Source organism: Dreissena polymorpha, chromosome 5, assembly GCF_020536995.1.
Source record: "Dreissena polymorpha isolate Duluth1 chromosome 5, UMN_Dpol_1.0, whole genome shotgun sequence".
Taxonomy (NCBI): domain Eukaryota; kingdom Metazoa; phylum Mollusca; class Bivalvia; order Myida; family Dreissenidae; genus Dreissena; species Dreissena polymorpha.
In genome coordinates, this window is record NC_068359.1 from 5,710,007 (window position 1) to 5,780,962 (window position 70,956).

General features: G+C 34.7%; 3 protein-coding genes across 8 annotated transcripts in view; 1 reads left to right on the top strand and 2 right to left on the bottom strand.

The window, feature by feature from the left end:
• Positions 1-4,418, top strand: part of LOC127882342 (uncharacterized) — a 25,997-nt gene extending 21,579 nt beyond the window's left edge. Inside the window, exons 6-8 of the mRNA XM_052430918.1 lie at positions 838-912; positions 2,538-2,600; positions 3,372-4,418. Of these exons, the coding sequence (XP_052286878.1) occupies positions 838-912; positions 2,538-2,600; positions 3,372-3,532 (299 nt within the window). The 3' untranslated portion in view covers positions 3,533-4,418. The remainder of the gene's footprint in view (positions 1-837; positions 913-2,537; positions 2,601-3,371) is intronic.
• Positions 4,419-9,511: 5,093 nt separating this feature from the next.
• LOC127882343 (uncharacterized) lies at positions 9,512-41,460 on the bottom strand. 6 transcript variants are annotated; one of them, XM_052430922.1, is made up of 8 exons: positions 41,307-41,425; positions 33,589-33,765; positions 33,329-33,405; positions 32,127-32,344; positions 31,553-31,757; positions 24,000-24,167; positions 22,439-22,513; positions 9,512-21,846 (listed from the first exon to the last, which is right to left on the bottom strand). In XM_052430922.1, exons 3-8 carry the CDS (start codon positions 33,381-33,383, stop codon positions 21,740-21,742), a joined length of 828 nt encoding a protein of 275 aa, XP_052286882.1. In that variant the 5' UTR covers positions 33,384-33,405; positions 33,589-33,765; positions 41,307-41,425; the 3' UTR covers positions 9,512-21,739. The 6 variants fall into 6 exon arrangements, with proteins under 6 accessions (XP_052286882.1, XP_052286883.1, XP_052286881.1 ...); XM_052430923.1 differs by lacking the exon at positions 41,307-41,425 and adding an exon at positions 34,146-34,259; XM_052430921.1 differs by lacking the exon at positions 33,589-33,765 and having other exon boundaries at positions 41,307-41,460.
• Positions 41,461-47,252: 5,792 nt separating this feature from the next.
• LOC127882315 (uncharacterized) lies at positions 47,253-57,938 on the bottom strand. The gene is made up of 5 exons (XM_052430882.1): positions 57,852-57,938; positions 56,991-57,208; positions 56,360-56,564; positions 55,228-55,398; positions 47,253-49,082 (listed from the first exon to the last, which is right to left on the bottom strand). Exons 1-5 carry the CDS (start codon positions 57,904-57,906, stop codon positions 48,997-48,999), a joined length of 735 nt encoding a protein of 244 aa, XP_052286842.1. The 5' UTR covers positions 57,907-57,938; the 3' UTR covers positions 47,253-48,996.
• Positions 57,939-70,956: the final 13,018 nt, after the last annotated feature.

Genomic DNA, 70,956 nt, shown 5'->3' on the forward strand with positions numbered 1-70,956 from the left:
ATTAGCCTTTTAAAACAAAGTGCCTACTTGTAATTTTAGTGATATTTCACGGAGTTATGATAGGATAGGAATCTTTCAGGTGTATGCAAGCGATAATTCATTTTAATATCATAAATGTGATAAGGATATATCAGTTTTAAATTCACGAACTAAATTTATATGGCACTGGTTACGAAATAAAATTCCAAACTCTTTACTTGTTGCAGTGCATTCAGACTTATGTTACAAAATAATGTACCATTTTAATTGACGTAAAAGTATATGATAAAAGATGAAACAATCTCACATTGAATGTTATTGGATGTCAATTATATGTGTTCAAGTAACAGTTACTGTATCACAACGATTTACGGCAGGACCTTTAGTGTCAACAATACCTTATGAAGGCTTTTTTCAGAAAAGCAAACTCCTTTAAGGCATAAGTCAAATTATTTGACGGGCTTTTATTGTTACAGATTTTAAATATTGATATTGGTGAAGCGTTATATTTTCTATAATGATCAGGGTTTGTTTAGTTCGCACGATTTGTTTTCCGTTTCTGTTGCAATTAGTCTAATTCAAGATATATTGCTTTACATGATAATAAGGGTAGACAACTAATTTATATAGTTGCAGTATTCAACGACCGGTTTTACTTCATTTAAGTGCCTAATACATTGAGTTCTAGTGCTGCAAACGAGGGCTTTTGCAGTGTTTATCATTGGCACGTTTCGCGGCTATTTATAACTCAATTATGTCGGTTCTTGTCTCCGCCAAGTGGCAATATTACCACTGAGTATATATAGTTTCTACTTGGCACTACGTGCCAGTATCATGACCCTGTATATGTCTTTCAAGTTGACGGTAAGCAGAAGTTTACGCCTGGCCAACAACCCAAACAAGTCGAGATGGGTGTCAGTTACAAGGTCACGGGTAGGTCACATGTTTTTTGGATTACCAGTAGTCAACAAGTTAACCCTTTGCATGCTGGGAAATTTGTCTTCTGCTAAAATGTCTTCTGCTGAATTTCTAAAATTAGCATTTTCTTCGATTTTTTTCAAAGAACACTATCAGAATAGCAAACAGTTTGGATCCTGATGAGACGCCACGTTCTGTGGCGTCTCTGGATCCAAAATGTTTGCAAAGGCCTTTAAAATTCGGTTCCTGCACTGAAAGGGTTAACATACAAAGTGTTTCGTTGGTGTTACTGTTAATATTTAAATCAATGAAATATGCTTAAATTGACTTATTTTAGAATACCACTCACCTCATCAAGTAATTATTTATATCAAGATCCTATTGATTGTCCATATACATTAAGTACATGTAGTTTTGTGACCTATGATAAAAACAGAAAAAAATAATACGAGAACAGAATAGGCAGTTATTTTGAATTCCAGATTATCTGGTTTGCAAAACTAGGCTTAATTGTGGTATAATAATTTATTGAGGTTTGTATAGTTAATTTTGATATGAACATAGATTTAAGGCAGTGGTGGGAGTTTTTTTATTGTTAGTTTGTTAAACATACTTTTAAATAGTTTTGACTCAATTTTATGTATATGTGCTGTCTATATTTAAACCCATGAATAAATAATTACATATTTAAATGTATTAAGTTGTTTGTGCATTGCAATTTGTTTAGTTAAAAATACTTACCAAAGTTTCAATGCATCAAAAGCCTTAGCGTATTTACACTTTAATGTCCTGCGTAGAACCAGAACTGGGTAGAACCAGAAATTGATGTCTTGTGGATGAATCTGAAGCATGCTTCCATTGGGTAGACCTCCCGTTCGCTAGGCGTATCCGCATATTTGCATATTGAAACATGCATGGTTCGCCATGCCACTGCAATTTTAAACATAAACATCACTGCAGCAATATTTTATATCATATTATTATATCCCCGCAAGCGTAGTCTGAGAGGAGGTTTATCGGAGCAATTATGTTGGTCGATTTTTTGGTCAATCCATCAACATGCTTACACTCTTGTAAGTTTGTGGAGCGTACTTCTTAAACACTGCTTACACAATTGACCTGAAGTATTTCATCACAATGAAATGAAATACACTTTTTCATTGTTACACACAATCATGAACATTATTTGACCTTCGCACGAGCTGTCAATGCGGTGCGGGTCATAAGTCATATTTGTAACAAACATTCTACTTTAAATATGATGGACACTTATGGCCTATTATTGCATGCATTGGGAAATGTCTCTCATTGTATACTATGATACCGGTTACTAGTATCATAAATACCAATATCATCATTATATATTTCAAATGGTTTCAACTACATGTTAAATACAGTTTATCACAAACCTGTTATTTCAAAAGAGTGCAAGTAAAATTTAAATTTTATTATAATATATCCCAATAAGTGACAGGTCTTGAATGTGCTACTTCAATGCATATAAATTGTATTTGCTTATGGTCAGCACTCAGATATAAGCCTCATAAGAATTGGTGCTGACCCTGCTGATTATGTTAGTGCCCACACATGGATATGAGCTTCATTATACGAATGTATCTCGGTTTCTTTGTTGTATTTAGATCCAGACCGAGTGGCAGCTAAACCACTCATGTCGGACAAGAGCGGAGTTCCAGCCAAGAAAGGTACTTGCGCAATTTTTCATCCTTTGCAGTTATTGTGATCCGTTGTCCTTTCAACACTTGAGTTTATACCTTAATTACTGAAATTGTGAACATATTTAAGTATAACTTTGCTACGTTAACGACAACCACATGTAAAGCTATTGTTATGATTAATCACTATAAAAGCCTTGCAAGTATTGTGAACCGAAAACCCGTTAAAACTGAAGTTTATTTATAATATATATTACCGTAAATACTTAGAGTATTGAAACATTTTAGCATGAATTCTAAAAATAGAATTAAGCATACATATATGTTTGCCATAAACTTTATCAACTGTGAGCATTTTAAAATAGTTTGTACCATACACGTTTTGAAATTTGAACTTATTTTTGTCCAGAACTATTACGGTCAGCTCGATGTTGATGTCGCGATTCAGGATGCACGCTTAAGTCCTTCATATCAAGTTTTTACGGACTGTACATTTCATGATTGTTCATGCTATTTTAAGGTAACGTGCCGACAATAATAATCTTCCGGAGACAGTAAAAATCCGCGTACCTTGCTTTAATGTTAAAATCATATTTAGAGGTAAAAGCTCAATTTTGAGATTTGCCCGGAATGTAATTTCAATATTTGTAAGGCAATTTTATAAAATAAAGTTTCTGTTGTGTGTTTAGTAGATGTACATGTATACAAGCCACAGTATATAACGTTGAGCAAATTCACATAAATATGATACTACAAATGTATTCACCACCAAGAATTATGAAAATTATTAAATTTTCTCAGAGGAGAGGACAGACGAAAGTGTGGAAGACGAAAATGTCGACGATATCACATCAGCTGATGAAGCAAAAAAAGAGAACATCGAACAGGTTGAAGCAAAGACCGACACTGATGTAGGAAATGAAGACAAAACTGATGCAGTGCCTACACGGAGTGAGGATTGAATTTTCTATTGTTAATTGTTATCAATATCGTTACCATTGGTTTTAACATATAACAGGTTTTAGTTGTACATACATTTAATACGAGACTTATTATATATTATTGATTTGTAAATAATCTGTCAATGTACGCTTGATCACTGGAATACATTATTTGGCGACAAGTAGTTTTGGAGTTTACTCATTCCTGGGTATTTTAAAGATAGAGTTCAAACATTCATTTTACAATGATTTGGCGTAAGGTTCCGATATTGAGTCTTTTGCACGCTAAATCAACATCTGCAAATATAATTAGGCTAATAAAATAGTATTTAAAAAACCAACTACATAGCGATAGTTTCATTTAAAGATTTGTACTGATAATATGTTGTTGACGCTTGCAGTGTTTTGGTACCTCCCCTCCTTTTTGGCATAGATTAGTTATATGGTACTAGAAATCTAGTTAATTCAAACTATTTTTGCTGATCTCAACTCTGTGTGCGGGTTGCAGGTTTTAATTTTAGTTATGCAAGTTTTGTCTATATTTTTATTAACAGGATTCTGATTTTGACTTCTTATTATTTTATTTTATGCTTTTAAGACACCCCTTCTGTAACATATGTTGGGGAGTTTTCTTTCAATTATTGTGTTCAATCCAGACAATAGAAACACATGCTGTTCACTCTTTGATGACATGCAGCAAAAAGAAACATGTAAATAAATTACACTATTTTATGTGAGTGTGCTTATTTTGACATTTTCAATAGCATCATATATATATTTCAAATCAAATTTCTTAATATTACCATGATGCCATTATAAACCAATAAACTGCTGTGCTTATTATTGTAAATTGTTTTATAAGCAATAAAATCTGTTTTATAAGCAATAAAATCGTGTTGCTGTATAAGATTCCTTTTATTCATATTTACTATCATTGTTAACCACAAAATTAATATTTTGAAGAGCAAAAAAAAGTGTAGTGGAAGAACTTAACAAACTTTAATTATAAATGTTGTGATTATGGGTATTTTTACTGTATATATTAAGTAAACGGTGAAACAAAAAATCAATGTATGACTGTGTATGCACTTCAAGAATCTCAAGATACAAAGAGGTGTTTGTATATTTCAAATATATAGCGTTTGAGTCGTTCTATAGTTCATATATCCGCAAACAAAGTTTTTTATTTGATTATACCCAGTTTTTTATTTGATTATACCCGTTTACACCAAAACTTTGATATATCGGTGATTGATGTGGGTAGCTGCCGAAATTACAAGTGTGTTATCGTGTGATATATTAATATAATTGATTGCAATCCTGCTGACATGCTGACATCCAAACCAAGTCTGTTCGATGATTAAAACATGGTTGTTCTAGCATGAAGCATGTCCATAAACGTGTTAAATCTTAACGAGGTGTTTATGAACTCATTGTGACTGTATTAAAAACGGTTCACGATTGCGCAAAAAATGGAATCGATTTATGCACTTATATGGCAAGCGGTTCGACGCATGATCCCAAGAAACTAGGTTTCTCATGAGAACCTAGGTTTTCAAATGAGAACCTAGGTTCTTGTAAAAACCTAGGATACCAAATAAAAACTTAAGTTCTCAAAATGAGAACCTAGGTTCTCATGAGAACCTAGGTTCTCATGAGAACCTAAGTTCTATGTGTCTATGAGAACCCTAGTTCTCATGAAAAACATAGTTTCTCATGAGAACCTAGGTTCTCAAGCGTAAAGTAAGGTTTTCAAATGAGAACCTAGGTTCTCATGAAAACCTAGGTTCTCATGAGAAACCTAGTTTCTTGGGATTATGCGTCGAACCGCTTGCCATAATTAACCTCCAGTTGTCTCCCATTGCTTGGTAAACGCTGCCAGCGGCATATGTGTAAAGTGATAAGAAATAGGCGTGAAACCGTGAATGTTACTCCCCAAGAATGAAATGAGTAAAGTAATCGGTCGACATTGGTCTGAACACGTTCATAAAAAATTAAACTGTTTATGAAATACATCTATTTGTGAATCTTATTTTGAGACTAAAAAATGAAACAACTTCAGATCAATCGTTACATAATACATTGTTAAGGCATTAAATGAGTTTCATATATTCAGTTCCCTTGTTCGGGCGTCAAACGACTGTAAGGTACAGTTTTCTATTTTAAGTATGTCTGTGATATAGTAAGCAATCATTATGGTATAAATAAAAGTTTTATCTTAATTGATAATGTGTAAAAATGTTTTATTCAATCGTAAGATATCGGCAACACTGCAAGAAAATCTTATGCACTAAAGACTTTGCAAACATATTTCAATAACTTGAGATATCTGCAAAAATAAAGTTCTTAACGGCGTGTTTTTATTCTGTCCAGCCCGTGTGTAATCATATGTGAACCCCATTGATCCTGCGCCCTGAATTATATGTGTCCCGTATTTCAAACGAGCAAGTTTACGCCGTCCGACGCGTAATTCTGAAAACCTAGGTTCTCTGAAAACCTGGGTTCTCTGAGAACCTAGGTTCTCAGAGAACCTATTGCTCCCAAATGAAAACCTTGGATATGGCCAGCAGTTCGACGCATAACCCCAAGAAACTTGGTTTTTCATGAGAACCTAGGTTTTCAAATGAGAACCTAGGTTCTCATTAAAACCTAGGTTCTCATTTGAAAACTTGGGTTCTTGAAGCCATGTGCAATCTTCAAGCGAGAACCTAGGTTCTCATGAAAAACCCAGTTTCTTGGGATTATGCGTCGAACCGCTTGCCATACACTTATTATGTTTCAAACCGCAACTCAACATACAACAAACTTTAATGTGGCATGTCAGAAGAACAGGTGTTACTTTGACAAATCGTTTCATAATAAGAACAAACTCAATGCAGGTCTTTTGCTGAATTTCGTTAAATTTGAATTATTTTACCTTTTAACTGGCTCTCTAAATGATCAAAATAATATATGTTTTAAATGTTACATGTGTATTTAGAAGATACAATTTAATTACTTATGTCATATTGCGTCTTTGTGAATATATTGTTATGCCCCCCTCCCCTTCGAAGAAGAGGGGGTTTATTGTTTTGCACATGTCGGTCAGTCCGTCGGTAGGTCGGTCGGTCCGTCCACCAGATGGTTTCCGGATGATAACTCCAGCATGCCTAGGCCTAGGATCATGAAACTTCATAGGTACATTGATCATGACTGGCAGATGACCCCTATTGATATTCAGGTCACTAGGTCAAAGGTCAAGGTCACAGTGACTCGAAACAGTAAAATGGTTTCCGGATGATAACTCAAGAACGCTTAGGCCTAGTATCATGAAACTGCATAGGTACATTGATCATGACTGGCAGATGACCCCTATTGATTTTCAGGTCACGAGGTCAAAGGTCAAGGTCACAGTGAATCGAAACAGTAAAATGGTTTCTGGATGATAACTCAAGAACGCTTAGGCCTAGGATCATGAAACTAAACAGGTACATTGATCATGACTGGCAGATGACCCCTATTGATTTTCAGGTCACTAGGTCAAAGGTAAAGGTCTCAGTGACTCGAAACAGTAAAATGGTTTCCGGATGATAACTCAAGAATGCTTAGGCCTAGTATCATGAAACACCATAGGAACAGTCATCATGACTGGCAGATGACCCCTATTGATTGTCAGGTCACTAGGTCAAAGGTCAAGGTCACAGTAACTCGAAACAGTAAAATGGTTTCTGGGTAATAACTCAAATACTTAGGCCTAGGATTATGAAACTTCATAGGTACATTCATCATGACTGGCAGATGACCCTATCGATTTTCAGGTCACTAGGTCAAAGGTCAAGGTCACAGTGACAAAAAACGTATTCACACAGTGGCTGCCACTACAACTAACAGAAAACTGGTTTTCGGATGATAACTCAAGAATGCTTACACCTAGGATCATGAAACTTCATAGTTATATTGATCATGACTGGCTGATGACCCCTATTAATGTTCAGGTCACTAGGTCAAAGGTCAAGGTCACAGTGACGCGAAACAGTAAAATGGTTTCCTGATGATAACTCAAGAGTAATTAGGCCTAGGATCATGAAACTTCATAGGTACATTGATCATGACTGGCAGATGTTCCCTATTGATTTTTAGGTCACTTAGTCAAAGGTCAAGGTCACAGTGACAAAAAACGTATTCACACAGTGGCTGCCACTACAACTAACAGCCCATATTGGGGGCATGCATGTTTTACAAACAGCCCTTGTTATAATTTAATTTGTTAAAGGTTCAATGGATTGCTTTTTCTGTTTTTGCCGATAGCAAAACAAAACGATTATCAAATTTTGGCAATAGGTTATAGACCATATGTGCGTCAACTGCTCATCAAGTTTGATGACGATTCTATTTAAGATGATGTTTTACAAAATTTGGAAAAAACACAAACGTTTATTTTTTTGCCGTTTTAAACAATTTTATGCGGCCAGGCCAGGAATCGAAGACGCGATCCTCGGATTTGTGGAGCTGCGATCTTCTAACTTTGCTTGGCGGCACAGATCTGTATTTAATGGCATTAACTACACAATGTATAGGGCGATTCGATTCTAAATCTAACCGTTTTAATACATAATCCTAATATAATGAAGATTAGTCAGTAAAATTGTCAATCCAAGCTTTGAATCTAATTGGAGTGCGATCTGTTGAGTTCTGAATCACTGCCTTTTATTTTAAGCTCAATACCTTATTAAAAGTGCATGAGCCTATACTCGGTAAAGTAGACGAATTCTGAATATATAAATGTGCCAGTATAACAACAGAGCCATGCGATTTTAGGAGAGTTTTCACTTCTGATCATAACAGATGCTAAATATGAGTATGTATTTCAAAGTTAACTTTATGAGGTCCTTTTTCGTCTGAACAATTGCGGATGAATAACTTCATATCATACGGAACAATTCCTCTAACTATTATTGGCGGAAGTCAAAATAGAGTTAAACATTATTTGTACAAGTATATAATAATCATCTTATGTTAATGTTTGTTGAAAGCTCAGGTTAAGATTTTGTATCATAGAATAATCACAAGATTGGTAATGTTTCGGCTAATGCAAGCTTAAAACGGTCCGGGTTACAGCTGATCGTATGTGGATAATTCAAGAACCGTATTTTAGAAGTGCTTCATGCGATTTGCTGGTTATCGTTATTTGCCTAGATTATATTACCACAAAAATTGTGATTAAGTTTCATCATTATGCGATTATTTAATTCTCAGCGCGAAAAGGTTAATTTTGTAATTTCTAAAATGCCAACATTCAGAAATGTTTCAAGTGATAAGGCTGGTTTTCAACTTTGAGTTTATATGCCTTCAAACAGTTTCACAAAGTTGTATGATGATACGATTAAAACTATATTAATACAATATCGGATAAGGAACATATGTCAATTAACAGATAATTAAATGGCCTTAACTTAAAGATTATTCAGGCAATCTAGCTTGTTTTCGAATTGTAAGTAGTTTTTTTGCTCACAAACATTGTTACTAAGTAAAATGCCGATACTTTTAAGCTATTTGTAGAGCAGTTAGAAAGCGGACAAGCTTTATGTGGCCAATAGTTTATATGTCAAAGGCAATAATTCATGAGTGTTTCAGGCGATATGGCAGGATATATAGCCTGGTCGAGATAGTATGTCGACAAAAAACATCACCCAGTTTTATGGTTATCCGCATTTAACGTCTGGAAAAGATAACAGACATCGTCCTGTACGTCCAGTTTTGTTTTAAATTGAACATGTAAATGACCATATCGCCCCATTGGTGCAAATAGGTGCCATGTGCCTTTTAATTTCAATGTCACCTGGTACCTTGTCGCTCCAAGGCGGAGATATCAAGATGAGAAAGTTTTCAAGTTGCAATGTTTTTTATTAAATCGTGTAGACGTAACTCGGTCGATAGGTGTGTTATTTACATTTCATAACAATAAACGTGAATAAAGGAAAAAAACTTTGCAATTAAATCTTGTTAGGTATTACAAACACATTTCACGAGCACACTTTTATCATAAAGAACATTAAATGCAAGTTTAAATAATGTATGTTGTAAAACGTACGACTTAATCGTCGAAGTTTGTGTCTACACAGTTTGTGTTTAGACAGACAATCAGACAAGTAGACACAGGGGCAGGCGTCCAAGATGATATAAGTAGCTGATATAGCCATACATAGATAACATAAGAAATACTATATGAAACAAAATTTTATTATTCAATAGCCTCAATGTTTGTTTTTTCATACCTTATGCATCTAATGTAGAAACAAATATAAATGATCAATGCACCTAGCACAAATAACAGTTATATCTTATCTCCAATATAATTTCAGATGTTTCTTTTGCGTTAAAACGTGGGTTATTGATAGATCTTTATTCGCTATCATTTAAAAAATGTTTGGCATTGTCCTCTTAAATTCTTTTAAATAAAAATGTATAAAACATTTTTAGAGATCAATCATACATCAAAATATTATGAAAGATGACATCAGAACAAAATAGGTACCGTATTACATGTATGTAAAAAATATTAATACAAATATATAATTGTATATCAATAGTTTATCTTTTGTATATTTTTATATATATTGCTAAAGTAGACAGTAAAATCCGAAGTCTTTGAAGGACCTGCATAACATAAGTTTTTCCTGTCCTACATCTTTGTCAGCCATTTATTAAAACTGTTCGATGTTCTCTTTATTTGCTTTTTCTTCTGGTTGTTATGTCGTCGACAAAAGCTGCTTTCATAATTTCGTCTGTCATATTTACTGAAAAATTTACATTATTTTATTACTGTTAACATGTTTATGACTGACAAAAAAAAATGGAAACCATTTTAACAAAATGTTTAAATGCTCATTTTCTTGTTAAGTAGTTACACAAAAGTATATGATAATGTAACTGTAAATTTGAGCTATTCAATGTCAATTGTTTGAAATTAAAACAACAACAACACATTAATATAAATTACAAAAACAACACAAAAGTAAACCATGTTTTATGTTAACATTTCAATTAACAACAAATATGGGCATGCATTAGAAAACTGTATATCAATCACTATTGAAACCCACTGGATATATGCATAAGTCACTATAACATAAACTGCATGGGAACTGGCTGGCAAAACTTAATAAATATTGACAACTAACGGCCTGAAAAGATATATTGCTGTTTTAAATACCGCTCGAATAAAGTTTATCAAGCTAGGCTCATTACAGCGGATAAAGGAACATTATGCCAAATTCGTACAGAAAATGATAAATATTTCAAACACCGCCTGCGTGGAATTGTTTTAATAACGCGACTCTTGTTTAGGTTGAATGGCCGTGCAGAATTGTAAAACTTGTTAGATCTATCATCAGGTAATCATAAATACGAACTTTTTCTAACAAAATCTCCTACCGTCGATCACGAAGAAAATCGTTAATTTATAAGTATCCGTGGATTCCAACCATGATTTACATGCTAATTTTTATGGGAACGCGGTAGAGCGATCACAAACCAGAAGGTTGTAGGGTTCGATCCCGATTGTGGTCGATTGAGTTGTGGAACTAAAACATTAACCTGCTAAGAGTTATAGTCTCGATCGGTGACTGATTATAGAGGTAATGAGTACACGTGTAAACTTTTATATCTACATCTTTATTAGATGTGGGGATAAGTAGTTACTTCACGCTTACGTTTTTGTGGAAGTACTAAAAGGGGCCGTATTCTAGTAAAATGCAGTTCGAGTTTTGGGACGATCACGCCGAACACATGCGCTCATGTTCATCTAAGTATCTTGTGTAAAAAATATACATATGTAGTGGTAGGTATGTAAATCGAAATAATAAAATATCGCACACGCCGCAAAACGGGACACATGTAATAGCTCTGTAAGGTAGAGAGGTAAATATTTTATTTAGGATGATGAATTATTATTGCTATCATCAAACTGACGAACCGCAATAATCATCCTTTTTTAAATAAACGGCATTGAAAGAAGAGCAATGATAACAAGAGAAATCTTTTAAAAAGCGTAATGCACACAAGACATGTAAATTAAGTTCGAATGAAAACAATATATTTATAATATCATCGATTATATTGCGCACAATTCGTAAACAGTAAATACAAGCTCAAACTCATGATATTCTATTATATATAGATTCTGGTATTTATTGGATTCTTTGCTGGTTATTTATTTTTCAACTTCAATAGCGTATACACTATACTAAGCTGATTTATTAAGAATTATACAGAACAGAACAGATCGTTTATTTACGACTTTTAAAAGTATATACAACTCATTGTCAAAATACAATAAATAAAGCAATAATAAAAACACATGCGCCAAAATAACAAAAAAAATGTTTATGCATTCTATTAATATAGGGTTTTTGTGAGAATGTTATATGTAAGAGAAGGCTCGATCTTTACTATTCTTTTAAATCAAGATACGTGGATGTTCAAAATCCACGTATATTGAACCTAAAACAATGTATTCAGCATAATTGCAATTTTTTAAGATAATTAGATAAATGCGTTCTCATAAAAAAACTACGCAAAAATTGTATTTACTAAAACATAAATGTTCAAAGACAGTGCGATTTCAAATATTTTACATATAAATGGTTAGATGATTTGCCCTTGACTTTAGATAGACCTGGCAAGAGAGAACATTCCTTATATATACTCTCTAAGGAATTGTGTCATGCGATATTAATAAAGGCAAAAGTGTACACAAACTTTCAAATGTATCATATATGCTCATTTGCTTGTATTTAAATAATAGGTAATAATATACAATCCAGCATGCGAATATTGTATACAATGTTATAAGCATCCTTCTCCGGCGATATTTATAAGAACATCACTACCTATGATAGGTATATTCCGAGCATAACCATGGCATATTTATTTTTCAGTCAATGCTTGTTTCATTCCTCTAACAGATAGGCTATCTGTTAGAGGAATGAAACAAGCATTGACTGAAAAATTAATATACCATGGTTATGCTCGGAATATGAAATAGCCAAACATCGTAAACCCTGTCCTAAGAGAGGTTTGATTAATAACTTGTTTTTAATTAATCTCCAAAAAGATATGTAGCCAATGTTTTGGAGCAATTTTCTCAAATCAATTATTCATTTGGGTCCACGGGAGGAAAATGTCTCCAATATTCCTTCAGCTGGCTGTTTATGGGTAAATCACACAATTCACCAACTACAGTATTTAGGTTTATATGCGTAATTTCACCTACTGCATTTCTGATTAGAGTTAACAATATTTGCATAAATATTATATTGACCATATTCTTCATTTTCAAAATGACCCGTACAGTTGAAATACATATTAGTATATGTGTATATTGGTAGATCGTTATGGCATAGGTTGTTTCATGTTGACTTTAACTTTAATGCATTTGGAAGGGTGACTTTTGCTATTAAATTGATGTAATGACATATCAGCGTCACACCACTGATATGAATATAAAGTGTTTCATGTTAAATTCACATGAAGAACATAATTCTAAGTGAAATATTTACGTTTTCCTTTCATTACAAAACACCATCTTTATAACTGGTCGTGTTGAACAAATATCATTGAAACCGAACAGCCCACTCTATGGATACATACCAAGAATAAAAAATAATTATTTCCATTATACATGCGTAAGCAACTATATATGACTTGCAGTTATATTTGCAAACCACTTACCTTGCTTATTCTGAAAATAAGAAGAACAGTGCACAACAGTTATTCATGTTTAATGCATATTAAACCATAATTAAAATGCAGTAACATAGATTATTGGAAAGCAAGTAATAAGAAAGACCTACGTTACCATAAATGCTCTTAAATTTGCATAACTTAAATGAATTGTGTGTGGGCGACAAGAACACAACACGTTTAGCACAGATACAGCGCGTTACATTCTAGTTTGTGTTGTTCCTGTATGTATTGAATTGGCCCACATTCGTGTTATAAAGCTTACCATAATATTTTGAAAGAAAAAGAAACACATATATTCAATCTAAAGCAGTACGGCTAAATAAAATAAATCGATGATGTTGTCCATACATGGGCTATCTTATAATATTTTACAATCAATATACAGTTCTATGCTTTAAAATGAGACATTTAAAATCACATTTCGTCTGAAAGTATTACCTATTATTTTTATGTGTTATGTATTAATAAAACACATGCAAACTCAATTTAAATAATACTCGATTATACAATGTTATACATCAGGGCATGGATAATATTAGCTTGACATAATTGGGACGAAAACTTCCCCGAGACCGCATGTCGTAATGCGTAATAAGTTATAACAAAAATATTTATCTTTGGGCGTGAACATTTCTGAAGAAAAGCTCTGGTCATTGTTTTATTAAAGTTGTTCAAAGTTCTTTACCTCTAATACCCGAGAGTGTCCAATTTTGACCGCATTTTATTTATTTGCTTAACGTAAGCTGAGGACCAGACTTAGATTTTAGATATACAAAATAAAACATCTGCGCCTTGTAGATTCATAGAAAATGTTGTGCTGTGTTTTGCTAATAAACTAACAATATGATCATAAAATCGTGCCTGGTTTCGACCCCAATGTAATGATTATAAAAATATACATCACTATATAATCAATAGTACACCTCTTTGACGTGTATGCGTGTATATAAATCACGTGACCCTCGGTGTATTGCCAATTTTGATACCGATGGCATGATAATAACAGTAATAGGACCTCGAAACGATATTATAAATATATAAAAATAAACCACTGGGCCTTCTGATCTCAGTCGAAAGGTTTTTTGCTTTGCTTCATAAGTCTATACAATCCATTTCGCCCAGTTGTGGCCAGATTGACCGCAGGGGCATGGTTTAGACAAACTTAGCAGATGACTACTACACGATGATACGTTATAAATAGCACACTTCTGGATCAAAATGCTTGTGATATAAGAAACCTTGAAAAATATTGTGTTCATTAAATTATATAAACAATGAATAGCCGAGATCAGTTCAGTTTTGAAATTGTATAATAAGCATTTTCTCACATTCGGGTGCGGCGAAGGTTTCACTGTAAGTGTAAGTAACCGTATGTGCTACAACTTGGTAGATGGCAAATGTACGATTGTATATACAAAATACATCGCATCCGGTCATTGTGGTTTAGAAAGTAATTTGTTAAAGTTCTTTTGCTACTGCAGTCTTTATAAGTTATAGTCATTGTTTTGAATTCTAGCTTGCTAAAAATGTTACTTTTTTGATCGAACAACTACATACCATAACAATGAATGCAATTATGAATGTTGACCATTGACAAGAGTAGGAATTGTGTATATTTATAGAAAGACGGACACCGTAGTGATTCCAGTATACCACTCACCTTTCTACAGGGGGCAAATATTTTATTATTATTAGTAGTAGTAGTAATATAAGTATTATTATTATTATTATTATTAGTTAACTTTCTTTTAAAATGTTGTATACATAAAAAACCGTTCAACAACTGGAGCCATGTATTAAAACTGTATGACATATTACTTAATAAGAACAACAATGATTGTAAATACAAGTTGTAATAACAACACAAATTAAAGTTCAAGACATTGAGAAGATTTAATTTTTCAACACGTTCACTACACACAATTTGTTGTACGCTCAGTTTTAAGGAGTTTAAGATACAAACAATTTACAAATGAAAACACGTGCTTTAATTTTGAGGAATACACGTTACAAAATATTACATTTTTAGTCTCAGATTTAACCTGTGACCGTTAAATTTATGTGATTAAACCCGTTGAGCTAGCGACACAGGTTTAAAGCGCGATGCGCAATATCCAAATGGTGACCATTTATTGCAAGTCATTTTATAACTAGAAATAGCCTGATCAATTGAAAATATATACTCAGACATTTTGCAACAAAGTTTATCTTTACAGAATATGATAGTATATTGTCTAGATATCTTCTAAAATACCGACTTAAAAAGTTATCACCAAATGATGCCATTGTTAGTTAAAAATTATGTACAGTTCACCATAGTTAACGCTCTTCAGTAGATGGTCCTGTGACGTCATAATTCGTCACAATTTTAATGGCGGAACGCTTTCAAAACTTCATCATCGACATGTAAACAGTGAATTTTTCGCCACATTTAGCATGGTAGGTAACACTTATGCTTGTTTTATGATGTTAATTTAATGTCAGTAAGTTACTGTGATAGTATCTTTGTAAGAACTTTATATGTATGCATTGTTTTCTAAGAAAATGAAAGTCCGTGGAGGTCACATGGAAGGTCCTTCAAAAACATAAAAATACTTTATATAAATACTAGATTTGTAGTTAACCATTATGAGTTCTTTTAGTTTCAACAATTGAGGTTTATAGAATGCTGATACAATTATTTTAAATATTGAAACAATTATTTTCAATATTAAAACGCAGTTAGTAGGACGCTCCTATTCGATCATTTTTAAAAACTACGGAAGACCATTTGTGTCACAAATATAATATTATTTACTAAGATATAGAGATGGTTCATTCTTTAAGTTTTGTTTTTCATTCAAAATATTTAACATTAAATATAAAAGCATTTAAAGCATTATGTATATTTATTAATAATTTTATTACAGTTATTCTTATGACATATTATTGCGTTCATCAGTAAATTTATCATACCCAGATCGAATATATACACAAAATTAAACATGAAAATAAAGTTTTTTACTAAGTCGGTGCTTAAAATATTTATAAATAATATACTCTGACCCTTATACTCAATACAAGACGTATAACCCATTTTATCATACGTGAAGTAATATGCATTAACATTGTGCACCTCTTATGGAATAGAATGACTCTTATTAATTTGCAATTTATTTATTTCAGATGGACGACTGTGTACTCTGCAACAAACCTCTCACACACCTTCCTACTGTAAAGCTGCGTGAGAAAGGAAGCGAGTCAATAAACAAAGCCAGTGCTGAGCGACAGTTAAATATTCATGTAATAACAGGACAAGAAGTTCATATTGAATGCAGAAGAGACTTCATACCCAAAAGAAACACTACAAATATTTCTGACCGGAACAATAACGGAAGTTCGTCAAAGTGCGTAGGTCTTTGGGCGTATTTGACTTCAAACAAAAGTGCATATTTTGTTCTCAAGATGCAATGTTTAACCACAGAAAACGTGGATATGATGTTTTTTCGATCAGAATTCTTGAATTCCAGTAGTCAATTTAGCGTGTTTGTTTGCAACGAAATGACCAGTGGGCGCAAGATGTATCCGGCAGAATTGCAAGCATAATCGATCTTCCAGCGGCTGATGCCTTATATCACCAATCATGCAGTGTAAACTTCAGGACAAATCGTCAGATTCCGAAGGAGTTTGACCTCAATATCATTCCTTGTAAAAACGCCGAGGAAAAGTCCCGGTAGACCTGAATCAGCAGACACAACAGAAGCATTCAAAAATGTTGTTGCTTACATAGAGGAAAATGAGGGATGTGTATTGACAATGACTGAACTTATCCATGTAATGGAGGAAACATGTGGGGACCGTGCTTTCTCACACAAACATATGAAGAAAAAGATAATCGACCATTTTGGAGATTCTGTAGCAATAACTACTTTCGGGAATACTGAAACCAAAGTTCTTAATGAAACGAAAAGCATCGGAAATTATTCATGACTTTTCAAAAAACACACAAGGGCTTTCGGAAGAGGAACAAATGTACATAATAATTAGTGCAGCGGCGAAGGTAATCAAGGCTGACATCAATTCAATGCCATCGGAAACCAACAAGAAATTTTACCCACCGTACTGCAAAGTATCGTCTAAAGCCGAAAACAAAGCGTTCTTACCCAACAGTTTACATATTTTGCTTTCAATATTACTTTGTGGGAATGACGTAGATGTAAAGTTAGCGTCGATTGAACAAGCCGTTATACAGGCATGTAGACCAAGGGGTATATTGGCGCCATTACAGATAGGCCTTGCAGTTCAGCTACATCATCACTTTGGTAATAGGTATTTAGTGGATTTACTTAACCATATGGGGTTTTGTGCGTCATATTTTGAAGTTCAACGATTTGAAACGAATGCAGCAGCAACAATGAACACAACTATTCCATCATATTTCCCGGGGACATTCCTTCAGTTCGTTGCAGACAATGTTGACCATAATGTCCTTGATGGTCATGGAACCTTTCACGCAATGGGAATAATCGCGTGTACAACACCCGGGTCGAACTACCAGTGAGCAACATCGGGATGCCTCGAATTCTCGTACAAGTCGTGATAGCCATGATACGATGCAAGTATTGCGCTTTTTGCGACAAAGATCTCCATTTGACGAAAGTGATAAATCTCTCCGAAACATTGACACTGGTGTCACATCTGATAAATGTGTTAATGTTGACTCGGCTCTTGAAATAGGAGATAAAGTCATTCAGAATATGGTTAGAAAGTCCATAGATGAATACGTTTTTAGAAAAAAAGGACAAATAAGTCACATTAAGTGACAATAATTGCATGAAGATTGATGACGGAACTGTCAGCATCGACCCTCAACTACTTTTCCAAAGGCTTATGCCAGTTGCAGATAGAGTTAACGAAGACATCGCCACTATCTTTAAGTATGAATTGAGCTCTAACCCATCTTCTTTATTTGACAACACGGGATTACTTAGAGTGGCACAAAAAAGTCAACTCGCTGAGGCAATGTGAAAACTTGGAGACTGTGTCGCTGTCCAAAAATTTCAAGAAGATTCGTCTTCCAATGTCATCGATGGCGGATCGTTGATACATAAAATACCATGGAAGAACGATGGAACCTTTGAAACCATATTTGAACAAAATTACCAATATTTGGCTCAAAAGTATTCAAACACAACAGTTGTATTTGATGGCTATACCAGTGGACCATCCACCAAGGATATAACACATGTTCGCCGTAATCTTGGAATAGTAGGTACACCGGTGAGATTCACGAGCAATACACCGTTTCGATAAAAAAAGAATCGTTTCTGAAAAATATTGAAAACAAACAAAACTTCATAAACTTATTGCGAACTTACCTTGGTGAAAGAGGAATACATGTGAAGCATGCAGAAAGTGACGCTGATGTACTTATAGTTCAAACAGCCATACACATTGCTAAAACCTCTCCAACCTTTGTAATAGGAGAAGACACTGATCTTTTAGTGCTTCTGTGTTACCATACAATAGAAGAATCTCATAAAATTGTCTTGATGTCAGATACAACACAGTCCAAATCAAACACAAGCAAACTTTGGGATAAACATAAATTGCAGAAATTATTGTCTAGGCCATTATGCAATCTGCTGCCATTTCTTCATGCTCTGACCGGATGTGACATTACTTCCCGCGTATATGGAGTCGGCAAATCCTCGGCTCTTAAAATGCTCCGCAAAAATCTAAAACTACAAGAGGTGGGTCAATTCTTCATGGCCAGCATATAAAAAGCAGAAGTTGAACAGAACGGTGAAAAAGCTCTGATAATTCTTTTTGATGGAAACACGGATCAACATCTCGATTTACTAAGGTATCAGAAGTTCACAACAAAAGTTTTGTCGAGTACATCTTGCGTTCAAGTTCACACACTTCCGCCGACATCGGCAGCAGCAGCATATCATAGCCATCGTGTGTATATTCAGTCGCAAATATGGATTGGTAATAAAAACATCAGCCCAGAAGATTGTGGTTGGGACTTAAGAGCCAGAGGTATACGCCAGTGAAAACTAACCGACCTGCTGCACCTGAAAGTCTATTGAACATCATTAGATGCAACTGCAAAACTAACTGTGATAATAAACGTTGTTCGTGTCGAAAACACGGTCTGGATTGTTCCCCGGGGTGTGGATCCTGCCGAGGCACTAGTTGCACGAACTCCAGCAATATTGAGTCTGCTGACGAAATTGAAGAAGATGGACATTTAAATTAAAATACTTGTACATATTAGTTATTTAGGTACATATGAACATTAATAATATTAAGTTTAATGTTTATATGCAACACGTGTTAAAATGCACTAAGCATATGGATAAATACTTATGTTGTTTTTAATGTGTTTTTGTACGCAAGTTAAAGTGGGTGTGGTAATTTACCTTATCAACATGTACGATCTTAACCACTGTAATGCATTGAAAGTTCAAAATTTGTTTTAAATCAAATGTTTATTCTTATTTTTGCTCGAAAACTATTAAAATCTATTGCAAATTAATTCATTATAATTCATGATGTAAGACAAACTCAAAATACGCACGGATATTTCATTATTTCTTAAGTGTCAATAAATTGAACGAATTATCTCAAAATTGCCTTATTTGTTGGAGTGCAACTTTTTTTCAGAGTTACGTCATATATAATAGTTTATGAAAAGACCAAGAACAACTTTGTTGCAATTAGTCCGAAACAAGGTGGGACATACAAATAAGTTTATTGGACTAAAATGGCGCGGCAGAGGCCGACGCGTATCCACACGCCGCATGTTTGACCCAGGGGCGCCCCAGGTTTGGTAATGGGGCCTGACCGTATTATCATAAGAGATGTTCAGTATAAATTTGAAGTAAATGGGTGTAGAAATGAAGAAGTTAATGTAAAATTACCTAAAAAAATTAAGTGAAAATCTCTGACCCGGTCCCACCCCAAATCCAAAACTTTTGACCCAAGGGTCAGATCAAAATTCAAAATAGTGCAATGTGGCACATACGGTATGCTCATAGCTACCATGTGTGTAAGTTTCAAGGTTCTTGTGCTATTAGTGTAGGAGGAGATAGTGGCCAGGACGGACGGACAGACGGCGGAGATAACCACATAATAGATTTCAAAATCTAAACGCGGACCCTAAGTTCAAGGTCAAGGTCACAGTGGTGAAATATTTCATGCGCATGGAAAAGTCTTGTCAAGAAACACATGCATACCAAATATGAAGCAATATCTGAAGGGACACAGCAGGTATGAGCCTTTTTCGAATCGCAGTCGCAGATTTCGAAACCTGAACGCTGACCTCAAGTTCAAGGTCAAAGTCACAGGGGTAAAAAATTGTATACGCATGGAAAGGTGTTGTCCAGATACACATGCATACCAAATATGAAAGCAATATCTGAAGGGACACAGTAAATATGAGCCTTTTTCGAATCTCGGTCGCAGATTTCGAAACCTGAAAACTGACCCCAAGTTAAAGTTCAAGGTCACAGGGGATTTTTTCTGTATGCGCATGGAAAGGTGTTGTCCAGATACAAATTCATACCAAATATGAAAGCAATATCTGAAGGGACACAGTAGTTATGAGCCTTTTTCGAATCGCGGTCGCAGATTTCAAAACCTGAAAACTGACCCGAGTTCAAGGTCAAGGTCACACGGGTAATTTTTTTATGCGAATTGAAAGGTCTTGTCCAGATACGTCCAGATACACATGCATACCAAATATGTAAGCAATATATGAAGGGGCACATTAGTTATGAGCCTTTTTCGAATCGCGGTCGCAGATTTCGAAACCTTAAAACTGACCCGAAGTTCAAAGTCAAGGTCACAGGGGTAAAAACATTTGTATGCGCATGGAAAGGTGTTGTCTAGATACACATGAATACCAAATATGAAATCAATATCTGAAGGGACACAGTAGTCATGAGCCTTTTTCGAATCGCGATCGCAGGAAAATCTCTGACCCGGCCCCACACCAACCCCCATAGCTTTTGACCCAGGGGTCAGATCGAAATTTCAAATAGTGCAGGGTCGCACATATGCTCATAGATACCATGTGTGTAAGTTTCAAGGTAGGTTCTAGTGATTATAGTGTAGGAGGAGATAGTGGCCAGGACGGACGGAGAGACAGACGGACAGACGCCGGAGATAACCACAATATCCCCACGCTTTTTAAAAAGCGTGGGGATAAAAAGGCATGAAGATATTGGGCGGCAGAGATCGGACGGACTGAGGCACTCTCAAACATATAACAATAAAAGGACCTTATAACGATATTTAAAAAAAAAAAACCATTGGGCCTTCTGTGACATCTATATCGAGCTGACCGCAACATTGCTCGACAAAAATGTATTCATATTTTAAAAGTGTACGATACAAACTATTTTTAAATGCTCACGTTTTGCAAAGGTAACGGTACCAAATATTTATTACATGTGTTAACACTTTCAGTATTAAAGGAACAATATATTACAACAGGCTCCAGTTTTGAAGGGTCTACGGTACAATATAATTGCTAGAAATGTTAGTCGTGTAAGCACCTTTATTGGCGGCCTCTCCGACCTTGTCCGACAACAGAGGTTTAGCTGCAACTTTGTCTGGATCTAAATACAACCAGCAAAACATAACACAGTTATACATACATGCAGACGGAAATTTCCTTTGTTATGAACCCCAAGCCACAGCGAGTGTTATAAACCTCATTATTAGTACCAGTAGCTTTATATGTGGTTACAGTTTTGATATATGCATGCCAATAAAATAACAGCTCATGTTATTATTCACTTAGTAAATGTATATGTATGTAAATACTAAAAAGACCACGCATTAAAATAATCAATAGGGTTCAGAAAAAAGTTTGTAAGAAACTTTTATTGAATGATTAATTGCTTACCATTTGCGAATGCAATGCATTTATGCAATCCATTTTAATCATGTAAGATATAATATAATAAATCGTAGTTGAAGCCATGGCTTCGTAGATAACCTGCCGAAAAGTGATCTGCGATTCTGATTAGAAATATTGCTATCCTTTATTTATATAACTTTCTTCAATAAAACAAACTGAAACACACAAACAGAATGTAGTATTTATATGCGTATCACATTAAATGTCATATTTATCATAACTTGATGAGGCGGGTGGTACATTGCCTGGTCTGGGCTGCGGGTAAACCCTGCATACATATGACCTACCTGTGGCCTTGTAAGCGACGCCCATCTCGACTTCTACGGGTTGTTGCCCTGGCGTAAATTTCTGCTTACCGTCAGCTTAAAAGAAATGTAACCGGTGATAAAATCGCCACATGGCGCCAACTAGGAAAGACTTTAACTTATTAATACGCGTGAAACGAGCTGATTAAAAATACAAGATTTTGTTATAAACAGACATGAACGTCGCACTAAAAAAGAACAGGATATTAAAAGCATATACATTGTCACTTGGTGTCACCAACTGCCAACAAGAAATTACACGATTGAGCTTTAACTAGATATAAAATTGCCGTTTTCCGTAAAAAATACCGCAGTTTTAGGAAAACATGATATTGCTGCTATGCGCCAAAAATGAGTAAAATTACAAAACGGAGTTATACATAGCAGTTTAATTCAAGTGTAATATGCGACCGAAAGAAGACGCATGGCAAACGATTTAATAAAACTCAATGACATAGCTTTAAGGAGCCACTAGAAATTACACGAAATGAAATTATGGAATTAACATTGTAATTTGGTTGGACGGTTACTTTGAACAGTATTTTGGAAATCTTGGTCATACGGTGCAAAATGGTAGAAACATTTGAAACCAAATAGTGTGGGTATGAATTTCCATGCAAATAAAATCAAACAAAAAGCTTTTGGTAGTAAAAATGGGTAAAGAAATGAGTGGCAGTCTTTTTAAAGTGGAGTAATCAAACGAATATTGTCGTACACCTATCAATATTATAATACAAAATTATACTTGTGGCATTGACCTTTAAGGTACAGATAATGGTGTTGAACTCAATTCCAGTTAACATATAATACATGTTCGGTAAAAATAAATGGTAATAAGCTACTTTTGACACTACACATCCTAACAAGCTCTGTAGGAAATCTACTCGTATCTATAGGGATGATGATGCCTGATGTTTTGGTATGATATTGTAACTGCTTATTGTACACATAAATTTTAGTTCTAAGAATAGTTAAGGTCAAACTTATACAGGATGAGATATTTCAGTTGGAGTATATACATGTAGTTCTTAATTAGTTTAAATAATATTTATGGTTATTAGTATAGACAGCAAAATACATAAACAGAAAACAGTAGCAAAACGTGGAAGAAAATAAACGGAACGATTTAAGAAACGATAGTTATATGAGACAAATTATTAAGATGAACTATGACAAAATAAACAGAAAACAATGTGCATCTATGTAACTAGTAAAAGTTAAGTAAGAATTAGAACATTTATTTCGCAGCCAGTGTGATACAGATAATTTTCTTTTAATCAACAAGTTATTCAATTGTATCATGTCTTATGTGTTAAGACAAAATATGTTTTCTTTGCTTATTTGTGAAACAAATATCAGAAAGTCATGAAATAAGCTTAACAAATCAGTAATCGGCGATTTTTAGTTAAATTAAGTTACTACAAATTATGAAAAAAAAGTTTTTAAATAAAATATTCTTTATACGAAATTTCAATAATTTATGACTTTTAAGAAAAGTCGATATTACATTTAATACAAAAGAAGCAGTCTTTGGATATCTTACGTTTAGGAATCGCTTTACTGTTGGAGCGGCGGTTCGAATTTTCGCGCATGAAGCAGTAAGTGACAGCCACCATGATCAGGAAGCACGAGGCCAGGCCAACCCCCACTAGAACTCCCGCAATAAACACATTTCTTTGTCGCGACTCTTTTTCTTCTCCATGGTGGTAACCTACCAAAGGAAAGTGAGTATATACTTTAATAAGTTATATAAATGTGTCTGGTTTGTACACGGGCTTCCGACCTAGGCAGTTCGAAATCAATTCCTACCCCCGGCGTTCTTGAGGTTTGTTATGGTTATCACAGAGGATCTTTAATACTTCAATATTAAAATTATAATTTACTGAAAATTTACTGAGTACTTAGTATTAATAGAGTGAAAAAAATACTTTAATAAACCAATATTTTATTAACGTTCATAAACAACAATTTTTGCTGACTACAACAACACATTGTGTTTGCGTATAATACAATATGTTTCCAAAATTGAAGATATATTACCACCTGAATATCCTGTGAACAGTCCGAGGTAACAACATAATACTTCAAAAGAATTTATTTTTTAGAGGACTTGTAGGCCGCATCAGTAATAACTCGTTCCTTCGTATTTTTAGGATTGTTGTCCTTTGCTAAGTTTCTTTTTCCGTGGAACATCTCAACCATTTGAATAATAACAACTTCAAACGTCATAAGTACATCTTTTTGAGAGTAAATTCATGGCAAAAGGGCCATAAATATTGCCCCTATATTTTCAGAGTTTTTGCTCTATGGTTATACTTTAACATAATTGTTGTAAGTCATATTTTGACCACTATTACAGGTATAAACTAAAAACTTCATACGCAGATATATCTCATGGACATGCAGTGCATTGCACAAAAACCATAACTCATACTTTAAAATTTTGGAAGGCTTTGGCCTTTGTTGTTATTTTTTCTGGGGAAAAGAGGCCTCAATTTAAACTTCATGAGTTGGTAAAGTTCATTGAGGAAATTAAAGAGCACAAGAGCCACGACTAATGCTTCCATATCGTCGGAGAAAATGACCTTTGTTTATTAGTATGCTTACTCCTAATCCGAGTATATTTTGGAAACATATATAACATCACATATAAATAACTGAGGAAATGATGAGTGTGTAAGAACGATACCTCTTGTTTGTATAATTACAAACTTAATGGTCCTTTGTTATTATTCCTGCTAAAATATTGGTTTCCTATATCCTAAAACTCATTGGAATTTTTAACTTGAAACTCATTTGTCTGGAAGCTCTAATTGTGGTACAGAGTTATGCCTAAGAATAACAACTCTTGCCTTAATATGTTTAGAGTAATTTCTCTGTATGAATGGTGTATGCCTCCTTTTTCTGACTATAACTCGGACACTATAAGAGGTACCACATAAAACTTTATAGGCAAGAAGCTCGCATGTAAAATGGAACATGAAATGCACAGGGACAATAACAATTGCTTAAATAACACGGCGTATAACAATATCGGTCCCCCTCTCGGATGAAAACGCTATATCGGTACCCCTCTCGGATGCGGTACCGGTCATTCTCGGATAAAAACATGATTCTGTGATGGAGAGTGGTCACCAAAACAGTGTGTTTGACCTTGGAGAAAACGCTTTACGTTAAAAGTAAGTATTGCGCGGAACATTACAATAATTGACTTATGTTTGTATGTACTTCGTTTTAATTTTACGTTTACTGAAGTTTAGATATAAGCCACATAGTTTCACGTTGCACTGTTGACTATCGCATCGTTGTGTTGTTAATATGACTTTCCATTCGCTACAATACACATAGGCCTTAAATGTATATCAGAGGCAAATCCGTTATTACTAAGGAATATTTAAAACTCATATTTATAACTGGAACGTATGTTAAATGTTCAGAAAATCGTCATTTTTGGTTTACCTGAAGCACAGGTATCCCTCTCTTTTATGGGATTTCAGCGCACAGGCAACCTCTCGGATTCGATTCACTAACTGCAGCTTGTTTATTCACGTAAACTGTCATAATTCTCAGCTGAATTAAAAATTATTGTTTAATTTATAAATATTCAAGTACGCGATTTAAGTTACTATTGCAAAGTTACTTATATATAACTGTATAAATATAAATAAATAAATTTTTTTTTTCTTCAGATCACGATCACGTAAAAGACGGTCTAAGTATTTATGTATGGCTTCATCAACTAAAGCGACGTGAGCCATCTCAGACATCTACTGCAACGGATTCGCACTGGGTAGAGAAAATTCATTTGATTTGTCAGAAAGACGACGCGAAAAAGCAGAGGAAATCGAAAAGATCAGATGTACCAAAGCTCTCTGGCGTGTCGAGAGGGTGTCACCCCGTGCGCTTACACTTCAAGTGCGACGAAACTAAAGTTTTGCCTTCCAGAAGACTTGGTATTGAACTACAGGATCTTGACGATACAATGAACTGTACTTGAGCAATTTGTGGAACTTAACATTGAATATTTTGGGAAAAAAAATGTTTTTCTTATCTATATATGTCTATGTATGTACCAAATTTTAAAGGGCGTACCGACGGCAATACAATATTTAATTTCATGAATTATTCAATGCATTTTAAGTATTTACTAAATGATCGCTTAAAACGCAAACCTCTTATTAAAGATTCTTTGAAAACAAGTATTTAAGCATTGAGGCAAACGTGATATTTACTTTTTTCTTTAAGATTACATCCAAAATAGTATTATTTCTAGTAATATAAATTCGCAAAAATAGAATATTTTGTTATGTAATGCATGCCTTCGTAGAGTATATATTTCGTCGATATGTCCTTTTTAACTGTTAACTGTGTACACTTCTTTGTTCATAAATCAATCCATTAGTATGTTGTACTGTATCAAGCAATAACGATAACTGTTATATTAATAATTATATACTAGTTATAAAATCTGGTTGATGATGTAATGAAGTTATGCAAGTTATTTGTTAAGCATATGGCAACACATCTTACGCCCCATAGCAGTATCTTATGCAGCAATTCATTTTCTGAAAAGTATGATCATCAAACAAATGCTAGAAAGAAACATCCTCCGCCGAATATTATTGATTGTGCAAAAATTGTTATTTACCTACAAGTTTAAAGCAGACGAAAACGCGCGTTTACACCATAGGCCTATGGTAATAATATGGCAAAAAAACTGAAAAAAAATCACTAAAGTTCAATCAATTAAAGGCCTATAGCTCTTACATGTCCAAGTCCTCCTAGCAAAACTTGTATAAAACCCACCGAAAAACGATAATGCAAATTCATTTAAGCGTGCACCGCCGAAGTATGATGCTACACATTTATTGTATATTTCTTAAAATGTCATTGCAACAGTTATTCACAAACATCTCCGGACGAATGGACGGACAACACCAACAACAATATCCCTCCGGTATTGGCCGGGAATAAAAAAAAGCAGATAATACAAAAGTAAATTACATTTCAATAAATACGTTTTAACAAAACAAATAACGTTTAATTTTTATTCAACACAATCGAACATCAGACCATTACGGGAGTAGATAAACACCTTTAAACAGAACAAAAAATTAACAAGGCACATTACCTTATTAAGCCTACTCCAACGACAGTTAATAGCATTTATGTAATCATACCATCTCAACATCAAATTATATCAATAAACAAGATCTACATATTTTAATTAGATACAGGGGGTGCATAAAACGTTCCGTTTGAAAAGAAATCATGTTAAGTATACATTGCACGAATTTGGCATTAACAACATAAAAAATAAAACATAAATATGTTTAAGTGCTTATACAACGCAAGTTGTTTCAATTACTAGAGATATATACTACTATCGTTTAGCTGCAAATTGGTGGTCCCAAAATGTGTTTCCCAAAATATCATAATTATAAATATACATAATTAGATCGCAATAAACAATATCAACATCTTAAACTATAATGTAGTGTCACTGAACACTTAAATTCAGTGGTTAAAGAGGCGCAATACCTTTGTTGTACCTTTCACTTTATTTAATAGAGGCCTTTTTTCTGTGGCGATACAGTGAACTGTGGTTATTGAAGGTGTTTTTCACAAACTATACATTGCTAAACCTTGTCACATTCTTTGTGTTTAAGGAAACTCTGCTAAGTTTCGCTTTGCTTTAAAAAGTTTTACCACATGTTTCACAATTGAAACTTGCCTCTTCGCCACATACGCCGGTATGGCTGCATCGACTTTTGAATGAATCTGAGCAAATTGTACGGTGATTGTTTTACATTATGTCATATGAGTTTTATTATCGTCATTTTAATCAGTTTTATAATTAAATCCTTTTGCACACACTCCACTATAGTAAGTAAACGCTCCTAAATGTGTTTTCACGTGACGATTGCATCCTACTTTAGTGATTAACACTTTGCCTCATTGTTCGCAGTTATAACATGCACCCAAGTGGGAACGTTCGTCTTCTTGTAATTGTGTTTTCAAGAATGTAGTTTTCCACACACCTTACACTCAAATTTGCGATCAAAATAAAGGTAACATCGGATCTTCGTCCACATGCAGAAATGACTCCGTCCTTTCTCCGCTTGCAGCCGCGAACAATGTATCTGATTCCATAATTGCCTCGCATGCAGATCCAGGTACACTGCCAAGTAATGGTGACTCCGACTTTTATCCTCGCTCGAGTCGAAATTAGACTGAACCCAAAGATGCGGAGTCAAACCTCCTAAAAATAAAATATAATAATTTCAGTTTGCATGCTAATGTCTGCAATTATAAGTGCGAAATAAAAACATTAAATGGTCGGTTTAGTTTTGTTTGCGCAGAGTTATTGCGCCGGTAATCATTGTGTGTACACTACACAAAATTGTTTTGGTTCAGATTGCCCGACCGACCCTCATTGGCAATCATTGTCTCAGATTTATAACATTATCGCATTTCTCTACAAAAACATATAATCATTTTTTCTGCGCATACTTTTTAAACAAAACATCGGGAAGTGAGATTTTACACATATCGAATATGTTATAAGCATGGATATGGTTACATATATTTGGTTCAATCAAATGTTAAGTATCATGCATAATAAGATTGCCAACAGTGTGTTTGCAAGGGTAGTTTTTCCAGTGTACATGTATGCATTTGCTTTATGTGGGCTTCGTTTGATGTTTAAAATTGATTTTGCACACTCATTTATTTATAAAAATGCCGACCTACTGCCCCTGAAATTTTCGTTTTTTTTAACCTGTTTTGCAGATACCAATACGTGTCACATAAAACCTTAAATAACGTGTTATAATGACTAGCTTACTTTTGAAAATGTTTACAAATATTGCTAGAATTCCAATACAAAATGAACAATAATCTTTAAATAATTGATATTTAAATGGAATCATCAGTCGGGGTTTTCAATAGATCAACTTCATCCGAGAGGTTGCCTGTGAAGGTATAATCACACATTGGAGAGGGATACCCGTGCTTCGTACAAACAGAAAGCTGACAGTTGTTCAATATTTTTGACAATGTCAATTGTCTGTCCTCGTTTTAAAACATATCTACCATTATATCATATTAATAATTTAATCAAGGCGATCAGATATTCGCATTTTACACGTCAAAAACATTTTAAAATAATACAATTCATATTCAATAGCGGGACATCCCTTGAGTGTGTCGCTTATATATAATTAATCACTAACGAAGCAAAGAAGTTAAACATATAACTTCAAAGCAGAATGGTTCTAATGTTCCGTGCAATACTTACTTTGAATGACCACTGTACCTTTTAAACAATAAATTGATGTTTTGTGGATGACCATCCACACAAAACCATGTTTTTATCCGAGAATGACCGGTGCCGCATCCGAGAGGGGTACCGATATAGCGTTTTTATCCGAGAGGGGGTCCGATATGGTTATACACCGTGAATAAGTGCTTGGTTATTGCCTTTTTGTTAATGTGCCCGGTGTGATTAACATTTTGACACATAAAATATGTTCTACACATGTCAAATCTTTAGCACATTAAACCTAGACGTGTGACAGACACTGTTGCCCCCACTAAATATGTTAGGACAAAGACAAAGCAATCAGTCAGTAAATATATAATCAATACATATAACTTCTTAAAAAGGCCATAATTCAACAAAATGTGCTTGAGCCATTATTCCTTCCTTGACGATCACCTACAATTTAGTCATTCAGATGCGGAAGTGGCTGCGAATTATGCGGTCCAGCTAAACGAGAGCTAGCACACTTTTATTTTCGGACGATATACACAATAGAGAACATAGAAGAAAAGTTATTTTTTTCTGACAAAACTTATCCTGTACGATTACCTAGACATTCAGGTCATTCAGCAATGAATGTAAGAGCGACACATGCAAACCAGTATAAAGGGAATTGAGTAAAAATCATGTTTCGAAATTGCTTCCTTGTCGATCATCCCACGTACATGTAATTCGGCGGAATGATCGAGCGAAATCCGACACGCATTTAATAGTGAGTTGATTACGCTACCTTTTGGTGATTTGATTTTCTAAGATAAAAAGATAAAATGCCATTATTCTTCCAAATATGGCTAAAACCACTAATATTAAATGTATGTTCATTCACGTGAGGTCGTTGAGCTGTGACAATTTCAGAAAACGAAACAATAAAATAAAAGATCAGTTGAGTATATGAATTATTGTGGACAATATATTCTTAATTGGAAAACATGGAGAAAAAGGCCATCGTTCTGCAAAACTGGTCACAGCCGAATCATTTTCCTTTGCAATCACTGAAGACATTCAGGTGACATCCACCCAGCGGTAAAACAGGGATTGAATAGTCAATTTTCTAGACAAACGTCCCTTCGGAGATACAGGGGGGTGCTTTATGCTTCCCGCTTTGTGGTAGCATAAAAACCAAATCTTTACAAAATGTACTAGCAATGTCATGTAACAAATATGTTTGCCTTGGTAATTCATTTTCTTGATGTGAAATGAATTTAACTAAAACTATTTAGTATGTTATATTAATTAAAATAACACATCAGTTTAAAAACACATCAGCGGATTCTAAACTCTTTCAGTGCTGGAACCGAATGTTTAAGGCCTTTGCAAACAGTTTGGATCCAGATGAGAAGCCACAAAACGTGGCGTCTCATCAAGATCCAAACTGTTTGCTATTCTGATAGTATTCTTTGAAAAAAAATCAAAGAAAATGCTAATTTTAGAAATTCAGCAGACTATATTTTAGCAGGCGACACATTTCCCAGCATACAAAGGGTTAACATATCACGCGATCCTTAATGAATGAAAAGTGACACACACAAAGAATACAATTGGGGTCACTGCTTTGGAACGGTAAGTGCAAAGCAATTTGGGGATTTAAAACAGTTTGCTAGGTCAATACTGTTTTCTGGGTAAAAACATCTATATTATTCAACCAAATTTATTTATTAAGAATTGTTTAATAAAGTCATAGGTCCAAAACGGTGAAACTACTAATTAATATGAAGCTTATTTTGAACGTCATTTGCCTTCATGTCACAGTACATCAGACTGTATTTACATACCGTCAAGTTCACTAATAACATCTTCAAAGGTCAGGTTATATTGTTCGCCCTTCGGTCCACATTTGTTGTAGACATTCAGCTTGAACTTGTAGTTCGGGTACGTCGTGTTGTGCATGTATCCCGATGCGTGGATCAACGTGACGTCAACTGTGACGTCATCACTGCACACGGGCGTGTTCGGGAAATTACTTCCGGTCAGGTAGGTCTGCAAGGAATGGAGAAATTATTAATTTTGACATTATTTTAAAATTTTAACATATAATATACAAAATAATGAACAGCGCTTTCAGAATTGTTAAGGGGTTTATAATACTTTCCCGAACTTTGAATATGATATTCATTATTGGTCAATAGTGTTGCTAATTAAGTTGTTAACACTAGTAAGGATAAACTTTGTTAACACTAGTAAGGATAAACGTTGTTAACACTAGTAAGGATAAACGTTAGAGGATTAGTTATTTTTGAATCAACATAAACTACAGTTTCTGCATATATTTGTCTTTGAGTTACTTCCATCGATTGTTATGACTCTTTGACAATTGTTTGGAAAAAAGAACGAATAAAAAATCTTCACCTTTTTTCCAACGATCAACGCAACTTTGTCGTCCCGGATCTCCGCGTAATGGTCAAACATGTAGCATGTTCCCTTACAATCCCCCGTGTTCTCCGAAGTGAATTTGAACGTGCACGTGTCATTCGTGTCCACGACTGCTTTACTAATCACACGGAAATCCTCCTCTAGCGTCAGCTTGAACGTAGATCCGCATTTGGCTTTAGCTTCAATTTCAGTCGCTAAAAAGTAACGCCTCAAAGTAAACATTTTGTTTGGTTAAACGTTGTATCATTTGCGGATCTTTCCGCCGAACAGACGTTAGCTTTAGTGACTCTGACGTATGTATAAACATGCTATCGGGAATTTAGCCGGATGGCCGAATTGAAAACAGTGCGGCCTCTAAAGCGAAACAATCGTTTGGGTGGTAAACTGTGTAACTCATATGAGTCGCGCTCGGTGAAAAGGGGATTTAATGCATGTGCGGAAAGTGTCGTCCCTGATTAGCCTGTGCGGACGTAACAGGCTCATATGGGACGGCATTTTACGCACATGCATTAAACCCCCTTTTCACAGAGGACGGCCTAATAACATTAAATAATTTGATCTTATGCCAAGTACTACTAATGTTACTCTTTGGTTATATTTGAATAACAAATATAACCACATTTTGGGTATGTCTCTTTATACAAGAACGTCGACAAAGAAAGATGGATACAAGTTAAAGTACATATTTTACAGAGACTTGGCACACACATGGAGGGTCTCTCCCTGCCATTCTGTTTAACCCATTTATGCCAAGTGGACTCTCCCATCATTCTAAATTGGATCAATTTATTTATAAAAAAAGGAATGCCTAGTACATTTATTTCTATATTTAGAATATTTCTTACATAAATTTCTTTAAGCTAACAGCTCATTATGCGGCGTCTCATCTGGGTCTACGCTGTTTGCCAAGGCCTTTTTTCTAGACGCTAGGCATAAATGGGTTAAGCTAAACCCCTATGATGCAATTAGCAAAGCTATCGGATAAATTGCATACCGATATTTTGATACTGAGAACGAACGGTCAAGACCCAGAAGAGGCGTGCTATTATTTCTTTTGGTACACAAAATACATTTGTTTAACATGCACATGCAACTGAACCAACAATATGTCTAGATTGTTACTAAAAATAACAGCGATAATCTGCAAACAAGTCCCTGATATGAAAGTCTTTACTCACGCATGCAGTGGACCGCTGCCACCAAGATGACGACACACAACGCTACCCGCAACATCGTTTTGCTTCGAGTTTTTGTTCTGAAAAGATGGTATTTTGTTATTTATCTGAAGGCCAAAACATCCCTCAGCGAAGTGAATATAGCTTTGTACCTTGAAATCTTGCATATGCGATGGCGAGTAAGTTTGTGTATAACTATAGTTATTGTCTTCATTAAAATCGTTGATATAATCATACTCTAAGTTTAAAAAAAGAAAATATACCAAGCGCTGATAATTGTGCAACTTCCTTGGTCTACGAAAAAATACATCGACGAGACATCGTGTTCCTTCACTATACCAAAGACAGCAAATGATGAAAACCGAAACATTTCCCAGCATATATGGGAACTTCTAAAAGGTGTTGCATTGCTTATACAGCATCCACGATTCAAGCTACTCCTGGAAGATAGCAAACAACTACCAAATTAATCGATGCCATGGTGTAAGCAAGACTTTACATCTAAAGTGTTTTCGATTGAGAGTTAGAAAAGTTAAAATTTATTATTTTTCCGATGACCTATAATAAAACGTCTGGTTGTTGCAATCCTTAATAAGTAACTGATTAGGAAGCTTAAAAGTTACACAACAAAAGAAGGTATATAACCCAATTTGCCATTCTCTTTTGGACATATTTAATCACCAAATCTCTGGATTAGTTTAAAGAGCTTTAAATAACCGAAAATGAAACTACAGACTTGCAAAAAGTACTTATAACCATGTGAACATACTAACTGTAATTGTGTGACTTATGTAAGACACAACCCTTTAATCTTACATACCATTTTTATGTAAGCATCCAAGTTCTGAAAAATGGTATACATATCATGCAAGACTTGCAATTTGGTATGCATGGCATGCGAGATATGTGACCTGATACACAGTGTATGCCAGATCTGAAATAAGGTATACAACGCATGCAAATCTGGAATCTGGAAGACATTTCATGCAAGACTTGGAATCTGGTATACATTGCATGCAAGAGTTGGAATTTGGTAAACATTGCGTGCAAGAGTTAGAATTTGGTATACATTGAATGCAAGACTTGGAATTTGGTGTACATTGAATGCAAAATCTTGCATATGGTATACATTGTATGCAAAAGCTGGAATCTGGTAGATTTTGAATATTAGAATTAGAATGTGGTATGAAGTACATGCAAGATCTGTTACCTGATATCCAGTGTATGCAAGATTTTAAATATGATATACATTGCAAGCGAATTCTGCAATCTGAAAGTCATTGCATGCTAGATCTGAAATATGGAATTTATTGCGTGCACGATTTGAAATCTAGAATATATTGCAAGCACGATCTGAAATATGATATTCATAATACAATGTACAAATGAATTGGATGTGTTATATATTGCATTCAATATATTGACACTGGTATATATTATAACATTGTTGTGTGATGGAATGACTTTCTCCGTCAAAATGTGTACGGTATACGTCTAACATTGATTGTCCGCATATCCGACCAGAAAATGCGGATGCAGTCCTAGCATTACTTTTGATAATAAAACTTACGTTCCTTACACATGCGCACCTAAATAAGTTTATGTAAACTTTGCTGTAGGATTTAATCTTAGCGTGCATGTGTTTGTTTTCCGCATCGTATTGACTTTTAAATATCAAACATTTTGTCCAGAGTCTCCATGCTACATCAAGCAATCATGCTGTAAGACCCTTAAACTGTATTAACTCACAAATACAGGGAGCTGTTACTGATTACAGACAATCCTTGGTCATCTGTTACAGCTTATTTTGCTTCACACGGTTAAACACTTAACCAGTGTAAGGTTTTTCACCTTATTAACATTTATACGCAGATCCCATGCAGTATAAACACGTATCAAACACGTCAGCCCAAGGCATAAAACATCCATAACGAGCTTTAGTGCGTGCGTTTGCAGCAAATAATGGATACACACGTCAAGATCGTGTCCACTTAGCATTTTAAAACATGCCCGTCACATATGGTGAGGGTCATACCATATATGCTACCTGATATATATTATGATGACAACAGTCATGGCGATAATTGCAGTCCCTATTTCAAACGATTAACATAAAACTTTCTTGTGTTTGTCGAGCAAATGTAGGCATTTTGTTAGCATGCATATGTGTTTCATGTGGTTTCTATAGTAGAAACCCAAAGTGAATGTAATTGATGAGAACCCTAAAAAGGTTGGCTTTTTTAAATTTTTAAGTATAAGTACAGTATATGTTTTTAGTAGTAAGTATATCTAGAGTCTCAATGCTTCAATCAGTTCTGTATCTCAATTGCTATGAAACTTTTAAACGTGAGATAATAGTAGTCAATTATTTGTGTGAATAAATAGTAACACTGTAACAGTGTAACCAAATATAAAAACGCAAAATGAAATGTTAAGGAAGTAGACAAATGTGTCCTATATTCAGGCCTACGATCACGTATATGCCTTCGGTTTGAACAGCAATATAATAAGAATGCCAAGGTCGGTTTTGTTGTGATATAGCTGCGTCAAACGCCTTTAAGATTGATAAACGGGGCACACGCGTTATACCAAATTCGGCGATTGTAATCTGTTGAATATTTGTTTTTGTCTACAGCTTGTACTGGTTACACACACACACCATCACCACAACCACTCCACTCACAGACACACTCACGTGTGTGGGGTTGCGTGCGTGAGCTGCGCGCGTACGTGATATGGAAGGTTATTTAGGTAAAAATTACATCATTCGTGGTGAATATTTACATTATGACTGATGCTTATTCTAATTTGCTTTATGACAATTCCAACATGCTTGTTGTCTATTCGTTTAAACTTGATGATTGCTGCAACATTACATCATTCATGATGAATATTTACATTATGCGTGATGTTTATTCTAACATGATTCATGACAGTTCCAACATGCTTGTTCTCTATCGGTTATACTTGATGATTGTTGCAACATGCTTAGAGACTATCCAATGTTTGTGAGTTCATTATTCCTGAAACAAGTCATAAATCGGTTTTGCCACTAAGCGTCATTAACAACGGCAGTTAGCAACAGGCAGTAAGCAGAATGCAACTAAGCAGAATGCAAGTTACTAAATTATGATAACAAGGTTGCGCGCGTTTATTTTCCGTATGTTGAATAAATTACTTTTCGGAAAAAAGCGAAAACATCCGAATCATTTTGACTAGTAAACTGAATAAGCTGAATTAGTTCCCTTTGTTATATAATCTCCATTAAACTAAATACGTTTATTATTGCCATGAAGACCAGTAGGCCTACACAATGAATTGACTGCCGTGAATGTTTTTTATATTTGTAAGATGCAATTGGCACTCAAGAAATTATACATGTATTTTATTCAGGACATAACGGGGCTGATGTGTTGGAAGTGTGGCCCATCCCTAGTCCAAATAATTACAGTAGACGTAATCTACCGATGTGCATTGTATATCGACCTCATATTTATAAAGGATCCCAAACCCCCATTGCCACAGACCTGTGCGTGAAACTTTCAGATTTCTCTAGTCTGTTTACCAGGCTATAATTACAATGTCTATAAACACATATTTATCATTTTATGACTATTTAATGTCTGTGGTATAAAGTGAAACCTGAAAGTTCAAGTACTCGTGTCTAGTACTGTTGCTACAACTATTGTACTCCTCGTTGAGAAAACAACTACTACTACATGTATTTAAATATCATAAAACATAATTTTCAATCAAGTTGGAAAAAATAAATAAAAAAATGTCATATAAACAGGTCTGTCATGAACGTTGACGTCGCTCTTGGTTACCAGAAAAATTCCCACGCACGGATTTCAACCGTCATTGTTTACAATCAATTAAGTGCATATTTAAGTACTTGAATTTGTATAGCGTTTTTTAAAGGTGTATGTCCAGCCACAGGTGGTTAGCGTGTGGCTATGATAATAAATAGTGAAAACATCTTTTGGAATGATAAATAATCATATTATAAAGAAAAATCAACTTTTCTATATAAAAAGTTCACTATCAATTATATATATAACAAGATATCCAACTCGAAATCATCCGAAAACGGGGTGCATCGTTTTTAACAGCCATTACTTCATCAGTTTTGCAGCGATTTTCATTAACCCGGTCTTATTCAACGCAGAAATGAATTTCTTTCAGGAAATGCATATATGTTGTTATATGTCTACACATGCTGGGTCAAATTTTAAGAAATAACGCTATACACAATTCGCTTGACCCAGTTGTGATCGATCAGACAGACCGTGTTTATGAATTAAATCTCCAGTTGTAAAATTGATTTAGGAATGGCTGTTCAAAACGATGCACCCCGTTTTCGGATGATTTCGAGTTGGATACCTTGTTATATATAAAACGATAGTGATTTTTTTTTTATAGAAAAGTTGATTTTTCGTTATATTATGATTATTTATCATTCAAAAAGATGTTTCTACTAATTATGATCATAGCCACACGCTAACCACCTGTGTGTCCAGCGCGTGTGCCGGGAGAACATGGCTTTATGTATTTTTTGTTAAGCTCTATAATATTTATATCCCATCCGTATGAAAAAATGTCGGTGAACATTAATCCGGTGTTAATTTTTGAAAATATTGAGGCATTCATTAATTATGGATCTAAAACGGAGCATTAATCCGCATTAAAAAACACCGGGCATATTGTATATTAGATCGGACACATGAAATTATTTCGAAAGAAAGCAATAAGAGTTTCAATTCTACATGAGTTAGTCTCGCTGCGCACTAACAGTATCAAATATCTTACAAAGGGGCGCAACGTCTCCTATAACATAAAATTTCCGTTATACGCCGTAAATTTCCGTAGTCGTCCGTAGCATTTCGGAACGACTGCCAATTGACATCATTGTATCATGCATTATTGTATGTTGCTTTGTGCTTGGGTGAAACTCACATCTTGCCATCGCGTTAATTTATTCAACGCATCAATATTTGATTCCATAACGCACTGCGCCGATTGCACAAGTCTCTCTGCACAAACCAACATACACATATGCAGCATGCAATTAACGAACAAGAATGTTGCATCTGTACTCATGCATGATACCATTAAGCAGAATGTAAATATACATTGGACATCAGGCAAGATGTAAGTGTCATCAAGCATGAAAAGTTGTCTACTTACAAATTGAAAGTACCATCAAGAATCATGACACAGTCACAAAATTGGATGTAATTTTTACCTAATTACCCTTCCATATACGTGATATGTTTGCAATATTTTAGCCGCTTCGTTCGAAATGAGGGTCTTATGTGTTATCGTGTGGTCCCATTAACGTGGTTGTCAGCGTTGAAGCAGACGAACTATCAAACGTTCATAGTGAGCCTAGCGAGCGCTTTAAAACAAATTGCTCTCGAGGCATGTCTACATTATGCAAACACTCATGCGTGTAAACAACTGTTTACGATGAGATGTTGCAGGTTAACAGTACACTGGGATTGCACGTAAATAGTTTAAATACATTGACATGCGGCAATGATTTTATGAAACGCTAACAGGTAAATGAGTGAAACAATCCATTTTCAGCCTATTTTACAGATATCGGTATAAATACTACAATTAATTGTTCAATCCAGTTAGTTCATTTTATATGTATCGGTTCAGATGATACATATACAAATGGGATAACCCTTTGCATGCTGGGAAATTTGTCGTCTGCTAAAATGTCGTCTGCTGAATTTCTAAAATTATCATTTTCTTCGACTTTTTTCAGAGAATACTATCAGAATAGCAAACAGTTTGGATCCTGATGAGACGCCACGTTCTGTGGCGTCTCATCTGGATCCAAACTGTTTGCAAAGGCCTTTAAAATTCGGTTCCCGCACTGAAAGGGTTAAAGGTCCTATCTGTTTAACCCATTTTACAGGTATCGGTACAGACACTAAATATATAAATGGGATTAAATGTTCCATATATTTAGGCAATTTTACAGGTTTTGGTACATACACGAAATGAAAGTATGGGTTTTAATGTTCCATCCATTTAGTCACTCTAAAATGTATCGGTTTAGATACTACATTTATTAATGGGATAAAATATTCAATCCATTTAGTCAGTTTTCAAGTATTATCGAACTGAATAAAATATTCAACGGATTAAGACAATGGGCCCCAGAAAGTATTGTATAATGAAGACTATATGGAATAAAATTAATGTAAATGAATGAAAAGTAGAGACCCATAGTCCCATTTATTGTTTTATCTAATTCAGCAGTTTGGTCCCATACACTTTCTCATAGAGGAAGTAGTCTAATTTGTCTCATTAATATTATTTGTACTATTAAAACCCTCTCCTACCATTATGCATAATTAAAATTGGTTAAAAATGTATACGTAAAATTTGTCCATATTTTCAAAACACATTTCCCCATGAGCTCATGCGTTGGTATGCATGTTAACACGTGACACGCAGGTGTAAGCCGTCTAAATGTGTCAAGTGCACGAGATAAATGATGCCATTTAGCTTATTTAACTTTCAATTGCCACTATCAATTGTCAAAAAGCCCAAACAATATTTTTGTCTGACTACAGATTAGTAAATGATTTTGGAGTATTTTTTTCTCTTAAAATGGATCCATACGTTTAAGTTTTCGTAAACATTCTAATCTGGTTTTATCAAGTTTCTTTGTTATAAATTTATTTCAAAATGTAGTCAACAAGGGCAAGGCTTTAGCAATTGTATATAAATAGATGTCTTCCAACAGACATGACGACCTATATATCGTTTCCAATCATATGTTATATGTGAATAGAGGGCTCTTCAATTCTTTTGTAAAATTATTATTTCGCCAAACCCACTATCTATGTTTGGTAAGAATATCACAGTTTGCTAACACTATGCTAGACAAAAGTTACTCCAAGTTCCAAGTTAACTAAGTTTAAATTTTCACAGATTTTGACATGTATTGAAGTTTGTCATTAAAGGGACCTTTTCACAGATTTTGGCATGTTTTGAAGTTTGTCATTAAATGCTTTATAACGATAAATGTAAACATTGGATATAAAACGCTCCAGTAAAACATCAAGAATAAAATAAAAAAAGGGAAAAAAGTAGACTGCATCAGGGCTCGCACCACTGACCGCTGGAGTCCTGGAGTAAAAACCAATTAGACAGCTCGACCATCCTGCCAAGTATGTACGAGTGACGTATTTTATACTTTATATAAGCAATCTTCGTAGTTTCACAAAATTAAACGACAACAATTGAACTCTCCAAATTATTCAATCGTTTCGCGTTGCAACGCTTTATAATTTTCAGGTTTTTAAATCGTCAAAAGATGTATATAATGGCTGTATTAGACCATGGTAAATGTTCAGTATTACTGTTTCCTCACAAATATCATAACTAAAACGAAAATTGGCGAATTTGAAACAACTTTTTTCAATTTTGTCAATTTACCAAAACGTGAAAAGATTCCTTTAATAATGCTTTAAATTGAAAAAATGCAAACATCGGATCTTGAAAGCTCCAGTAAAAAATCAAGAATACAATTAAAGACAGAAAAACCGTAACCCTCAACTGGGCTCAAACCACTGACCCCTTGAGTAAAAGTTTACCGCTTTAAAGAAGCTTATATGGCTTGAATATTTAACCCAATGTACATGCACAAGTAACAATACATGTAAATGTGGCTAAATTAATGTGATGTCAAACGGCATAAGGGGGCCGTGGCGTAGTGGGTATGGTGTCCGCATAGCGACCTGGAGGACACGGGTTCGATCTAAGAAACGAACACGAGAGCATTGTAACAATAATTACATTTAAATAAATAAAAAATGTCAAAACTAATGCAACAGAACAATTGACTCGCACATCGATTGCACCCGTTGATTTTAATATGCGCCTTTTGTTTGAGCATGAAACATTTGAAATATTCTTAAATGCATTTACGATAAAATATATTGCATAAATGTCATACCTGATATTGAGATATACCACTTCGCCACACAACTCGTTAAACAACGCTGTTTGAGTATTTTATGTTAAAGCACATCGTTCCGCGTTATCTAGCTTTAAAGTGTCACGTGGTTCCACTTGTATGAACACCAAATATGACTCAGGTTTGCTGTCAAGGTCTGTGTGTATACCGTATTTTCGTTTATACCGTCTTTTCGGTTTTCGTTTTGCTTTCGAATAAACGAAATACGAAAATAAACACATATGATCAAACAAGAAAAACAAAAACAAAATACAGAATCTCAAATTGTTTTCTAAAATACGCTTAGCGCTCAACTAATTATTAAACAAAACAAGAAACATGTTGATATTTTGTATGAATAAATGAATATAAAGAAAATCAAATATAAAAAATTAGAGTGAACTTTGTGTTACCATTTGTGTTTTTCAACGAGTGGAGTTGCTGTTTTGGGAGATAAATCACGACTGTCATTTCATGAGCACTTGACTCACTTAGCAATTAGCTGAATAGTCAACAAAATTTATTTTTATGAACTCTGTTTAAAAAAAAAATTAAAAAATAAGAACTCAAAAATTTGATGTTTACTTTCCGATAATTTTATGTGGATAAACGAATAAGTTTTAATAAAAGCATGTTATATTAGCATCATTTTGCATGATGTCTAAGAACAATGTTTTCAATTATTTGCAGGTCACAATAAAATGAATATTTTCCAAGTTTTGACGAATCATGTAAAAATATGTTCTTTGAATGGACCTTAATTGTTTCAAACATAAACGAAAACCTATTTATTTGAACCGCTCGTTAATCTATTTTGTTTATGAGGTCATTCCGCGCATGAGGCTGCATGATGTGAGGACCCGCTGTTTGCCCCAACATCCCCACCTTATTGACTTATTAGACTCGAGAAAATGGGTAGAATTTTTTATCATGGCTTGCTATTTAATTTTTACTGAAATATAATCAATTTGTATGTGGTCATATATTGTGTGGGAATCCTGAGTACCCGGATTAAACCGAACATACAATCCCACATGCGCCAGGACAAGGATTGAACAAGGGTCGCACAGGTGAGCAGCGGGTGTCGAAACCTCGCCCATTTATTGCAACACATCCCGAGATGTATTTGAAATAAAAGTCTATCCATTTACCTAAATAGTATTTCACTTCTTAATAATTTAAATATTTTTAAACCGTGACCTTAAACACTTTATAAAACATTACACAAAATAAGCTATGACCTTGACTTTACATGAATGACTTTTCGCCTTTACAAACAGTATAATATGCAATTATATAAATTAAAATTTCACCGATGTTCAGGTACAATTTCTTCCTATTTTTATTCATCAACGTTTCATTTGTTCAATACATCAATACGATGATACATAATTCAATAATTTTGGTTTTCAATAAAATATATATTACATGTTCTATTTTTATGCATAACTTTTGTGCACTCGTTTAAAATGTATTTATAGAGCAGTCTGCAAAACAGAAAAAAGGCAGGTTATCACTGACGCAAAGTACAAACAAACAAGTAAACAGCTGACTCGTTTTTTAAGTACAAACCCAAGTACATCGAAACGACTGAAACGAATTTAGTGTCGCAAAACGTGCACTTTGATAGCTTAACTCTTTCAGTGTTGGAACCGAATTTTGAAGGCCTTTGCAAACAGTTTGGATCCAGATGAGACGCCACAGAACGTGGCGTCTTATCAGGATCCAAACTGTTTGCTATTCTGATAGTTTTCTTTGAAAAAATATCGAAGAAAAAATTAACAAATTCAGCAGACGACATTTTAGCAGACGACAAATTTCCCAGCATGCAAAGGGTTAATACACCTGAGATTCGATAATTAATCGTGAGAATATGTACAAACCGAGTAATTAGCATTTGCTTTTATTGCTGCAAAGCTTAAATTTGTATTGACAATGAATGTTTCTTTGTATTGCTACGTTGTAGTATATGTGAATGTGACCCGTGAATGAGCGTGTTCTTAAAGTAGCTTTCCCAAAATAAAATATAATCACGAGAAAGCATTAAGGGTCAGAGTTAAGATTAAGCGTTTTAATGTATATATAGGATCTGGCACGAGTTGTCATGTCATACCATATTTTATTAAACGAGTTCAGGAATTGTGTTAGTAAGCGAGCCTTTCGCGAGCTTACTAACGAATTTCCTGGACGATTTTAATAAAATATGGTATGATATGACAATGAGTGTCAGGTCTTTTTATCACATGTTTGAATACATATTTACGCAAACATAATGATAAATCTCGAATGTTGTTTACATTTCGTGACGTCATTTGACGTTGCAACGTCATTTCAGCAAAATAACAAAATGCGATTGGTCAATAAACGAAAACTAAGCCAATGAAAACGCTTAAAATGTTGTATTACATAGAGGATATTTGTTGGATCCGGTGGATTATCGATTTTAATTCACGAGTGATCATAGAAAATAATATTTTCACGAGTGGCGCAGCCACGAGTGAATATATATATTTTCTATGATCACGAGTGAATTAAAATCGATAATCCACTAAATCCAACAAATTTTCTTTTTATTTAATGCATTTTTCACAGTTTATATACATTGTTCAAAAGTTTTACTAAAGAATTTTGCTGGGATAATGACGTTATTTCGTCAATAAAATGACGTCATTTCACAGTAAACAGTGAAAAGTATCGATAATTCTCACTGATAATTTTCACTGTTTGAAACAGTGAAATTATCAGTTTTAATTCACTGATATTTTTCTATAAACCACCGGAAAGCATTTAATAAACGTGTGTTGACCGATTGGCTTGATACTTTACATGTGCATTGGCCTTGTACAGAAGATGACACCTATGGAAATTAGGGTCACTAGGTCAAAGGTAAAGATTATTGTTGTTGTTGTACATATTACGGAATATTACGCTAGTCAATTGTTCCAAAAGTTTGTATCACTCGAGTGACTTGTGCAATGACGTATCACACAAGAGGCGGAGCCTCGAGTGTGATGCGAAATAGCACAAGTCACGAGAGTGATACAAACTCTTGGAACAATTGACTAACGTAATATTGCTTTTATTATATACAACAACTAACGAAAACAGTTAACAATTGTATTGTTTACTTTAACAAAACTGACAAAACAATGACTAAACGGTACGCCATAGTTTTTAAGACGCGTATGAATACAGTTTATGTAAATTAACGTGCAAACATTCGAACCGGGAAAACACATGTTTCCGACACGCTTACTTTAATGCCATCATTAATCCAATGTTTATTACAATTAAGTTGACAACTTTAATCCGATGTTTATAACAAAAGCGTTGAAACAATATGCACTTCCACTTCTATTCTTCCATGTCTTTATCGAAACTTAGTTTAAACCACACTATTTTATTGTATTCCTATCGAAATAAACATTTAAGCATAATAAACACACACTCCAAAATACGTTTTGGATTCGTTCTATATTTTTAACAAATAGTTTACTGTTAAAAAACACCACGTCCGACATGTCCTTAAATTCCAGAGAGTTTAGATAAAACTATTGTGTTTCGTCGCAGAAATGACGTCACACGATGTACTACGTAATATATTTCGTAATATAAAATATTTATATTTTCGGTTCGCGGAATGTGACGTCATTAAATGGGTCGAAGCAGTCCGGCTAGTATGGTAATACGGAATTGGAAACAGCGAGTAGCGTAATACGGGATTTTTTATTTCAACGATTGATACAACCTGTATTTTGTTAAATGCATTAAACAGGTATATAATAAAAGAAAATATGTAATGGTTGTATGACATTGGAAACAGGGTATAGCATGTGATAACATATTATATCATGTTGCGTAACCGAACGACCTCGTCACAAATGCATGGAAACGGGCGACATAATATGTTACTTTGAATAGCCCGTTTTTATAATGCCGGACCAACGAATGTTCTTAATATCTCTTTCGCGCACGCAAAAAACGCGACGATTAAAAGGTCGAGTCCAGGAAAATCAGCATAGAAATTTGGGCCGTTATTCCAATATAATGCCATTAACTAAAATTTAAAAGGCTTGATAATGCGTGTGCTATGTTAAAGTTTCGCTGCATTTGTTTCGGTTTTACTTTTCAATGTGGATGTTGTTTGCATATATAGCAGTACTTACAATTTCTGCTTATCGCTTATTTACTTAAAGCACTTTTAACATCAACATAATTTGTATATACGGTATTAAGTTTAAACGAATGATCGACACAGTTTTGAACAATAATAACGTGATATTATGACGTAGATTGATAAGCGTCTGCAATTAAGCATAAGCTGGGAATGATTGCTCATATAAAGCATTTAATTAAAAAAACTATTGTAATATCACCTGTCACTCAGAATCATTATGAACATAAAGTTTCACACAATAGTTAATGTAAGTAATTACTTTGCTTTAAAGGGGCCTTTTCACAAATTTTGGCATTTTTTAACTTATTCATTAAATGCTTTATATCGATAAATGTAAACATTGGATCGTAAAAGCTCCAGTAAAAAATCAAGAATAAAATTAAAAAAAGGAAAAGAACATTGCCCGGAACAGGATTCGAACCAGTGACCCCTGGAGTCCTGCCAGAGTCCTGAAGTAAAAACGCTCTAGCCTACTGAGCTATTCCGCCGAGTACACGTACGCGACGTATTTTATACCTTATATAAGCAACCTTCGTAGTTTCACAAAATTAAACGACAAAAACAGAACTCTCCAAATTATTCAATCGTTTCGCGTTGCAACGCTTCATAATTTTTAGGTTTTAAAATCGTCAAAAGATGCATATACTGGCTATATTAGACCATGGTAAATGTTCAGTATTACTGTTTCCTCACAATTATCATAACTAAAACGAAAATTTGCGAATCTGAAACAACTTTTTTCAATTTTGTCAATTTACCAAAGCGTGAAAAGATCCCTTTAACGATGTCATACTGACAGAAACGCTATATAGCATATTTGTACATAAGGGAGAGGAATACGCGCGGAAAGCTATTCAAAAGTTACCTCCTATGACAGTAGCGACACTCGTTTTATTATTGAGTAAAAACTATTGAATAACAAATCAGACACAAGTCTCGCAGTATTTGCGGTCCGAAAAATTACCGGGTGTTGGCAAATACACGACGATGTTACCCTTTTTCTGAACGGCTGGACGTTTGTGTAAGCGTCTGTTTTCATTTGTAGAAAATAGTTCCCTACCTATCTGTCCGTAGTTTATTTATTGATAATATTTAGTTAATATCTTTTCATAACTGTTTAATGCACTGATTGGAATTAAAAGATTATCTTTTAAAATAGTCAGTAAGTATTAGGCAATTATTGAAGTGAACAATTCGCGCATGCCGACATCGACCTACGTTATAACGTGGGGTGTTATAATTAGCGTCTTTACATGAAAGTCTGCGTGGCGCAGTGGTAGCTCGTCCAATTACGCTGCTAGCTGACACGGTTTCGAATACCGACGACGGCAGGTGTCATTTTAGACTATGAAAAACATTATAGATTTGTTAGCAATCTTTTAATGACATTTGAAATAATCAGAAAATCTGTGGACGTTTCCTTAAACAACGTGGATAGGAACGAGATTCGGATTTAATTATCGTAACTCAACATCTTGTTTAATAGATGCTATGTTTCATATAAATATGTTCCTAAAATTTTAGCTATTTTTGCAAACTTAGATACTTGTTTTTAACAAGCTTAATCTCGTCGTATTTGATATTGCGATAATATACTTTCAGTGTATTTATAATTAGGTTCCTTTAAATAACTTTTACTGGTCAATTATTGGCTTGTTTCTTGCAGAAGACTTGTTCATCTCAAGTTTTTTGGGGGCTTTATTTTGCGTAAGTAACATGGTCGGTAAATAAAACAACATCAACATCAACAACACAAAAACAACAACAAATTAATCATTTTTGTTTTAATGAAAATGAAGCGAGTGTAACAGTATAATGAGAAGTATCAAACAAAACAAAGCTTCCGAATAAAAAAGTCGTTCAAGTTTGTAGAAAAATGAAATGATAACGTTAATTGACACCTGACACTCATAAAATATAATCGATTATTACCATTATATTTCCATATTTTATTTTGAGTTTAAAAGAAAAATAGCGTATACTTATTCGTCTTCCTCGTAGAATGAAAAATGTCTCAAGCGCTGCTGTTAACGCGTTCATGTAAACAAAATGCATAAACTATAAATGTCAAAGCATACACCTTTATATTATGGTTTATATAATTATTATTAAATGGTCCCTGTATTACGTATATTGTATGTGCATACCCATGTCTCATCTTTAATATGATATATTTAACATAGCTTCAGTAGACATTTAAATCCTAGCTCTCTGTTTGACCTCAACCAGGCTTTTCAAACATCAGTGCCAGCCTTTTTCAAACTTTCCCACGTTCTTTGCTTCTTCAGCTGGCGTGACTTTGTGGACAAAATCTGCTTACAATAGCAGTATATACACCATAATACATGACTTATAATATTACATCATCATTTCATATGGTAGATTGGTTGCAATTTTGACATCTGTTCACTTGTGTCGTCAATTGCAGAGAAATAAAAAAAATAATCATAAATTAGTATTATCACAGTAACGACATATTTTTGCTGATATTTGTTGCTGAAACATAATTCGTTCGCTGTTTGTATACAAATTCACTAACAGCGGTTTGTGGCAATTTTCATACCTGTGACACATTTGAGTTTCTTGAAGTAAATAAACTTATACATTAAAACGTCTTTGACCTTTTCTATTATCATGTCCTTGGTGCAACTGGCCCCAAAAACATCCCTAAGCAAGGTCATAAAGCACGATTGCTGTATTATAAGTTTACATATCGTTCGCAAAGTCAAATCAAGATCATGAGAAAAGATGCTCAAAAACGTTGACCTGAATTGCCTACGTACAAAAGGAACATATGAGTCGCGTTCTGAGAAAGTCAGGGACGACACTTTCCGCCTAAACTAGATTTTTGCTAAGAGGAAACTTTCTTTAAATAGAAAATATCATAAAAGCGGAAAATGTCGTCCCTGATTAGCCTGTGCGGACTGCACAGGCTAATCTGGGACGATACTTTACGCAAATGCATTATGCCCAGTTTTCTCAGAACGCGACTCATATTTCTGTTAAGTGCAGGTCAAAATTATGAGCCTTGATAATTGGCAACGCATGATGATCTCTCAAACATGTGTGAAGTTTCATTTAAATGTATGTATTAGTAAAATAGATATTTAAGCCTTGGCCTGAAGTGTATATTGATCGCAAAACCTTAACCAGACGTTTCTAAGTATTAAAGTGGGCACACTTCTGCTAAAAGGCTGGTCACAGTTTACGTCACTAAATGTCTAAAGAGACCCTGTGCATATTTTCTCAGTATCTGTATTATATATTGAGATTTGGAAAAACGCCAATCTTAAATTTTAAGTACAAACAATGGCATAATTCGATAACTTGCATGTAAGTGTTAGGGAACTTGTTAAGTGATTTCAAACAATTATCATGCGCACATATGTGAAATTTCAAATACATTCAAGAAAAAACACATAAAAATGTTTCACGAAAACCTCATCATGACATCGTATTGTGGTATTTTTCAAACTGTTCGATAATTATTTGAGTTTAAACCATACTTTTTGGCTAACGGTTAACCATGTTTACATGTGACTTTCCTCTGGCCTTGTAACCGACACTTATCTCTCCTTTTGGTAACTGCTTAGAACTTACTGAAACGACATAATAAACAATAGTAAAATTATTACTTCAAAACGTATCCCACTTTATATAAGACAATAAACCAAATGCGCAACAGTTATACGCTTGACAAAAGCACACAACACTCACATATCAATAAAATTGGGACCATCAGCTCGGGACGTTCAATAAAACGCTCATGGAATGGTAAAACCGATTCCAAAACCGATAAACATCACAGGCAACCCACAGCTATTCGTTTAAATGTCGCATTTGCAACATAGACAACGAAAGCGTGAAAAACATGTGAAAATTAAACAAATACAACTTTCGATATGAATGAACACGTTGTCAACGTTCAAATGGTCATTTCAAAAATACATAATGCACTTATATAGTAGTCCTAACCTCAACATAGTCCAGACTTATTAACAGAAGAGTGAAGTGTTACTAAAAAATGTAATCTCATACTATCAAATCAGGCACTTATAAAACAGATTTTGTTTTAATTTCATTATCATTAAATGTCCAGTGGTCAAATGCAAACATAAGTGTAATTCTGCTTGACAGGATGAAAGGAAAAAAGCAGGCATCCATATCTTCTCGTTTTTTTTAAGATTAAATAAGAATACATATAATATTATTGTTAAGAAATCTAGCTATGGCGTACCACTTGTTTTATAATTGTACTTTTGTTTAAAATAAGGCGAATGCATATTCGCCACTTGTACCATTATATAACAAAATGGTTATCACACTAGTCAATTGTTCCAAGACTTGTATACGATTTGAGGCTTAGGCGTTCGTGTATCGCTTTCTAGTTTTATACATATTCTTGAAACAACTTAACTCTTTCAGCGCTGGAACCGAATTTTGAAGGCATTTGCAAACAGTTTGGATCCAGATGAGACGCCACAGAACGTGGCGTCTCATCAGGATCCAAACTGTTTGCTATTTTGATAGTATTCTTTAAAAAAATGGAAGAAAATGCTAAGTTTAGTAATTCAGCAGACGACATTTTAGCAGACGATAAATTTCCCAGCATACAAAGGGTTAATGTCATATTATTCTGTAGTTATCCTTTTGATAAGAACGATTGTAGCAAATTAAGTATATTCACACCAGTATATTAACATTTGCGAACACTTTTTTGATAACACCAATTTAAAGTGATGAAGTATATTATGACGAAATGTTATCCCACCTAGACTTGATAGATTACTGTTTAAGTTAAAGAAATTCGACCTTCAACTTATTTGCTTACTGGACAAGATAGTCGGGTGATAATACATGGGTGGTCAAAAAGACGTAGTGTAAACATCGTTCTCAGAAAAACACACGTCACTACACGGCCGTTAATCACGCGCGCCACCTCTTTTTTGCGATGCATTAATAAATGAGCCAATGCTACTTCCGAGGTGGCGCTAATGACAGGATGTTTTGAAATTTTATGGATAAATGTACAAGGTGATTAGGTTTTATATGTTTATACAACATATTTCGCATTATCTTAAAAATCGGGCAATGTAGTGCGATTCAGCGAAGATTTATTCATCAAAAGATGTACAGAAACATACAAACACAACCCATTTGGAAACGTGAGGACTTTTATAAGTTTTGACATGATTGGGGCTTTGAAATCAATCGATGTCTTTTGCCTATGCTACGAGCAATTTACCATCCGATTAACTAGCTAAGGACATCTAATGACTGCGTCTAACATATACTAGTTGCTGCATGCACAAACACATTGGCGTTTAATAGATATAAATGATTTTTTTGCAATTTTCCAAAAGAGGTGGAGCCAATGCAAAGGAGGTGGCGCTAAGGAAAGGAGGTGGCGCTAATGCTAGATATAATTTAACAGTCGTACGATGTCGTCATGAAATTTGTTCATATATTCACTTACATGTAAAATTATTTTGAACAATTGCTTTTCCATTACACCGACGTTGTTTAGAGCTCGATTGATGCTCATAAAATAATGACGCTTTTTTTTCAAATTTCAGCACGGACATGAATAAAGGAACTAAAAAAGATATGAATGCAAATCGTGTAACAAGTCATACACCACAAACAGCAAGCTGAATTTCCACGTCAAAAACGGTAATGTGATTTGTATGCAACCGTCGGTTTAGTTCCGTGTACAACTGAAAATGTACACCCAGTGCACCAGAAATATGTACACGCGGGTAAACGTGTAAAACGATTTTCAACGAAGACGGATTTGGGTAGTCAGTGTCGTCAGTATCACGGCAGGGAAAAACTGAAATGTGAACTTTGCCATGCAGAATTCGGCTATAGCCGAAACCTGGAAACCTAAAACGCCACGCACAGCATTGCGGTGATGGTCAAATGAAAACGCATACATGTGATGTTTGTAAAAAAATATATAGATCCAAACCGGCCCTTCACCAGAGTTAAAAAACCTGAGGAACATTTGCATATCAGATTTGCAGGAAAAAGTTTGAGAAGGAATACTCACTTTCTCGGAACTTGAAATGTGCACAAGTATTAACTTTTTAATAGGAGCAATTTGTAAGAGTTGTAAATTTGTTTATTTATGTTGTGCCTTTTTTTGCCCTGAGTAGGGAATTATTTTCCACAGTGACGGTGATGACATCAAGCTGTAATTACAGTTGTATATTTTATAAAACAATCAGAGAAGCATCTTTATATTTTGATATTTTCTTGCATCTCCTTTTATGGCTTTGATAAGTTCGTTTCCATTCAGTTATTGATTATGTAATCATCTTAATATCCCGATATATAAGTTTGCTTATTCATATCGCTGAACTAGATCGAACAAGTAGTTTATTTGATTGATAACGTTTGGTTAATATTGCATGCTAATTGAAACAAGTCTTCATCGTTACCACTTTTACTTACGATATCAAATTGTTGCTAGGCAGCGACGTGTAACTCATTATTGTTTTCGTTACTGAAATTAAAGTATAAACATACTTGTGTGCATATTAAAGGGGCCTTTTCACAGATTTTGGCATTTTTTAATTCATTCATTAAATGCTTTATATTGATAAATGTAAACATTGGATCGTAAAGGCTTCAGTAAAAAAATCAAGAATAAAATTAAAAAAAGGAATAGAACATTGCCCGGAGCAGGTTTCGAACCAGTGACCCCTGGAGTCCTGCCAGAGTCCTGAAGTAAAAACGCTTTAGCCTACTGAGCTATTCCGCCGAGTACACATACTTGACGTATTTTATAGCTTATATAAGCAATCTTCGTAGTTTCACAAAATTTAACGACAAAAACAGAACTCTCCAAATTATTCAATCGTTTCGCGTTGCAACGCTTTATAATTTTTAGGTTTTAAAATCGTCAAAAGATGCATATAATGGCTATATTAGACTATGGTAAATGTTCAGTATTACTGTTTCCTCACAAATATCATAACTAAAACGAAAATTTGCGAATCTGAAACAACTTTTTTCAATTTTGTCAATTTACCAAAGCGTGAAAAGATCCCTTTAACAATCAAAATCCGTTTTCACCAGCCCATTTTTATATTGGAGACTTAAGAATAAACTAAGGCGGAAAAATGTAAGGTGTTGACCATGAAGTATTTGATTACAATACGACGCGTTTTGTATTCAAACTTCATAGAAAAAACAGTTTATAGCACAATGTTTAATATTTAGTTCCAGTATATGAACATTTTGGTGAATACGGGCCTGTGTAGTAAAACATGGCGAGATGTAATTGTTTTGCTAGAACGTGAGGCTTGCCTAGTAGAGCATTGGGCTACAAATCCGAGGATCGGTTGTTCGCATACCGGCCCGGAAACGTAACTTGTGGTGGTTGGTCAAGCAATTAATTCTTCATTTATTCTATCCCTTATATAAGTTGGGCAGTTGTTCGTCACGGCATAAGTAAGCGCACTTAGTACTGGTAAACCCAGGAAAAGAGTGCGTATGATAACTGACGCTATAAGTCATTTCCGGCTCAGGGTCTACATTAAAGTACCCCGGGTAACTTAAGTATACTACAAATGACTCGGAGTACGGAAAATATACTAAAAAGTATCCCAGGGTTTGACCTGGTTCCTGTTAGCGTATTTTCCGTCCCCGGTGTACATATTAGAATACTTAAGAATACCCGTGGTACTTTTAAATAGTCGCTGGGCCAACAACAATCAATCGAGACAACCGCAATTGGTGATTGACAGCTCAGTAACTACTTAAAGAGTATCCCATTTACATCAAGTATACAACAGAGTATCCGGAGTAACGAAAATAAACTAAAAGCTACCCCGGAATATGGCCGTATCCAGGATCGATTGTAGTATACTCAAGACTACCCGGGGTAATTTAAGTAGGACCTGTGCTGTCAACGACCAAAGGAAAACCAAACTGACCGTCGTGATAAATCTGTATTACTTTTTAAAACGGCAAAAAACGACAAAAACATAAAAAAACAACAAACATAACAGTTTTAGCAGGACCTTCAAACGTGTACAGCTGACAAAATTATTAAATATATTATGTGCATTTTAAAGTGTTTTTTTAACAATAAATGAGTTTTGTATAAGCCGGTGCTCACGTCGCAATTTAATTCAAAGCCAAGTGGATTAAACTGTGATAACACACGTTTACATGTACTTGGACATGCAGAGTTTATTGTTGACGAACACGGATGCAGTTCCCCAAACAAGCGCTTTCCCAACTAGAAAAACTGCTTTGTCGTATCAATATAGCGCATGGTTCCTACGTCTTCACAGTCAAACCATTTGACAGCATCTAAAACAGTTGAAGCGCAAAATTGTCTAACGGAAATCGTCCACTTGATTATAAATTTAAAAACGACACCATTTACCATCGACACTTTCCTCAAGGAGGATCTTCATAACGTCGTTAAATATTATGTACCTAGTTTCACCTGCCGTTAATTGTTCACACGTATTATCTCTTTCAATGACCGATATGCTTCCCGTTTCAGAGGTTATACATCACCTTCCATGACAGACATAAATCGCGAGTTTCCAAAGCCATTTTTTGAGTAAAGGTACGTCTCGTCTAATGAAGAATTAGTATTTTCTCTTCCAAAACTGTCATATGTTTCTGACATAAAGTCTAATTTTCTTGACAACTTCACCTTTGGAAAAAAATTGGAAACCGCGTTGTCGTACGATTTTTTTAGTTATCGTGAAAACGCATTTTATACCAGGGTTTCTTTCAGATGTTCTTTGTTGAAATTCAGGCAGCTTTCTCTCTTTACCAGCTGTATCTATTCCGTGAAGCAAGGACCAAAGCCTTTCCGTTTCCTTATTTTAAAAACCTCCACCTGTAAAAAGAGGAACATATTTATCACCAGTGACACAATAAATGATATATCGAACATTCTAACTAAGCGTTATATACAAATGCAGCTCGAACATGAGCAACGAGCATTGGTAAGTAGTTTTTAGTATTGACCAATATTGACATGTTTCTTTATTTAAACCATTCATGCAATTAGAAATAATGAAATAACACCAGTGAATGAAAAACATCAAATACGAACACGAACATATTTACTTTTTTAAAATTCGCCTGTAAGTTGCTTTTATTTACGAACATTTACTTTCAGTCCTAGAACAATAATACACAAAAACTGTTAAATAAAATAGGTCACTTTAAAATGACTGAAAATGTGCATTTGCGCCACCTCCTGTCCTGAGCGCCACCTCCTTGGCATTGGCTCCATCTCTTTTTGAAAATTGCAAAATTATGTAATAGATCGGCAAGAAGCCAGTGCGTTTGTGCATGCAACAAATCGTACATGTTCACAGCAATTGTTTGATGCCATTAGAGATTTCTTTGGATAGACATTTGCTCGTTACACAGGCAAAATACATCAATTTTCTGTTAAAACGTCACCATGCAACAACTTATAAAGGTCCTCACGTTTCCAAATTGGTTGTGATTGTATGTTTCTGAACATTGGTGGATGAGTAAATCTTCGCTGAATCGCACTACATTGTCCGATTGTTAAAACAATGCGAAATATGTTGAAAAAAAACATATAAAACCGTCTCACCTTGTACAATTATCCGTAAAATTTCAAAACATCCTGTCATTAGCGCCACCTCGGAAGTAGCATTGGCTCATTTATTAATGCATCGCAAAAAAGAGGTGGCGCGCGTGATTAACGGCCGTGCTAGTGTTTTAATATATTACGTTTGCGCAGGCTCGCGCTGCGGCTGGGACGGCGGTCGGGGCTGTGGTGGTTGTAACAATAGGTGATCGTGACTAGGATCAGGAAGGATACAGCCAGTCCGGTCCCCACTAGAATTCCCGCTATAAGCACGTTCCTCTCACGCGACACTTTTTCTTCGCCGTGGTGGTAACCTAGCAAGTGAGAGTTAACTTGTATTCTATATATTAGAAAAACTTGTATGGTTGGTTAACGCACTTCTCACCCATTTATGGAGCATGTTAGTTTGGTTGGTGGTCATCATATTTGACGATGAGGTTTCCTTCGAGTACTCGGTTAACCACATAAATAGTGACCAAGAAAATTTATACATTAAAATAAAATTATAAACATTTAAATAGCAGCCCTATTTCAAAATTCGTCCGATCTTTCGTGACCTTTCGTGAGCCTGGTAAGTAGGTTAGGTAGGTGTGTTCGGAGACATTTCGGTTCCTCGCATTATACAAACATATCACGGAAGCAAGGACCTCAAGAACTTAAAAACACGCGTAAACACGACTCATTTATTTCCATTTGTTGAACTAAATTGATAAACAACTTAGCTAAGATCTTTGTTCACCCTGTTATGGTAATTTTACAAATGATTGTGTCAGTTCTGACAATTTAAGGAAGTTGAAGATAATAGAGAGCGAACTTTCTCCCGCGAGGCCTTTTCAATGCTTTACAGGTAACCTAGTAACGGATAGTGTATATACTTTATGTAGACGTAAATTCTACTGCCGCCTACTGGCATATTAAAAATAATCTTGCTTTAACATGCCTCTTATTGAAGAACTGCACATGAATAAAAACAATCACGGTACTGTGTTACAAAATCACAAACATTTACGTTTGCTGAGCTTATTATACAACATTATAGAAATAAAACACGTCACTAATATACTAAATATACAAATAAAAAAGAAATGCACATCGTGAGAAAAACCATATCATAGAAACAAATACATACGAAATACACATGGCTGCGGTCACCTATTTGCAAAGCATGAGTATAAACCACTTTAATGACCAAGAAATCAGTCTTGTTAAACTAAACAAAATATATAAAATCAATGCATGCGGTAAAGCAGTGAAACACAATATATATTCACATACCCTCAGCGCCTCTAATTGCGTCGTCAAAGTTCAGGCTGACAACCTCGCCCTTCGGTCCGCACTTGTTGTAGACGTTCAACTTGAACTTGTAATTGGGGTACGTCTTGTTGTACTTGTATCCCGTCGCGTGGATCAACGTTACGTCAACATTGACGTCATCACTGCAAATGGGCGTTAAAGGGAAATCGCGTCCTGTCCGATAGGTCTGCAAGGCATGTAGAAATTACATTTGCTCAATATGACAAAATGCGTTTGATATTATTTCTAAAAGAAGACCATTATACAATCAGTATGGCGATTTTCATCAGTTTTATATTTCGTGGTATATAGTGGATTGTGTTATTAGAAATTCATTAACTACAGCTTTGACACTAATGAAGGTACACGTCGGTAATTTTGGAATCACTTGTTTAAACTAGAATCTCTGCTTAACAACTTGATGTCCAAAAGACATTGACCTTAAAACGAAACATGGAAACAATATGAAAATATGCTTTGCTTGCGTTACTCCACATATAACAATAACTAGAAAATATTGATCTATATAATACGTCGACATTCTTCTTTATTTAAATGTTATATTATAATGCTTACTATCAAATTATGGAAACAAAAAAGAACAAATCTTTACTATTTTGCCGACGGTTAAGGTCACTTTATCGTCCCTTATCTCCGTGTAATGATCGAACATGTAGCACGTGCCCTGACACTCGCCATTGTTGTCCGAGGTGAACTTGAACGTGCACGTGTCGTTTGTGTTCCAGATTGCTTTACCGATTATGCGATAATCCTCTTCTAGTGTCAGCTTGAACATGGATCCGCATTTGGAATGTGCATCAATTTCAGTCGCTAAATAATAACAGTTCCGAATATCCGTAAACAATGTGTTTGAATTGACATTTAATGACCTACTTCGAGCGAAAAGACCGACCGGCGCATTGAGCGCAGTCTGGTGAAGAGCTACGATGTCCGCTATAAAGTCATTCAATGCTTCGGGCTTTCATTAGCGGACAGGGCAGCTCCTGACATTTTCGCATGACGATGCTGATACAGACGTCGGACCCCTTAGTTAAACGTAGGTTAGATTTTGCCAAATCGTTTCGCCGTTGGAAATCGACGTCGATATAATAATTTCCAACGAAATTCCACCAACATCGAACGTAATTCCAACCATTTTCGACAACAATCCAATACTTTTGTATTACAACTTTGTGATTGAACTAAATATTTTCAAGCGGATGACACAATCGGATAATTGTATCATTATTACTGATGCTTTTTCCAAACGTTTTGAATATATTGCGTAACAAATACGGACTACCAGGACTTGAATACCGATACAGGTGCGCTTAAAACATTTGTATAGAGAAGAAACAATGTGCGTATTTATTTTTCCAAATTCATATGCAACGAAAGCCATATTTTTAGACATTCTCAAAACACACGCTAATTTGGCAGTAAAGCCCAGTGATAATGTAAAGTCTTTACTTACGCATACAGTAGACCCATGATACCAAGACGAAGACACAAAGCACTCCGCGCAACATACTGATGGCTAGAGAAGTTGTTCAGAACAGATAGCACTCCGCGCAACATACTGATAGCTAGAGAAGTTGTTCAGAACAGATGGAAGTATTTTACTTCAGAGAATGCGCAACCGCGCAGTAAGTGATTACAGCTTGCATCCTTAAATCTATGCTGAAAACAAGCGTGACATGTCCTCTGTATGACTTTGAGAATTAATTCTACGTGTCTGGCGACGCCGTGATAAATAGCTTTCTAACGCACTAACATATCATATGTCCTATACATATGAACCGCGCTCTGTGAAAAGGGTTTTAAGGACTGTGCGTAAACTGTCGTCCCAGATTACCCTGTGCAGTCCGCACAGGCTAATCAGGGACGACACTTTCCCCTAATATGGTATTTTCGTTTACAGAAAGTCTCTTCTTAGCAAAAATCAGTTTAGGCGGACTGCACTGGCTAATCTGGTACGACACTTTACGCATATGCATTAAACCCCATTTAAACAGAGCGCGGCCCATATATTTATGTTCGGCTACGGTGCAGATACGTCCGTAACGTTGCCTTATACGTGCATATTTATGAAGGTGCAACCGCAACATGTCGCTATAGAAACACAAACGGAACGCATAAATCTTGCAATGTTTTATATGCATTTCACGTCATATGTACAGCTATGTTGTTACAAAATAATTAATGAAAACACACCATACCATAACAACGAATATTCTTGAAATGTTATCTTAATCGTTATATCCATAAAAACATAAACTCATATCCATGAGTGTACATTGTATGTTTAAATAGACATGTCAGGGAAAAGTCTTATTATCACAATAATTCCAAGGTGTCCAGCTTCCTATTGCATCTTTTGACGATTTAAAAACCTCAAAATTATAAAGCGTTGCAACGCGAAACGATTTAATAATTTGGAGAGTTCTGTTGTTGTCGTTTAATTTTGTGAAACTACGAAAATTGCTTATATAAGGTATAAAATACGACACGTGTACGTACTTGGTAGGATGGCCGAGCGGTCTAATTGGTTTTTACTCCAGGACTCCGGGGGTCACTTGTTCGAGCCCTGCTGCCGGCTATTTTTTTTTTTTTTTTTAATTTTATTCATTTTTTACTGGAGCTTTTTAGATCCAATGTTTACATTTATCAATATAAAGCATTTAATGACAAACTTCAAAACATGCCAAAATCTGTGAAAAGGCCCCTTTAAAAAAATGTTTGTTGATAAAACTTTTACGCTGTTGACGAATTAGAAAGTTTTAAAAAATGTAACTTTTAGATGAATGCACAGTTCATGTTGAACAAGCGAAATTTGAATGGTTTTACAAACTGATTTTTAAAATAATTTTCTGATATATTTTTGTAACTGATTGGAAACCATATGTCTACAATTTTGCCTAAATGACGTCATTACACCAAGTGCGCAAGATTGCCGGACACTGTGATAGTTTGAAATGAGGTGACTCATGTTTGTTTTGAAATCAAATCTGACAGTTCTTCACTTAATTTATCAGATATTTTTGTGTCAATAAGCACGCGAACTTCTTATTTTCATAATTAATGTAGACATTGTGTTGTCAATTTATAAAAGATCATGTTTTTAAACCAATTGACCCTTAACTGCGCAAGATTACCGGACAGCATCGTAGTTAAAATACTTCGTCAGAAATAAATACTCTAAAGTTTCCGTGATGAGTTGACACATATTCTGTTAAAGGCGCAATAATGGGAATATGTTCAAGTAAAAGTGTTTTCTTTACTCATTGTTTGGATTAATTCACAACATGGATTAGTTATTTACACTTATCGGGAGCAAGCTGATGTTAATGCTTCTCCCAAACAAGAAAAATCAAGACTGACTAGAAAATCAACAAAACGTTCGAAGTTTGGCCGAAATGTGGCCGAAATGTGGCCGAAAACTGGCCGAAAATTGGCCGTGGCCATAAATCGGTCACCGGCCAAGAAACGACCTCAGATCGGCCTTAAATTGGCCAAAAAACGGCCATAGATACAAAATGACGGAGAATCGAACGCTGACTTCGTCACATAGTTTCACAACATGGATATTACGCTGAATACTTAAATACCTAAGTGTAACGAAAGGATAATACACTTAATACAGAAATAACATACACATATGTGCTAAATGATATTGCAAGTTCAATGCACGGATATTGACATCAGACTACTGAGTTATAATAAATGTAAACAGAAGGGAGACAATTCTCGCTAATGAAATAAATCGTTAAGAATGGAAACGGATTAAAGTGTTGCTCTGCATATTTTACGAGAAACTTGGACCAAGTTGACAAGCAACAATGCCTTGTGTGTGATTGTAAGTTATTGTCTGTGAGTTTTCTTTGTCCAATACAACAATGGAAAAACATAAAACCCTCACAGAGGTAAGGTACTTCATCATTACCAATTTTTCGTAAATTTATGTCATAACATTTTTCAAACTCACAAAAGGCTGTGAACAAGTCAACAAAATATGCACCACAATTTTTTAATTTCAAATAGTTTATGTATATGTTCTCTGTTCAACAAGTTGACTAAATCATCTTATAGGTTGTTATTTCCTTGCTTCTCATGTTGCGGTCTTGTATATCTGTAGAAAACTAAACTCCTGAATGTTATAGTTATTTCAGGACACGACTTTATTTCAATCCTGGCACTGTATTGTATTCTCACATAGATACATGCAGCTATAACTGATTCTTGAACTATTTTGTTCCGATAAGACTCCACAAGGTTCAAGCGCTATTTTTGAGCCGGTCACTAGGTAAACTGAGCTTAATCCATGCGCGTAAAGAATCATTTCAGATTAGCCTTGGTAATCTGGTTTTATGGAACAGTTTGCTTACATGAAGTCTCTTTAAACTTGAATCTAGTATAGGCGGAAAGTGTCGTCCCAGATTAGCCTGTGCAAACTGCACATGTATTAAGCCCAGTTTTCACAGAAACCGTCTTATTTTTCTTACGTATATGAACTCGATCACATGCATTATACCTACTGTCATAAATAAATCCTGTCCGACACATGCATTAAGCGTGAACACCGAGCGTTTTGTGCTTGTTTTTTTTAGCAACTGATGGATCATAACTTGCAAACACTTTTTTGCACTTATTAATTGACCATCGCAGTCACAATAATTCACATATGTCAGCTCATAAATGTTGTATGACGATGAACAAGAATCATGCAAATGCAAACACTTCACTCAGTCCTTATCGCAAACGATACCTTTTGCATTGAGAAAAGGTAAAACTTTTGTATAAATTAAAGTCTCGAATAGATTCTGCATTTATAACAAGAATTGACGTTCAAGTGGTTGTAAATTGATAGAATCAATATCCATAGAGACGATCGGGTATGTTATAGTTTATTTGTCTAAGTAAAATGTATAAGACCTTGAGTTGACTATACACCCAACTTAAATCACCTCACAGGGGGATATTATTGTTTGTTTTAATGAAAGTACCCGACAAGCTTTTATATGCTGCTTGGCTGCACTTAGATCAATATTGTAATGATCAAATGTATCAAGCACTATACGGCCTGCCCGGGCTATTATTTCGCTATACATGGAAGTTTGTCAAAATAAATCGGCACAAATATTGATCTATATCAGGCAGTGTATAACACGCAAAAATCTTAGAGCTACTTAGAGTCAATGTCATAATTCCAGGTCAAAGGTGAACACATCATTTCTTGGTTAAATTATGTATATACTAAGCGCTGTTTCTGATTTTATGAACTATTTAAACATGAATTAGCACATATATAAACGTATTTCAAATTGTGTGTGTTATACGAAAAAAACCCAGACAGTAACCGTTGTTACCAGGTGAACTTTTAGTGTAGTGTAACCTGAATTGTACCAAAAGTATGTACAGTTATAAGAATAGCTTTTTTCGGCGGAAGTTGGTTAGCTTGCTATCAGGAATATAGTCTTTTCGATTTTATAATCTCATCGGGAAATATCTTTGTCATATATTGACATATCATTTATCTACCGGTATACTTTAAATAAGAAACATGGATATATAAGCAGCCACTGCACATAACAAGAGAGTGAAAAGTTCGAAGGCGTCGGTGCGAAAGAGTCTGGAGTACCACATACACTGTAAGTAGTTGCAAAAATTCAACTCTAAGCTTTATAGCCCAATGGGCTGCTTCGAATTGCAATGCGCTCTCTCTTGTCCATGGGTGCAACAACAATGCAAGGGTTAAGGAACACTGAAACTGCAAGAACTTATTCAAGTTTACCTATCTAAACCTCAAGCTTATATAAATAGTACCATTAAAGCAAGAAATAATTGATTTTATTGACTTAGGTTTTGTTTTGTACGCTGTATCCGCCATATTGGAAAATTGAGGTCACGTAACCCCAAACCGGAACTCCTGTTTTTAGGGTTACATGCAGTCAGTTTGATACTTAGCACACATTGTTGAGTGCATGCTGCCTAGGATTTGTTAAATACATTGCAAATGGTTAGTTTTGGTATCAACTTGAAGGTATATTTGTAAGCAATAAGAAAATATGCCATTTTTGTGCTCTACTTTTTGTGTTGATGGTTCCCGGCTTTGAAAGTAGGTCATACTATTTGAGCCCAAAATGGTCGTCTTCACAGCTTTCAAAACCGGTTTGCCTATTCTAAGGTAAATATTTTGAGTCAACACGTATAGAATTTAATGACATGCATTTTTTTCAAAAGATTATGCATTTATCTTTCCAATGATGCATGATGATATAGTGGGTATGCGCTTGATCAAGGTAAAAATTGATATCGAACTTCAACTATTTTATATGTAATATAGAAGAAAATTAATTGCGCATGCGTAACCTTGACCCAATATTGGTTAGGTCGCAGTACACTAATATTTTGCTCGTCGGGTTATGCGCTCCAGCCTATAAAGTCGTTAACGATGTGGTATTCGATACAGAATACACTGTTTCAAATTTAAACATAAACATGTCAGCGAGAAAAGTATGTTGAAACATCGTCGTGTTTTTATAGGATGCATGCAAAGGATAACATCCGTAGGTTGCCATTCAGGTAAATTTAACATGTTTATGAAGTTAATTCATAATTTTCCTCAATTTGTCTTGAACGACGTCTGTTTAGTGAAGCGCACGGATTCGCTGCGCTGAACTGCACCCATGTTTATGAACGGGTGCATATGGACTGCCAGAGCCGCCATAGCAAAAATTATCAAAGGCTCTGGGAGTCCGTTTATATGGACTTACTCTGTAAGTAATGCACTGTCCTTTTCATGTTCTTTATTATTGTTAAAAAGGAATTTTTTTTATTGTTTATATGTGTTTCTTGACCTTTTTGAAAACCATTCTTTTATGCTTAAATAATGGGTTTGGCATTCACTGTCATATTGATGATTGAAGGTCATTATGTTTGTTTTAATATGTTGACATATGTGCTCTTCTTGAATGTTTATATATTTCAGGAAATACGTGATATTTATATTGTTATTAAAATTGTATTATGTTTTGTTATTTTTATGACGAGGGAAGACAAGACTAGGAATCTAACTTGGCATATTATAATGTGAAATATGAATGAATTCTGGTTTCCTAATCATTAAATAATAGAAAAGTGAACTCATGACTTGATTGTCAATTATTTTGAGAAATCAGTAAAACCCCGAAGAGTTACACCTTCAAGTAAAAGATCGACATAAAGCATTAAATTGATACAATTGATACGGTAGGCATCGTATAGCTCTGTTCCACATGCATTGAAGATTATCACATAAAGTGGTACAATCTAACCCAAGATACAACCGTGAACTTATTATCCCCGCCGAAAAAAAATTCGGAGGGGATAAAGTAATTGGTCCTGTCCGTCCATCCGTCTGTCCGTCCAACTGAAACTTTGTCCGGAGCAAAACTCCAAATCTATTCAATAGATTTACTTTAAACTTCGAATATAAACAGATGGCAACTAGGAGAAGTGCAGCGACCAAGAGCCATAACTCTATCTACCTTAGTTTTTTAATTATCTCCCCTTTTATATAACTTTAAAGTAAATTTTTGTCCGAAACATAACTCTAAATATACTAAAGGGATTAACTTGAAACTTAAAATATAAACAGCTGGCAACTAGGAGAAGTGCAGTGACCAAGAACCACAACTCTATCTTATTTAGTTTTTTTAATTATCTCCCATTTTATAAAATTTTTAGGTAAATTTTTGTCCGGAGCATAGCTCTAAATCTACTAAAGGGATTTACTTGATACTTGAAATATAAACATTGGCAACTAGGAGAAGTGCAGTGACCAAGAACCATAACTCTATCTACCTTAGGTTTTGAATTGTTTCCCTTTTATATAACTTTAAAGTAAATTTTTGTCCGAAGCATAACTCTAAATCTACTGAAGGGATTTTCTTGGAACTTGAAATATAAACAGATGGCAAGTAAGAAAAGTGCAGTGACTAAGAACCATAACTCTCTCTACCTTAGTTTTTGAATAATCTCCCCTTTTATATAACTTTAAAGTAAATTTTGTCCGGAGCATAACTCCAAATCTACTAAAGGGATTTACTTGATACTTGAAATATAAACATTGGCAACTAGGAGAAGTGCAGTGACCAAGAACCATAACTCTATCTACCTTAGTTTTTGAATGATCTCCCCTTTTATATAATTTTAAAATAAATTTTTGTCCGGAACATAACTCTAAATCTTCTGAAAGGATTTACTCGAAACTTAAACAGATGGAAAGTAGAAGAAGTGCAATGACTAAGAACCATAACTCTATCTACCTTAGTGTTTGAATTATCGCTTTATTTAATTTCAAAGTAAATTTTTGTCCTGAGCATAATGAATTATCTCCCTTTATTTGTTTTTACAAATATTATTCTACTCTCTAAAACAAACGTTGTCATACAAGCAAACACATTTCGGCGGGGTTTTGGCACTACTGTGACAAGCTCTTGTTTAGACTCGTAATAACTAAATGTTTTTTTTTCTGATTAAATACATTTGGCCGTTTCATTTGTCAGCAACACTACTTAACACAACGCTTGGATAATAACATTGTTGTTGCAAACCAAACCAAACGCAAACATAAAACCAACAATGGCGTTTTGTTCTCTTGTCTATCGCATGCTCTCTTATATTCTTCACATTATTTGGTTTATAGTGCATGACATTTGATATATATGGGCGACGAGTAAACAGTCTAATTAAGGAAGGAAGCTGCATACCTACTCTGCAATTTGATAGATTCTCACTCACTGCTCATATATTTGGTTATTAATGTGTGTGTTTAAATTGATTTAACTAATACTGTTAACACTAACCTAACTGAATAACATGTCTTCCGCAAGGGACGTTAAACAGGGGTGCAGTGTATCGGTGCTCTACACCGGGCACTTAAAAGAACCTGGAACGCCTCTGGAAGTGGGGCGTTTCCTGTATCCCGCTCGAACCCCCACTTACACCTCTCCTGGGGCGGAGAGCTTAATAAAATAAAATCAAACTCGATTCAGTCAACAAACTATAAACAAAAAATCATAAATGGTAATAATTATAATAATAATAATAATAATGGTGGTGATAATAATGGTTATTATGAGAATGATGGTTATGTTAGTGTTGGTGATGATTATGATGCGGGGGGTAATGATGATGATGATAAAAATACTAGTTATGGTTATAATAGGTCAAAATTCATCCACTTAACGAAAGATATACCTAATTATCTACCTATTTTATATTATAACGGATCTCCTATGATTAAGGTTTTTTATTATTGTAATATTATTCTCCTTTTTTATATATACAAGTCAATCAACGATAAGGTCTCATTGGCCACCGTGCACTGGTGTATTTGTATAAAAAAAGGTCCCAGGGGCAGGTCCGCACATAAGGCAGTCGTGAGGACGCAGCAAGACCTGTAAATAAACTCTGACATTCACACAATAACATTGTTGTTGCTTATAGCTATCCCCAATTCACCCATAACAGTAAACATCTGTTTTCCTTTAATCTTGATGTTATTTTTGAAAATGCGTTCAAATTAATTATACTTGACAAAAAAATATAGAACAAAATAGATATTCAGAAGAAAAAGAGATATAAGGATATGTTAAAAGGGTCAGTTAAGCCAATTAAATCAAGAAAATTGCATACATATGATTTTGTATTATTTTAAATCAATAAATGATCCAAAGTCACACTTCTACCAACCAGACAAAGATGAATGACGAATTACACGGAATGTTTGCATATTGAGATGACACGTGAAGAAATATATAAAAAAACGCTTGCATTTGTTTTAAAAAAATCGTTAAGTCGGCAGGTCAGGATAATGTACATGTACTAAATGATTTTGTTTATGGTGTTTCCTCGGCAGGTCCAGATTATGTGCTAAATGAGTTTTTTAAACATGGTGTTTCCGTAAATCACTTCTGAAGGTTTTGTTTATACTTTTTAATAAAATGTTAAACTTAAGTTATTTTCCAGAGGCATCGAGCGAAGGTTTAACTGTCCCTCTATATAAGAAAGGTGATTAAGACGACACGGCAAATTACAAAAGAATTACATTGTTAAGCACTCATACCCGTAGCCAGGGGGGGGGGGGAGTGCGTTGGGTGCGTTCGCACCCAACATTTTTTTATCAGTCACTGAGTATGGTCGATGAAAGTGAAATTTCATATAAAAATGATCTATAACTTCAGTCTCTAAATAAAGATACGAAGTCACCAGAATGCAGGATTTTAAGTTTCATTTTCAAAATTGTCTAGGGGGAGGACCTCCAACCCCCCCCCCCCCCCCCCCCGATTGCAGGAGGGGGAAAGCCTCTCCCGCACCTACCCCCTTCGCCACATCGTTGCTCAATAACAATCGTTGAAGGGAAAATTCGCATCCCCCCTTTTCAAAACCCTGGCTACGGGCCTGGCACTATAGTAACATTATTTAGTAAAACTATTAACAATCGAATAAATGTTTGGGGGATATGTTAACACACGAGCCCAGATTTCGGAAAAGCACCGGAACAGTTGATAATATATTCGTCTTGCAAGATATAATCCAAGCTCTGTTGATGTTTAAATATTTATACCACATTTTAAAAATGTTGTTATTGATACATATAAACAAGAGTGGTTTCGATCTGTTGAAAATAGCTCTGTTTTAGATATGTTCCGTGTATTTAAGCCTATGTTTGTTTACGAAAATTATTTAGATGTACTACCTAAATCACTGAGACACTACGTCACAAAGCTTCGAACTTCGAGTCTGCCACTTACAATTCAAACTGGAAGATATGCTGGTCAAAATATACCTCGAAACGAACGTTATTTCCTTAGGTGTAACGAATTAGATGTCGAAGTTTAGTTTCATTTTGTTTGTAAATGCCCTTTGTACATTTATATTAGAAGAAATTACCTTAAGAAATGTTACTATGGTAGGCCTTCTGTTTATAAATTCCACCAATTGTTGAATACAACGAATAAATTTGAACTAATTAGATTAGCAAAATTTGTAAAAGATGCTATGATTTTAAGAAATAATATTTCTAATGTTGTTACCTAACTTCAAAAGTTATCCTCCATATTTAAAAGAAGTATTTTACCTTGAATTTTCGTAACCGTATACGATGCTGCTTATATTTATATTTTTACTATGTTTATTTCTGTGACATATTTGATTGTGAAATTTATAGTGTTTAGATGATGTACACTGTGCAAGTCTGAATTAATATGTATTGTCTTGTCTATAATTTCTTATATGTTAATTAAAATATAGAACTGTATACGGCATTTATTGATTTTACAAATGCATTTCATTTTGTTGTTAGAGCTAGGATATGGTACAAACTAAAAAAACTAGGCATAAGTGGTACAATTTTGAATACAGTACTGAGTAGGATCAATGTATAATGTGGTTTAATCAAAAATAAAATATAATAACAAAATCAGTAATGAATCGTTTACATGTTTTAAGTGGTAATGCAAGGAGAATCGTTATCGCCCTTTTTATTTTCAAAGTATCTAAACGACATTGAGGAACACTTTATTCTTAAAAAAATAATAAAGGCGCTGATCTTGACATGTTAAAAGTATTTGTATTTTTATATGCTTGTCGTATGCTGACGACATTGTTCTCTTTGTGTAATCGGATTTTGGTTTACAAAATGGATTATATTTGCAAGATGAGTATTGTGCGAAATGGAAACTCTGTGTGAATATCAATAAACCAAACAAACTGATTTTGTAAACGGAGATCAAATAAAGGAAATTTGAAGTTTAGATATCAAAGAAATGAGCTAGAAATTGTCAATTTAATAATAAATCTTGGAAAAGTATTCACAACGGGGGGGGGGTCGTTTTCAGCAACTATAATGCGCTTTCGGTAAAAATCACAAATATCTCAGCAATAGTTTCGAATTATTCGATAAGCATATTGAACCAATTTTAATTTATGGCTGTGAAGTTTGGGAATTAAACAATAGCATCCGAATTGAAAGAATACACCTACGTTATTGTAAACAGGTGCTGGGTTTCCAATCTCAAACACATAATAATTTCATTAACGTGGATCTTTGGCGTAACCCCCTTATAAATAAACGGATTGTTTTTGTTTTAAAATATTGGTTAACACTATAACAGTCTGATGATGTTACATATATTGAAATTGCTCAGCATATGTTATAGCATGATCTTGAAAATTTTCCCGAAAACAATTCTTGGATAAGATTAATCATAGATTGAATACACTAGGTTTCGGCGAGGCATGTTTTTTTCGGGGAGTACGGGATATTAATTGTTTTATATCTATTGTAAAAATGCATATCTGATTAATGCGTTCAGCATCGGATAACCGAGTAACAATAAACGACAAAAGTTAAAAAGGTTATTGTCAAGCAATATGGTCCCCTACCGGCTCCAAAATTTGTCAGAAATTCCACCATTTTCAGATTTTTTTATTTATGTTTTGTTTATTTTTGGTTGCCATAGCAACCACAATTTTTGGCGTAGGAACAAAATGAAATGACGTGCATAATGTCCATATTGCAATCTATCAATGTTGCAAGTTTCATGAAAAAATATTAAGAACTTTTAAAGTTATCGCAGGATCCAGAAAAGTGTGACAGACATACTCACAGACAGACGGACAGACACACAGAGCGCAAACCAAAAGTCCCCTCCGGTGAAACCGGTAGCGGACAAAAACTACTGCATTTACAGAAATGTCAGATTTCAGCCTTATCTCATTGTTTCAAAATTTAGATTCGAGCTTACGCGTTTCAGTGAATATGCTAACAGACTTGAAGTCGAAGAAGGGCAATAGCACAAGCCTATAAAGACACCGAATGAAAACAGAAAATGTTAACACTGTGACTTTTTCGAAGATGAGTTCCATTTCTTACTCGAATGCCATGCATTAAGGAGTCTTGGAAAACAATGTTTACATAGATATTATTGGAATCACACATATATGATAAAATTTATCGAACTCTTAAAAACTAGCAACGCAAACATAATTAAAATATTGCAACATTTTTTAAAGCAGCTAAATTGAGAAATAAATTATATTATCAATAGCTTCTCTCCAAATATTACCATCAATTTGTAGTCATAACAATTAAATCTTTTTTCTTTCAACAATTTATAGTCACGACATATTGAAATTGAATAATGGTAGATTTCATGAAACATTCAAAGTATGTGGCATAAGCATACACAATGAAATAGTAATTATATTTTTCACTTTCAACCAAGATTTATTTCTATACATTTATTCATGTCAAGTATGAGATATAAAAAAAACAAATATGAAATTTGATTTATAGGTGTTTCGCAACTCTGCAAGCATGTGTTAATCTTTCGTTAAGGAAAGCTCTGGTTTTCGACACCTAAAATTGGTCATAGACTCTTTAATTAAAGACGTTAAATATGATCTAACGTCATGTGCACTTGACATATATAAACGTTACGCTAACAGAGCAGCGGCACGCCGGGTATGCGAATACTTCGTTGACGGATGGCACTTCACTAACAGAGAACAACAAACGCCACGCGCGAGAGGTAAGTTCCTCTGTTTTATTTAAAGTTATACCCTAAAGATTAGTTTTTAAGACAAGACACATGGTCGAGTTGATAAATGGTGTATCCTTTTGTATTGGGAATACACAATTTCACGGAAGAATGGTACAGTTTTGCCCAAAAAATAGATAATTCGATCGGAAAACAGCATAAACTGGATGAACAGTAAACATTTTAACAAAATAAAACTACTTAGAATTATTGCAAGAAATTGTTTGCTATTCCAGCATGTAGAGTAATCACTGTGCTTCCAATACTGAAATTTTGATAGTATTCACTGAAATATAAACAAAGATAGTGCATGTTGTAATAGGTGGCATACATAAAGTTGCAGGCACTTTGTTTACCGATAAAGGACACTTCAGATTACGGAGACTTTCAAAAAAGCGGGCACTCTAATAACTGAGTTTTATCTTCTACCTTAAATGCATTTATTTATATTATGGCTATTCATACGAAACAGTTTGAAAATATATTTTTCAAAAGTCACATTACTATTAATTTATACTATGTTTATTATAATTGCAATTTTCAAATAAGATAATATTTATTATTAAATAAATGTGTACATAATGCACTTGTTTTTTATTGGTTACTTGAGATTCAGAGAAATGAAAATACAACGGATAATGCGGATCAACACAATCGTGTTTAATTTTTACTTGTAGCAGGGCTCTAGATAACGGTAGTGAAGGGGTCTTTATGAGGCAAATACACATTTGTTCTTCATAAAATCCTATGTCGGTTGTGCTTATTTGAATCGCATCATCAAGACGATACTTATGCGTAGCAACAAAATTAAAAAGAGAATGGTAAAACTCCCTTAATGTTGAGCCCTGCTTATAGGGAGCACTTCCCTTTACGCAACGCTAACGTTTGCTCGAAGTGCGATTTACCTGACCCTAAATCACTGTATTGGTTGAGTTTAAAGACACACGGGTAAAATGAAATCGCTGGTACACAATTCTTCTTCTAAACTAATGT

Excerpts from the sequence above, each read along its gene's own strand:
- LOC127882343 (XM_052430920.1), bottom strand. The coding sequence starts at position 38,538 with ATGATTCTTGATGGTACTTTCAATTT. Across the intron at positions 33,406-38,512 it reads CTTGATGGTACTTTCAATTT|AACAAAAACTCGAAGCAAAA; the intron begins GTAAGTAGACAA and ends CCATCTTTTCAG. Across the intron at positions 22,514-23,999 it reads CAGTAAAGCGATTCCTAAAC|CTGACGGTAAGCAGAAATTT; the intron begins GTAAGATATCCA and ends ATTTCTTTTAAG.
- LOC127882315 (XM_052430882.1), bottom strand. The coding sequence starts at position 57,906 with ATGTTGCGCGGAGTGCTTTGTGTCTTCGTCTTGGTATCATGGGTCTAC. Across the intron at positions 57,209-57,851 it reads ATCATGGGTCTACTGTATGC|CGACTGAAATTGATGCACAT; the intron begins GTAAGTAAAGAC and ends GTTATTATTTAG. Across the intron at positions 49,083-55,227 it reads CAGCGCGAGCCTGCGCAAAC|TAAGTTCTAAGCAGTTACCA; the intron begins GTAATATATTAA and ends ATGTCGTTTCAG.